General features: G+C 43.6%; 1 protein-coding gene across 5 annotated transcripts; it reads left to right on the top strand.

The window, feature by feature from the left end:
* Nucleotides 1–5,460: 5,460 nt before the first annotated feature.
* On the top strand, nucleotides 5,461–33,728 carry igsf5a (immunoglobulin superfamily, member 5a). Of its 5 annotated transcripts, none has more exons than XM_070449422.1 (9): nucleotides 5,461–5,793; nucleotides 6,247–6,324; nucleotides 14,780–15,091; nucleotides 24,325–24,615; nucleotides 30,179–30,292; nucleotides 31,097–31,121; nucleotides 31,234–31,322; nucleotides 31,596–31,660; nucleotides 32,153–33,728. In XM_070449422.1, exons 2-9 carry the CDS (start codon nucleotides 6,282–6,284, stop codon nucleotides 32,258–32,260), a joined length of 1,047 nt encoding a protein of 348 aa, XP_070305523.1. In that variant the 5' UTR covers nucleotides 5,461–5,793; nucleotides 6,247–6,281; the 3' UTR covers nucleotides 32,261–33,728. The 5 variants fall into 5 exon arrangements, with proteins under 5 accessions (XP_070305523.1, XP_023866349.1, XP_023866348.1 ...); XM_024010581.2 differs by having other exon boundaries at nucleotides 31,593–31,660; XM_024010580.2 differs by having other exon boundaries at nucleotides 5,463–5,793; nucleotides 31,231–31,322.
* Nucleotides 33,729–62,555: the final 28,827 nt, after the last annotated feature.

Below are 62,555 nucleotides of genomic sequence, written 5' to 3'. Positions count from 1 at the left end.
CAAATGCAAATGAAGCTACTGTTGTTATTCTTCTGCATGTTTGATGTGACTGTAAGTTAGCCGTAGTTGGGTAGCTAGCAAGCAAGGGATAAGAAAGTTGCCAGCCAGTATGACTTCCGGCGCCGAAAGAGATGGCCGCCTCGCTTCGCGTTCCTTGGAAAATATGCAGTATTCTGTTTTTTTATGTGTTATTTCTTACATCGGTACCCCAGGTAATCTTAGGTTTCATTACATACAGTCGGGAGGAACTACTGAATATACGATTAACGTCAACTCATCATCGTTCCTACCAGGAATATGACTTTCCGAAACGGATCCAGTGTTTTGCCTCCACCCAATACAATGGATCTGATCCCAGCCGGCGACCCTGTGCGACGCCGAAAAAGGGGCAAACGAGGCGGTCTTCGTGGTCAGGCTTCGGAGACGGGCACATCGCGCTCCACTCCCTAGCATACTACTCGCCAATGTCCAGTCTCCTGACAATAAGGTTGATGAAATCCGAGCACGGGTAGCATTCCAGAGAGACATCAGGGATTGCAAACGTGCTCTGCTTCACGGAAACATGCTAACTCAAGGACGCTAACGGAGTCGGTGCAGCCAGCTGGTTCTTCATGCATCGCGCCGACAGAAACAAACATCTTTCCGGTAAGAAGAGGGCGGGGTATGGCCTTATGATTAACGAGAATGGTGTGATCATCATAACAACACACAGGAACTCAAGTCATTCTGTTCACCTGATCTAGAACTCCTCACAATCAAATGTCGACCGCATTATCTACCAAGGGAATTCTCTTCAATCATAATCACAGCCGTATATATTCCCCCCCAAGCAGACACATCGATGGCCCTGAACGAACTTTTACTGACTCTTTGTAAACTGGAAACCACACACCCTGAGGCTGCATTCATCGTAGCTGGGATTTTTAACAAGGCTAATCTAAAAACAAAACTCCCTAAATTCTATCAGCATATCGATTGTGCTACCAGGCTGGAAAAAATCTCTCTCTTTTTAAGCTGTTTTCTAGTGACATTTATTTGGATACATCCATAACAATGAGCTAATGAGGCGCAATTTCGCCTGGCATAGAAAATGTGCTCTCTCGTCAGGACACTGTTGTTCAAAAGAACTAGTCAACAGCACAGCWAACGCAATCACTTCAAACTGAAGTTGGAAAGACTGCAAACTTGTTTGACCTTTTCAATTTACATTTCTTTGTATATATCCATATAAATGATGCCAGCTGATTCATGATTTCACTGGCTGAGAAACTCTGCCTGACTGTGTGTCTAGTCCCGACTCCCGACATGTTCATTACTATGGGACAGCTGGAGATCGAATTTGAAAATGTAAACAATGTTGCAAATGTTGGAGAGACAGACAGCAAGGTATATCCAAATCTCCACAGTTGAAAACTAAATGTTAATCTGAAGAAATGTGAGATAACGTCCAGATGCTTTTTATWGTGGAGATCAAGTTTATACATTGCCTGGCTGGGCTGATGAGACAGTGGATTGCGYAGTCAGGTGGAACAGAGTAAATAGGCATTTTAAGGTCATAGATTTAGCCAGTGGTAACTTGAGGAATAGACACCGGCTGGAATGCGGTTTTAACCAATCAGCATTCAGGATTAGAACCACCCGTTGTATAATATGTAATTATCAGATATGTTGTTTTTGTATTGTATTCTGAACCATTGTTCAGTGTGATTGACTAAATCAGACGATGGAGGCTCTCAGCTGCCTAGGTTAAAACAGCTATTTTCAGGTCTCTCCAAASATTTTTATCGGGTTCAAGTCTTGGCTCTGGCTGGACCACTTAAGGACATTCAGAGACTTGTCCTGAAGCCACTCCTGGGTTTTTCTTGGCTTTGTGCTTAGGGTCATTGTCCTGTTGGAAGGTGAACCTTCGCCCSCAGTCTGAGGTCCTGAGCAGGTTTTCATCAAGGATCTCTCTGTACTTTTGCTCCTTTCATCTTTCCCTCGATCCTGACTAGTTTCCCAGTCCCTGTCACAAAAAAAACATCCCCACAGTATGATGCTGCCACCACCATGCTTCACCGTAGGGAGGGTGCCAGGTTTCCTCCAGATGTGACGCTTGGCATTCAGTTCAATCTTGGTTTCATCAGACCARAGAATCTTGTTCCTCATGGTCTGAGAGTCTTTAGGTACCGTTTGACAAACTCCAAGCAGGCTGTCATGTGCCTTTTACTGAAGAGTGGCTTCCGTCTGGCCACTCTACCATAAAGGGCTGATTGTTTGAGTGCTGCAGAGMTGGTTRTCCTTCTTGAAGGTTCCCTAGAGCTYTCTCAGTGTGACCATCGGGTTCTTGGTCCCCTCCCTGATTGCCCTTCTCCCCCGATTGCTCAATTTGGCCAGGCGGCCAGGTCTAGGAAGAGTCTTGGTGGTTCAAAACTTCTTCCATTTAAGAATGATGGAGACCACTATGTTCTTGGGGACCTTCAATGCTGCAGAAATGTTTTGGTACCCTTCCCCAGATCTGTGCCTTGACACAATCCTGTCTCGGAGCTCTACGGAGAATTCCTCCGACCTCATGACATACACTGTCAATTGTGGGACCTTATATAGACAGGCATGTGCCTTTCCAAATCATGTTCAATCAGTTSTATTTACCACAGGTGGACTCCAATYAAGTTGTAGAAACATCTCAAGGATGATCAATGGAAACAGGATATACCTGAGCTCATTTAAAAAAAATGTGTTTTGCAAAAATAGCTAACAACCTTTCTTTTGCTTTGTCATTATGCGGTATTTTGTGTAGATTGCTGACTGTCAACAGCTCTGAGATCACGAAACCCGCGCGGACTGGGTTGCATTTCCGGTCACAACTTGCAGACTTGTTTATGTGTTGCTGTGCGTTTTGTTGCCAACCTTACTTTGCTACCTGACAACTTTACGGTTTTTACTTTTTAATTACGTTTATATTTTTAGTTTCCCTCACTCAACTTTCTTCATTCAACTTTTTCTCTCTGGACGCTTTATCTGTACATGGTTCAGGACATTGTCCTGAAGACAAACAATGTATAGAAATGCTTCAGTCTGATTTTAGACCCCATCATAGCACTGAGACTGCACTTGTGAAGGTGGTAAATGACCTTTTAATGGCGTCAGACAGAGCTCTGCAATCTGTCCTCGTGCTCCGAGACCTTAGTGCTGCTTTTGATACCATCGATCACCACATTCTTTTGGAGAGATTGGAAACCCAAATTGGTCTACACGGACAAGTTCTGGCCTGGTTTAGATCTTATCTGTCGGAAAGATATCAGTTTGTCTCTGTGAATGGTTTGTCCTCTGACAAATCAACTGTAAATTTTGTTGTTCCTCAAGGTTCTGTTTAAGGACCACTATTGTTTTCACTATATATTTTACCTCTTGGGGATGTCATTCGAAAACATAATGTTAACTTTCACTGCTATGCGGATGACACACAGCTGTACATTTCAATGAAACATGGTGAAGCCCCAAAATTTCCCTCGCTAGAAGCCTGTGTTTCAGACATAAGGAAGTGGATGGTTGCAAACGTTCTACTTTTAAACTCGGACAAAACAGAGATGCTTGTTCTAGTCCCAAGAAACAAAGCGATCTTCTGTTGAATCTGAAAATTAATCTTGATGGTTGTACAGTCGTCTCAAATAAAACTTGAGACTCGGCGTTACTCTGGACCCTGATCTCTCTTTTGACGAACATATCAAGACTGTTTCAAGGACAGCTTTTTTCCATCTACGTAACATTGCAAAAATCAGAAACTTTCTGTCCAAAAATGATGCAGAAAAATTCATCCATGCTTTTGTTACTTCTAGGTTAGACTACTGCAATGCTCTACTTTCCGGCTACCCGGATAAAGCACTAAATAAACTTCAGTTGTGCTAAATACGGCTGCTAGAATCCTGACTAGAACCAAAAAATTGATCATATTACTCCAGTGCTAGCCTCCCTACACTGGCTTCCTGTTAAGGCAAGGCTGATTTCAAGGTTTACTGCTAACCTACAAAGCATTACATGGGCTTGCTCCTACCTATCTTTCCGATTTGGTCCTGCCATACATACCTACACGTACGCTACGGTCACAAGACGCAGGCCTCCTAATTGTCCCTAGAATTTCTAAGCAACAGCTGGAGGCAGGGCTTTCTCCTATAGAGCTCTGGAATCTATACTGGTGAGCGTCTCTCATGCGCGTCACCTATGAGGGGGTGCGTCACTTGAGTAGGTTGAGTCACGTGAGTGAATCTTGTTGTCTGGGTTGGCGCCCCCCTTGGGTTGTGCCGTGGCGGAGATCTTTGTGGCTATACTCGGCCTTGTCTCAGGACGGTAAGTTGGTGGTTGAAAGATATCCCTCTAGTGTTGTGGGGGCTGTGCTTTGGCAAAGTGGGTGGGGTTATATCCTGCCTGTTTGGCCCTGTCTGGGGGTATCATCGGATGGGGCCACAGTGTCTCCTGACTCCAGTATTTATGCTGCAGTAGTTTGTGTCGGGGGGCTAGGGTCAGTCTGTTATATCTGGAGTATTTCTCCTGTCTTATCCGGTGTCCTGTGTGAATTTAAGTATGCTCTCTCTAATTCTCTCTTTTTCTCTCTTTCTTTCTTTCTCTCTCTCGGAGGACCTGAGCCCTAGGACCATGCTCAGACTACCTAGCATGATGACTCCTTGCTGTCCCCAGTCCACCTGGCCATGCTGCTGCTCCAGTTTCAACTGTTCTGCCTGCGGCTATGGAACCCTGACCTGCACCGGACGTGCTACCTGTCCCAGACCTGCTGTTTTCAACTCTCTAGAGACAGCAGGAGCGGTAGAGATACTCTTAATGATCGGCTATGAAAAGCAACTGACATTTACTCCTGAGTGCTGAGTTGTTGCACCCTCGACAACTACTGTGATTATTGTTATTTGACCATGCTGGTCATTTATGAACATTTGAACATCTTGCCATGTTCTGTTATAATCTCCACCGGCACAGCGACTACCCCTCATAGCCTGGTTCCTCTCTAGGTTTCTTCCTAGGTTTTGGCCTTTCTAGGGAGTTTTTCCAAGCCACCGTGCTTCTCACACCTGCATTGCTTGCTGTTTGGGGTTTTAGGCTAGGTTTCTGTGCATTACTTTGAGATATCAGCTGATGTAAGAAGGGCTATATAAATACATTTGATTTGATTTGATTTTTAATTATTCAATCAATTTTAGAATAAGGATGTAATGTAACAAAATGTGCAAAAAGTCAAGGGGTCTGAATACTTTGCAAAGTCACTGTATGTGGGTCAGAAGTATGTGGCCCCATGTTGAAAAACCTCAGATTGAAACTGCTGTACTTACACTAAAACATGGCAGCTAATGCAACACATGGGTGTGTCTGCTTAAAGGCTGTTGTRTGTTTGTGTCACAACACCACCACTCTGTGGTATTAATCACCCCAGACGACATCCCAGATGTGTCATGTGGGGGTCAAAGCCCCCCAAAGTAATCTGTTGGGTAGACGACCTACCTCAGTTGACTCTCTTGTAACCTTCTGCTCTACCAGCAAGCTTAACTATGCCAATAATCACTATGCTAGAAGGTGAAACTGTGACACACACTCAAACAAACTCTTAAGCACTCACTCATGCAAGTGTGACTGATAAGGGGACTGTTACATGGGTGGACCTTGCTCTCTGTAGAGATAGATGTATATGGGGGAGTGAAGCTACATTTGGTTTCACCTGAAGGTGGAGTCCCTCTATTTACWAGGTCTGATTCAACAGGAAATTAACCTTGGATCCATTTTAGTCATCGCTCTGAGAGTCTTCAACAAGTAAGTTATTAGAATGATGTATGTCGATGTACATTGGATCTCAATAGGAATATTTCCTAAAGAAAAATGCAATTTAAGAATGATCTTGTTTGTTGTTGTTGAGGGAAAGACTTAGGGAGGAAGTATGATTCTGTTGGTACTCTGAATGGACGGATCTGTGAGACTGCACTTATTGAAATATATTTTGTTTCAATAATATATTTTGTTTGATTAATGTTTGTTCGAGAAGATAAGTTATTAAGATATAGTGTTTCTGTGGTTGGGCTGTAGTGAGTCTTTGATCAGCGATCAATCAGAGAATGTGTGTGTTTTTGTGAACAGGGGAGTTCCTCACACAACATTCCTTGGTGAAAAATGTAGCGTTCAGAGCTCAGGTCTGTYTGAATGTGTCCAGTATTTTGCTGCCCGCTGGGTTGTTTCCATGCCATTGTCTTTTTTGTTTTTATATTACAGGCAGGGAATATTAGCATGACTGTTACCTGGGCAACATGGCCAGTGTTTTCTTCACGTTGCTTTTACTCTATGCAACAGGTGAGCAGATCTGAATATTTTATGCACACATATACACATTTGACACACTACATTGCRCTATCCCATATACTCACAATTGAAACAAATCTACTGAATATGATAGGATGGGGACAAAATCCATAGTTGACGTCGCAATTGGGATTACCCAAACATTTCCCTGTTCATGAGAATAGATATTAGTGAATAAATATCAAAACTCTATTTCACTGAACGAGCATTAGAACCCAGCTCAGCATATCATTTATCCCTGGCTTCATCTTGCCCTAGTTAGACTGGTCTCGTTTGGGAGTGATTAAAGCTGTTAATTTCACATGGAGGCCTTCTCGTGTTTATCACAGCCATGCAGAGAAATACAGGTCTCGGATTTAACATGCCTAATGCTTACGGCTTTACGTTGACTACACCAGGCTATAATATTGCTTCCTTCTAAAAGGAAACTTTATGAGTCAGGTCTCATCATTAGGATAGTGCAGKTTTTTTTCTCCAATCACTTTGGTGCAATTTCCATAAGTATGTGGTACATTTTCACAACTCTAAGCACAGAAATCTAAACAGATCATCAAAATGGCTCATGTTTCAAAACTCGAAGCACATGTTTGATTGCCTGAGTACGTTTATATATTTGTACCTCATAAATGTATTAATTTGACATCAATTTATGTTAGAAGGTAAAACCAAATCATATATGGAYGTGGTTGTAAATACTGTACATCATTCTCCATCAGCCAGTGTGCTTCACTCTTGTGTGCTACCATTTGGAGTGTAGTGTACAATTCACTGCTGAAATACTTTGGTTATATATGAAAATATATTCCACTCATTATCTGAATTTCATTGATACACTCACTGTAAGCTGATGAATTTTGTCAAGCATGGAGACAGGCGATACTGTATCAGTTGAAAATGTTGCATGGGGCAGAAATGGAATACAATACCATGCTACATTTTTACAGTAGCCAACTGCTTTACAATGCCCCTATTTCTGATGATTTGTCCTACATGTGTAGCCTACTGTATAAGGATTATGAAACTAAGACTGAAATACTTATCAACATGYTCACAACCTGCCGTTGGATACAAGTTATATTTAAAAAATAATAATAATAATAATTGTGCATGTCGAGTAATAGTCAAATACTGTATGGAAAATTATATTGACCATCAATTATTATTTCTATTCAGCACTTCAAAAAGAACAGTTTTGAAATGAGTATCTTGTGTTTTTTRCTATTGGATTAAGTGGTTGTTGAAATTACTAAATGGTGAGCCTATGACTCARGGGTGAAAGATATGAAACCCCAATGAATGCACAAAGGTTCTGAACATAAGATAGGGGGTCATTACAAGTGTTATCGGCTTAGTTTTGTACATWGAGTTTTGAAAATATACCACTTATAGCTAAGACACAGTGCATTCGGAAAGTATTCAGACCCCTTCACATTTTCCACATTTTGTTACGTTACAGCGTTATTCTATCAATCTACACACAATACCCCACAATGGCAAAGCAAAAACAGGTTTTTAGAGATGTTTGCAAATATATATATATATATATATATAAGAAAATAAATACCTTATTCACATAAGCATTCAGACCCTTTGCTATGAGACTCATTGCATCCTGTTTCCATTGATCATCTTTGAGATGTTTCTACAACTTGATTGGAGTCCACCTGTGGTAAATTCAATTGATTGGCAATGATTTGGAAAGGCACACACCTGTCTATATAAGGTTCCCAGTTGACAGTGATGTCAGAACAAAAACCAAGCTATGAGGTCGAAGGAATTGTCTGTAGAGCGCCGAGACAGGATTGTGTCGAGGCACAGATCTGGGGAAGGGTACCAAAACATTTCTGCAGAAAATATGGTCCCCAAGAACACAGTGGTCTCCATCATTCTTAAATGGAAGAAGTTTTGAACCACCAAGACTTCCTAGACCTGGCCGCCCGGCCAAACTGAGCAATCGGGGGAGAAGGGCCTTGGTCAGGGAGGTGACCAAGAACCTGATGGTCACTCTGACAGAGCTCCAGAGTTTATTTTGTTTAGATGTGAGAACATTCCAGAAGGACAGCCATCTCTGCAGCACTCCACAAATCAGGCCTTTGTGGTAGAGTGGCCAGACGGAAGCCACTCCTCAGTAAAAGGCACATGACAGCCTGCTTGGAGTTTGCCAAAATGCACCTATAGGTCTCCGACCACGAGAAACAAGATTCTCTGGTCTGATGAAACCAAGATTGAACTATTTGACCTGAATGCCAAGTGTCACTTCTGGAGGAAACCTGGCACCATTCCTACGGTGAAGCATGGTGGAGGCAGCATGCTGTAAGGATATTTTTCAGCGGCAGGGWCTGGGAGACTAGTCAGGATCGAGGGAAAGATGAACAGATCAAAGTACAGAGMGAGATCCTTGATGAAAACCTGCTCCAGAGCGCTCTGGACCTCAGACTGAGGCGAAAGTTCACAACCCTAAGCACACAGCCAAGATAATGCAGGAGTGGCTTCAGGACAAGTCTCTGAATGTCCTTGAGTGCCCAGCCAGAGTCCGGACTTGAACCTAATCGAACATGTCTGGAGTGACCTGAAAATAGCTTTGCAGCGACGCTCCCCTTCCAACCTGACAGAGTTTGAAGAGTATCTACAGAGAAGAATGGGAGAAACTCCCTAAATACATGTGTGACAAGCTTGTAGCGTCATACTCAAGAAGCCTCGAGGCTGTAATCGCTGCCAAAGGTGCTTCAACAAAGTACTGAGTAAAGGGTCTGAATACTTACAGTATGTGAATGTGATATTACGCTTTTTTTGTCATTATGGGGTATTGTATGTAGATTGATGAGGGAAAAAAACAATTTAATCAATTTTAGAAAAAGTCTGTAACGTAACAAAATGTGGAAAAAGTAAAGGGGTCTGAATACTTTCCGAAGGCACTGTACCTTAAGAAAAAAAAAAAATATATGTAGTAAAAGTGAGTCACCCAGTAAAAACTACTTGAGTAAAAGTCTAAAATGATTTGGTTTTAAATATACTTAAGTAACAAAAGTAAATGTAATTAATAAAATATATTTAAGTWTYAAAATTACTTATTTTATGCAAATCAGACGGCACCAGTTTGTATATATATATTTTTACGGATAGCCAGGGGCACACTCCAACATTTAGACATAATTTACAAACGAACCATGTGTATTTAATGAGTCCGTCAGATCAGAGGCAGTATGGATGATCAATGATTTTCTGTTGATAAGTGCGTAAATTGGACCATTTTCCTGTGCTGCTAACCATTCAAAATGTGACGAATACTTTTGGGTGTCAGGGAAAATGTATGGAGTAAAAAGTACATTATTTCTKAAGTAATGTAGTGAAGTAAAAGTAGTCAAAAATATAAATAGTAAAGTGAAGTACAGATACCTCAAAAAAACACCTAAGTAGTACTTTAAAGTATTTCTACTTAAGTACTTTACTATAATAACAAAGAGAGTCGCACACTCCATATGTATAACCTCCCAGTATTTAAAAAAAACACCAACGTTTCGGCATCACTGTGCCTTCTTCAGGGTAATGTCATAAATGCTTGAACCAGGTTATGTACAGTCGTGGCCAAAAGTTTTGAGAATGACACAAATATTAATTTTCACAAAGTCTGCTGCCTCAGTTTGTATGATGGCAATTTGCATATACTCCAGAATGTTATGAAGAGTTATCAGATGAATTGCAATCAACTGCAAAGTCCCTCTTTGCCATGCAAATGAACTGAATCCCCCAAAAACATTTCCACTGCATTTCAGCCCTGCCACAAAAGGACCAGCTAACATCATGTCAGTGATTCTCTCGTTAACACAGGTGTGAGTGTTGACAAGGACAAGGCTGGAGATCACTCTGTCATGCTGATTGAGTTCGAATAACAGACTGGAAGCTTCAAAAGGAGGGTGGTGCTTCCTCTGTCAACCATGGTTACCTGCAAGGAAACACGTGACGTCATCATTGCTTTGCACAAAAAGGACTTCACAGACAAGGATATTGCTGCCAGTGAGATTGCACCTAAATCAACCAAATCATCAAGAACTTCAAGGAGAGCGGTTCAATTGTTGTGAAGAAGGCTTCAGGGCGCCCAAGAAAGTCCAGCAAGCGCCAGGACCGTCTCCTAAAGTTGATTCAGCTGCGGGGTCGGGGCACCACCAGTACAGAGCTTGCTCAGGAATGGCAACAGGGAGGTGTGAGTGCATCTGCACGCACAGTGAGGCAAAGACTTTTGGAGGATGGCCTGGTGTCAAGAAGGGCAGCAAAGAAGCCACTTCTCTCCAGAAAAACATCAGGGACAGACTGGTATTTTGCAAAAGGTACAGGGATTGGACTGCTGCGGACTGGGGTAAAGTCATTTTCTTTCTTGATGAATCCCCTTTCCGATTGTTTGGGGCATCCGGAAAAAAGCTTGTCCGAAGAAGACAAGTTGAGTGCTACCATTAGTCCTGTGTCATGCCAACAGTAAAGCATCCTGAGACCATTCATGTGTGGGGTTGCTTCTCAGCCAAGGGAGTGGCTCACTCACGATTTTGCCTAAGAACACAAGCCATGAATAAAGAATGGTACCAACACATCCTCTGAGAGCAACTTCTCCCAACCATCCAGGAACAGTTTGGTGACGAACAATGCCTTTTCCAGCATGATGGAGCACCTTGCCATAAGGCAAAAGTGATAACTAAGTGGCTCGGGGAACAAACATCGATATTTTGGGTCCATGGCCAGGAAACTCCCCAGATCTTAATCCCATTGAGATCTTGTGGTCAATCCTCAAGAGGTGGTGGACAAACAAAAACCCACAAACTCTGACACAAACCCAAGCATTTCATTTATGGCAAGAATGGGCTGCCATCAGTCAGGATGTGGCCCAGAAGTTAATTGACAGCATGCCAGGGCGGATTGCAGAGGTCTTGAAAAAGAAGGGTCAACACTGCAAATATTGACTCTTTGCATCAACTTCATGTARTTGTCAATGAAAGCCTTTGACACTTATGAAATGTTTGTAATTATACTTCAGTATTCCATAGTAACATCTGTCAAAATATATAAAGGCACTGAAGCAGCAAACTTTGTGAAAATTAATATTTGTGTCATTCTCAAAWCTTTTGGCCACGACTGTAGACAAACAGTGGAATTAGTGCAACCAATGACAATAKTGAGGGGTGTGTTGTAATTKTTAGGTTGATAAAAATTAATTGAGCTAAACTATTAAAAGACTACAGCCCACAGCATATTGAATATATTATGCCATTATTATCATTATCATTAGCATAACATTAGCATCAACATACAATATTGTTTCATTTCATTTCACCTATAAATATTTCCAATTTCATAAAACATTTTATTACATGTAATCTTTTGGTTCAACCAAAATGCATAATAAACATGATCAACAGAGGGAATATATTGGTCGTACTCTGATAAGGTGGAGAAAGAATACATTCATTTACAAGACCTGTTCACAGAAAATATAATTGGTCATAAGAAGGGCCTGAGATCAAAGTCAATATTCAGACCACTAGGGGTCAATGTGTTTAAAATGGGATATCCAGTAGGCCTCCCTCTGTAGTAGTAGGATCTCCATGTTACCCACTCTCCTTGGTAGAGCAACATGCTCAATGCCTCTATATTTGAGGGAGGAGATGGGATGGTTAGCTTCCTCAAAGTGAGCTGCTATTGGATTGTTAGTGTTCTTACACCTGATAGAGTGTGTTCAGCTATGCATTATTTTAATTGTCTTTTGTTCAGTTTATGTCTCAGTTCTTGAATCTTGTTATGTTCATACAAATATTTACACATGTTAAGTGTGCTGAAAATAAACGCAGTTGACAGTGAGAGGACGTTTCTTTTTTTGCTGAGTTTATATAGTTTGGACGCACCCACTCATTTAATGGTGTTTCTTTATTTTACTATTTTGTACATTGTAGAATAATAGTGAAGACTTCAAAACTATGAAATAACACATATGGAATCATGTAGTAACCAAAAAAGTGTGCAATAAATCAAAATATATTTTAGATTTTAGATTCTTCAAAGTAGCCACAAGTATCCTCATAGATTTTTTGTCATTTAGCAGATGCTCTTATCGAGAGCAACTTACAGTAGTGAGTGCATACGTTTTCATTCGCACTGGTCCCCCGTGGGAATCGAACCCACAACCCTGTCATTACAAGCAGTTGTGGAAAAAGTACCCAATAGTCATACTTGAGTAAAAGTAAAGATACCTTAATAGAAAAAGACTCAAGTAAAAGTGAAAGTCACTTTGCTGAAAGCCTATCCATGTCTCATTGGAGCTCCATGGGGCTCCTTAGATGCATTTTTTAAAGTGACGTAGTCTTTATGAAAAGAGCTATGTAAAATACATCTATTATTATGTAATGAATGAGCACCTCAGAGTGTAAACAGGCCCAACATTCCAAACAGCTGAGACTGTTTTAGGAACTTGTTCTATCGACAGAATAATGAGTCAAGAGGGTTCTTGAGGTTTACTGTTCTAAAGGTGTGGCACTTGCAGCAAAAACAAGAATGCAGATACTAAGGCCCCAGACCACCACACCGACAAGGTTTTTAAAATGTAGTTTATTTATATTTCGTTCAAGGACATCTGGGTGAGCACATTTACAAACACCAACATAGATACATACGCAAGAACAGTCCCAACTGTTTGTTCTGGATTGTCCTGTGTTCTTTTGAGTCTGTTTGGGTGTTGGCTTCAGAAACAGAGGTTTCTGTTTTTCCACAGAGAGAGTTTGATTCTATTTGTTCTCCTCTACCTTTCCTGGCCTTTCCTGTTGTCTCTGCTTTTGAATTTGCATTTAGAGAACTGAATTTGAAAACTGAATCTGAATACATCTGAGAAGTTGAATATATGAAACTTTGATCAACTTGAAATTATAGTTTTKAAACTTGATACACAGACAATGAATGCAATATCTACCATATTGAAACTGAATATGTAAATATTTAATTTGAATATACAATTAAATTTAAATTGAATTTGAAAACTGAATGCAATATTCATCCAACTTAGCTTCAAATCATGAAATGCAATTTCAATTTATGAATTCAATGATTACATTTCTGTATTACAAATTCAAAATATTAAATTCAATATTCTAATACAAATTCTAAATTATGGAATTCAAATACAATTTCTGTTGGCACTGAAATCGCTCCATAGGTAAGGAGATCACTCTCACAGAGCACCTCAAATCACTCACAAGTGTTAGGAAAGTCAATCATTCCATTTCTGGGAAATAGCATGCGTTGCATCAGTCATCTGGGCATTGGAGCACCATCGGTTCGGTTCGGCTCCACTCCACTCCACTCCACTCCACTCCACTCCACTCCACTCCACTCCACCCTCTTGGACCAGGAAGTAGCAGCGGCAGAAGTCGTAGCGGCAGCAGTCTGACCCCAGTAGTAGCAGTGGTGGAAGTGGCTCTGAGCTCTCCTTTTGAGCGGTGCAGTGGCTCAGAATCATTACAGATGTATAAGTTCAGGGGAACGTCCATCTCCAAGGAGACCAGCCAAGGTGACTAAACTGAACAACAAGGGGAAACTTGTCAACAATCGTTGTTTATGGGGGAGAATGCATAGGTAACAAACAAACAGCGAGTGTACAAAAGGGAGGGGGAGGTCAATGTAAATTGTCAGGTGGCGATTTTATGAATTGTTCAGCAGTCTTATGGCTTATGGGTAGAAGCTGTTGAGGAKCCTTTTGGTGCTAGACTTGGCACTCYGGTAGCAGAGAAAACAGTCTATAACTTGGGTGACTGGAGTCTCTGACAATTTTATGAGCTTTCCTCTGACACCGCCTATTATATAGGTCCCGGATGGCAGGAAGCTTGGCCCCAGTGATGTATTGGGCCGTTCTCACTACCCTCTGTAGTGCCTTACGGTCCGATGCCGAGCAGTTGCCATACCAGGCGGTGATGCAACCTGTCAGGATGCTCTCGATGGTGCAGCTGTAGAACCTTTTGAGGATCTGGGGACCAATGCCAAATCTTTTCAATCTCCTGGGGGTGAAAAGGTTTTGTCGTGCCCTCTTCACGACCGTCTTGGTATGTTTGGACCATGATAGTTAGGTGGTGATGTGGACACCAAGGAACTTGAAACTCTCGACCCGCTCCACTACAGCCCTGTTGATGTTAATGGGGGCCTGTTCGGCCGGCCTTTTCMTGTRGTCCACGATCAGCTCCTTTGTCTTGCTCACATTRAGGGAGAGGTTGTTRTYCTGGCACCACACTGACAGTTCTCTGACTTCCTCCCTATAGGCCGTCTCRTTGTTGTCAGTGATCAGGCCTACCACTGTTGWGTCGTCAGCAMAYTTAATGATCTCAAATATAACAAATGACAAATAGATAATCATTATCTCCTCTCACCCCCAACCCTAACCACACCATGATTCTCTGCTCTCCTCTCCTCTCCTCTTCAGGAGTCTCAGGAGTCCCTCAGCTGGAGCCCCTGAATGTGACTGTGCTGCGGGGCTCAGAGGCTCGGTTTAACATCAGCCTGTCTGAGGAATGGTACTCCATGTCATGGATGCTTAAAACTGTTTTGGTCCTCACCATCAACAGTGGCACCGGTGTGTCTGAGCACAACCGTCGTTTCTCCGTTAAAAACTACTCCAGCGCCGACATATACTGCTGGGAGTTCAWCATCCGGGACGTCTGGAGGAACGACTCTGGTGGCGTCAGCTGTGGCGTCCAGGAAAAGCCGACCCAGACCGCTCAGCTCGTTGTCCAAGGTTGGGAACAATTCCTCAATATTTAATCCTTAGAAGTGAAGACTGGCCTCTTTACTGGAATCAAAATGTGCAGAGTAGTTAAATAATGTCTGTTTCCCATCTCATCCTGCACTGTATAGGCTGTGCACATACAGTATCACTATAGATGACAGTAGTGTAATGACCGACCTATGCTCTGGAGAGCAGTAGTATACACTGTAAGATCAGAGAGTAGAGAAGTGGTAGCACACTGTAAACTCTGAGCATAGAAAGGGATAATAATCTGTTCTCTCAGCAGGTCCTGGCTAATCACCAACACAGGAACAAGGATCCATGTATTAGGCAGATGGAACAGTCTGATTCAGACAGAAATAACTCTTTAAAAGACTTTTGATGAGCTTCTATATAATCCAAGGTTAGAATATGGAGTTCATTTAAATAATCACCTTTACTGAAATGATAGAGTACCATTGTTGAGGAGATTAAATTAAATGAATTAATAAACTGCAGAGTAACTGGGGCAGGGTGACATTTTTGTTGGATTTCACATTGAGTTCACGTTAATTGTCAGTGTAACGCTCGTCGGAAGGATGAGACCAAGGTGCAGCGTTGTACGTGTTCATGCTTCTTTATTAAAACCGAACACCAAACAAAACAACAAAAGAACAACGAACGTCACGTCTTGAAGGCTACACAGAGCTAACAAAAAACAACATCCCACAACCTAAGGTGGCAAAACATGCTGCCTAAGTATGATTCCCAATCAGAGACAACGATAGACAGCTGTCCCTTATTGAGAACTATACCCGGCCAAAACATAGAAACACAAATCATAGAAATAAATAACATAGAATGCCCACCCAAATCACACCCTGACCAAACCAAATAGAGACATAAAAAAGGCTCTCTAAGGTCAGGGCGTGACAGTCAGCACAACCAAATATAAATCAAAACTAGACGTTGAGCTGACGTCTGTGCCCAGTGGGTAAGGCAAGTTTTCTCTGTCTAGCTAATTTGCCACAGTTGCCAAAGGTGATTAGTGTAATAAATAACCAATGAACCAAGTCCATGTAACGTAAGACTTATTGCTGTAGCCACAAATCTTACTGGTCTGATCTACACAATAGCAATTGTGCAGGGAAAATACAGTGCTGGTGTACGGATCCCGGAGAAACTTTGTACACCACAATACTTTGTACACCACCCTTGCATCTGTTGTTTCCAATCAGCAAGTATGCTTTGGCTCCTAGACAAGGGTAAGGTAAAACACACTAGTGGATGGGAGCCGTAGGATTTGCATTATGGTTAATTGTACTCTACTGCTTACTTTGATGGAAAGCATTTCTTTGAAGCGCGATCTCCTCAAGTCACACACACAAGTGCGCATGCACACACGCACGCGCACTTTATATACTTTATTTGAATTCACCTATCAAGTTTACATTAAAAAAGGATCCAAACATTTCAAAGGTCCCTGTATGAATGGCACTCAAGGGTACAGAAAGCACCTCCTTCTGCCCACTGTCATTTAAAAATCTTCCCAGCATGAAATAGTTCCCAATAGTTCTGATCATTCTGATAGTGTTCTGGTTGTGTGTAATATCTCTCCCAGCATAAAAATTTGCTTCACATGTCTGCCAATCAATGGTGGCCAGGGACCAATCAGAAGCTTGTTGAGGCGTGAGGTCTGCATATAAATACCCGGACTTTCGCGTCAAAGTGCTGAGGGTTGACGTGAGGAGAGATTTTTTTGCGTTTGCAAAGACTTGGGCGCTACTTTTTCAATTGACACTGCATATATTTGTTACTTAGTTAGCTAGCTAGCTAAATCAAGGGCGAGGGGGTGTGAGAGAAACATCTGCAGGAGCTCAGCCATCCACACAGACGCGCGTGCAATTATTGACTGGGAATGTTACAACATGACTTCACAATCAGAACGATTGGGAACTATTTCACGCTGGGAAGATTTTTTACATGACACCCACGACAGCGAAAACAGAGCAGTACCTAGCCAACTGCTTTGCCTTTGTTTTTGTCAGGCCAGCAATCTGGAGGCCATGCACTGCAATCCTGTGTACGTGGCCGAGACTGCCAAATATCAGCACCAGCATCTTGCACCTACACCCGAAGGCTGTCCAAGCATCTCCCCAATGGGCTGGTACTTAAGCAGCTTCCTGGCAAAGGCATCAACATCAAACCAGCTTCCCCTTACACAATAATGTTTATGCTTGTGTACATTAACAACATGGACAATAGACTCCATTATATGTGACTCATGTAGAATACTGAATTGGTCATGGTTTGCAGGGTACCAGAGTGCCAGATTATATTTTGTTGGTAGAACTTTCAGGTGAGAATGTCCTCACCAACGGCAGCATTTTGGTACATGGAATGGGAGACAGAGTGGTCAGCACAGTTCAGAGCAGCGTGTTTCTCCTGCAGCCTCAGGCCAGTCTACGCACGCACGCACGCACGCACGCACGCACGCACGCACGCACGCACGCACGCACGCACGCACACGTTATGTTCTTCTATCCTCGTGGGGAACTACAATTAATATGTTCCCTAACCCCTAACCCTTACCCTAACCCGTAACCCTAACCTAGACCTAACTCCTAACCTTAACCCTAAATCTAAATCTAAACCTAACCACTAACCCCTTACCCTTACCCAAATTCTGACCCGAATCCTAATTGCAACCCTTACCCTAAACCAAAATAGCCTTTGTCCTCATGGGCATGCTGGAAATGTCCCTCACGAGGGAGAATTTTCCTTTTTTTTACTATCCTTATGGTGACTTTTCTATCCCCAAAATGATAGAAGAACCAACCAAGCATAAGGGAAACACACTGTGGATATGCAAATGCCTTGTAGGGCTCAGCAGTTATGGACTATCTTGAAGAGTTGCACCATGCATAAGGGGAGGCTCATTGATATGCAAAATTTGACTTTGCCTATTTCCACATGGTAGAGTTCACACAAAAAAGAGAGGAATAAAGTTTGACATCAGATGTTCTGAGACAAAGATTCCAGCCTGGAGACAAGATGTCAATTTTTTTTCGKTATTTGATTATAAATCGCAACGGGAATGAATATTCTCAATTCAGTTGATCTTTATTGAACACTCTTTTGACATTTTTTGTTTTATAGAGCTGACATCTGTTTTTATTAGCACTTCAGCAAAATTTGTGATTGACCGGAATTTGAACCCTGATCTCCTGTGTGCCATAAGACTACTATCCTGCTAGCCTGCTGAGCTAAAGCCTATGCATTTGCTTAGGGAGCTAATGCAAGTCTTCAAATCTCAGGCAAGGGCACTCATCATGCGAGTGTGGTCGTCCCTGGTTGACTCTGTTTTATACTCCTTGCTCTAGTTGCTTGGGTGATGGTATGCCATTTACACATTCACGGTTACAATTTACTGTTCATCTTAGTGTTCGTTATTCCATTCCCCCAGGGAAGCTTGTTAACCATGATAAACCCAGAACCCACACAGCATATTATGATCCCTCATCCATTCAATTATAAACTGAATCAAACATGTACCAGCTATATCCTCCACCAGCCCTCCACCCAGGTGCTTTAATATACAGAGGGTCTAAACCTGGTTTTAGGCTTTATCTTATTGCGGCTTCTGCTGGCTCTATTGGATTACTTTTATTGGATATTGATTTGGTCTTGTTCCTATGGTGTCACACCCTGATCTGTTTCACATGTCTTTGAGTTTGTCTCACCCCCGTCCAGGTGTCGCCAATCTTCCCCATTATCCCCTGTGTATTTATACATCTGGTTTACCACCTCTGGTTTACTGACCCCTGCCTGCCTTGACCTGTCTATTGCCTGCCCCTGTTGGAATATTAAACTATTGTTTATTCGACGTGGTTTGCATCTGGGTCTTACCTTCACACCTGATTGTACAAACTGGCCATGACTGACCCAGCAGACCCGGAYCAGCTGCGCAACGCCATCTCCTCCCAAGGAGGGAGGGAGTCCAAACGTTGGCTGAGYGCCATGACCGGGCGTTGGACATGCTGCTGGTAACCCCACCGCGCCTCAGCAATTTGGCAGTTAGCAGCGCCGCCCCACCGGCCACTCCACCTTCCCGGGAGCCCCGTTTACCTCCTGCGCAATGCTTTAATGGAGAGCCGAGCACCTCTCAGGCATTTCTAGCTCAGTGTGCCCTCAGTTTCGAGCTTCAGCCCTCCTCCTTCCCCTTGGATTGCTCCAAAATAGCTTACCTCATCACGCTGATGTCTGGAAGGGCTCTCACCTGGGCTACCGCTGTATGGGAACAGCAGCCGGCCATATGCGAGAGCCTGGAGGGGTTCGTGGGAGAGGTGAGGGAGGTCCTTGATGCCCCTGTCTCCTGGAGAGAAGCTGCCCGGAAGCTAATCCAACTCTGGCAGGATGCCTGCACTGTGGCCGACTATGCGGTGGAATTCCGTACGTTGGCAGCTGAGAGTGCGTGGAACCCAGAACCACTGTTCGACATGTTCCTGCACAGCAACTCGGAGGAGGTTAAGGAGGAGCTTGCAGCTCGGGAGTTACCCACAGATTTTTGACTCCCTCATCGCTTTGACCATCCACATCGATGGGCGATTGCGGGAATGACAGATCGAGAGGAAATTCGATTTCACTCGCACGTCCAGGGACTCCAACTTGCCTCCGAGTCCTCCCAGAAGTCCTTGACGGTCCCGTGGCCGAGAGCACACGAGATTTCCATACATTCCTCAAGAGTCACCGAGGAGGGCCAAGGCACTGTTTCCCGAGCCCATGCATCTAGGCAGGGCAGGGCAGGGCTGTCGCCAGCGGAATGGCAACATCGTATCAGCACAAGGAGCTGTTTGTATTGCGGGTCATTTTGTGTCCTCGTGCACGGTAAAAGCGCAGGCTCACCAGTAGGAGCGAGTACTCTGGTGGGCCATTGGGGGACTTTTCTCCTTTCCTTACTCACAACCCTTTTTATATCATTCTGCTGTGGGGAAACCAGTCCAAATCTATTTGGGTCCTCCTTGACTCTGGGGCCRATGAGAGCTTTTTGGACGCCACACTGGCTTCCGAGCTGAATATCCCCACTCAGCCCCTCTCCATTCCCATGGATGTTAGAGCATTGAGCGGGCGCTCTATAGGTCGGGTCAGCCATAATACCACTCCTATCAACCACACCTATGTGTGTCAGGGAATCACAGCAAGACCGTTCAGTTCCTGCTCATCAAGTCCCCCCAGATCCTCGTGGTTTTGGGATTCTCCTGGCTCCAGTGACATAATCCACTCATCAACTGGTCTACGGGTGCCATCATGGGCTTGAATTCGTTCTGCCACGTCCATTGTCTGAAGTCGGCATAACCTGCCCCGGGATGTCTTCCTGGGTCCTTGAAGGTGGTTCCGGATCTCTCCACCATTCCCGCTGAGTACCAGGATCTCCGGGAGGTGTTCAGCAAGTCCCGGGCAACTTCCCTTCCGCCGCACCGCCCCTATGACTGCGGGATTGACCTTTTCCCTAGCACCACGCTTCGCCAGGGGAGTCTGTACTCGCCGTCGAGACCGGAAACCAAGGCTATGGAGGACTACATTGGGGACTCCCTAGCTACTGGATTTATCTGTCCTTCTTCCTCTCCCACTGGCACAGGGTTCTTCTTCATGGAGAAGATGGACAAGACCCTGTGCCCGTGCATTGACTACCGGGGACTCAATGACATCACTGTAAAGAACAGTCATCCACTCCACTCATTTCCGCGGCCTTCGAGCTGCCCCAGGGGGCCACTATGTTCTCCAAGCTGGATCTAAGTAATGCCTACCATCTGTTGCGGATACGAGAGGGGGACGAGTGGAAAACCGCCTTCAACACGGCCAGCGGCCACTATGAATATCTGGTCATGCTCTTTGGCCTCACCTACGCCCCTGCCGTGTTCCAGGCTCCAGTGAATGACGTTCTCCGCGATATGCTGAACAGTTTTGTCTTTGTCTAAATTGATGACATCCTCGTCTTCTTCCGCTGCCCACAAGAACACGTGCTTCATGTCCAGCAGGTTCTCCAGCGCCTTCTGGAGGACCAGTTGTTCGTTAAGGCGGAAAAGTGTGAGTTCCATCGCTCCACCGTGCCCTTTCTGAGCTACATCATCTCTGCTGGGAGCATCAAGATGGATCCCGAGAAGGTGAAAGCGGTGGTGGATTGACCTCAGCCTGCATCCAGGGTGCAGCTGCAACGCTTCCTGGGGTTCGCCAACTTTTATCGCCGCTTTATCCGGGGTTACCTCACCCTGGTCTCCCCCCTGTCTGCCCTCAACTCTACCAAGGTTTTGTTCATGTGGTCCAAGGCCGCTGACCGGGCGTTCCGGGACTTTAAACACCGCTTCACCACGGCTCCCATCCTGGTTAATCCGGACCATTCCCGTCAGTTTGTGGTGGAGGACGATGCTTCGGATGTCAAAGTGGAGTCTGTTCTGTCCCAACATTCTGCCCTGGACCTTAACTTCTTTGGGATAGGGGGCGGTATTTTGACGTCCGGATGAAAAGCGTGCCCAAAGTAAACTGCCTGCTACTCAGGCCCAGAAGCTAGGATATGCAAATAATAGTAGATGTGGATAGAAAACAATCTAAAGTTTCGAAAACTGTTAAAATAATGTCTGTGAGTATAACAGAACTGAAATGGTAGGCGAAACCCCGAGGACAAACCATCCCCAATTGTTTTTTTTCATCCTACCACTGATTTCAATGGTTGGCACTTTTATAATAGGGCAAAATCGTTCCCGAGTGCAGTTCCTAGGGCTTCCACTAGACGTCAACAGTCTTTAGAAAGAGTTTCAGGCTGGTTTTTGGAAAAATTAGGGAGAAGAAGTAGTTTTTCTAAGGGCTCCCATTTTGGCTCTAGTGTTTCCATGCGCATGGCCGAGATAGCGCATTCTTTTTGTTTATCTCCGGTAAAGACAATAACGATTCTCCGTCTTAAATTGTATTGTTTATTTGTGTATTAGGGTACCTAAGGATTGATTATAAACGTTGATTGACTTGTTAGAATAAATTTATTGGAAACGTTTGGGATTCATTTTGTATGCATTTTGACCGATGGAAACCGAGTGGATTATTGACTGAAGCGCGCCAGCTAAACTGAGTTTTTATGGATATAAAGAAGAAATCTATCGAACAAAAGGACCATTTGTAATGTAACTGAGACCTTTTGGAGTGCCAACAGAAGACGATCTTCAAAGGTAAGGCATATATTATATCGCTATTTCTGACTTTCGTGTCGCAACTCCCTGGTTGAAAATGATTTGTTATGCATTTGTGTGCTGGACGCTGTCCTCAGATAATCGCATGGTTTGCTTTCGCCGTAAAGCCTTTTTGAAATCTGACACGTTGGCTGGATTAACAAGTTAAGCTTTATTTTGATGTATTGCCCTTGTGATTTCATGAAAGTTTAATATTTATAGTAATTTATTTGAATTTGGCACGCTGCCATTTCACCGGATGTTGGCCAGGTGGGACGCTACCGTCCCACCTATCACAAAGAAAGAAGTTTTAAGCTACATCCCTGCGCCTTCTTCTCCCACCGCCTCACCTCCTCGGAGAGGAATTACGACGTGGGGAATCGGGAGCTTCTCGCGGTGAAGATGGCATTGGAGGAATGGAGGCACTGGCTCGAAGGGGCGGAACACCCGTTCATTGTGTGGACCGACTACAAAAACCTGGAGTATCTCCGCACCACCAAGAGCCTCAACTCCAGGCAGGCGAGATGGGCCCTGCTGTTTACCCGGTTCAACTTTTCCCTCTCCTACCGGCCGGGGTCCAAGAACGTCAAGCCGGATGCCCTGTCTCACCGCTATAACCCCTCAGCTACCACCCGGAGCCCGAGCGGTCCTGGAGTGGGCCCATTCCTCCAGGCTCGCCTGCCACCCGGGCTCCCGGCAGACCCTGGCCTACATGCGACAGCGCTTTTGGTGGCCTACCATGGTTCTGGACGTTGCCGCCTTTGTCGCCACCTGCACGGTCTGTGCACGGAACAAGACCCCTCGACAAGCTCCGGCTGGCCTCCTCCAACCTCTGCCCATTTCTTATCGCCCCAGGTCTCAAATCTCCCTGGACTCCATCACGGGTCTCCCCCCGTCTGATGGCAACACCGCCATCCTGACCGTGGTGGATCGCTTTTCCAAGGCCGCCCACTTCATTCGTCCCGGTTCTGGAAGGTGTTCTGCACCCTCATTGGGTCGTCGACCAGCCTGTCCTCTGGGTTCCACCCCCAGTCTAATGGCCAGTCGGAGCGAGCCAACCATGACCTCGAGACCACCCTGCGCTGCCAGGTCTCCGCCAACCCCACCACCTGGAGCCAGCAGCTGGTGTGGGTGGAGTACGCCCGCAACACCCTTCCCTGCTCTGCCCCAGGCCTTTCACCATTTGAGTGTTTTCTCGGGTATCAGCCCCCACTCTTCCCTGAGCAGGAAGAGGAGGTCGGCATACCTTCTGGCCAGATGTTTGTATACCGCTGTCGTCGTACCTGGAAGAGAACACTCCTCAAGAAGGTATGGCTATCCACCCGGGATCTGCCCTTCCGGGTGGAATCTCGCCATCTCTCCCCCCGGTTTATCGACCCGTTACCCATCTCCAAGATCATTAGCCCCTCTGCTGTTCATCTTCTGTTGCCCCGTACCCTTCGTATTCATCCCACCTTTCATGTCTCCAGAGTCAAACCCATGTCTCACAGCCCTTTGTCTCCCTGAGCCTGTCTGCTGCCCGGTACCGTTGCCCCACCTCTGGTTGTCTGAGCCCTGCCTGCCTTGACCTGTCCATTGTCTGCCCTGTTGGAATATTAAACTATTGTTTATTTGACGTGGTCTGCATCTGGGTTGTACCTTCACACCTGATATACAGTATGGTGCATGGATGGACTTCTCATTCCCCTGATTTGGACCTACCTGATTACAAACATATTCCCCTCCATGTATCAATACTCCTAGGCAGACAGTAGTAATATCCAACTGAATGGATGTCGATATTACATTGATTGTTTACATTGTGGCCAACCCTCAGCTGGGACCAGTGTTAAGTCAGGACATTCAGGAAGCATTTACCATACTAGCACATAGATGCAGGATTATTTTCCTGCTGTAGCAGACTGGCTCAAATTAAAAGATCCTACATTTGTAGAATTGTCCACTCTGTAGGTGGTCCAACATTAACACTACAGTATATTCATTGTGTTTCATGTAAGATGTCATCCCTCACGGTTGCTGACTGTTCTCTCCTGTTTGTCTCCACAGAGAGCGGCACAGTAAGGATTGTGGGAGGTAACATGACAGTGGCCCAGGGCCACCAGGCCATCTTCCGGTGTGAGGCCTCTGGTTGGTTTCCTAAGCCCACAGTGAGCTGGGTGGTGGATGGGGTCGTGGTGGACCAGAACAGCTACAACAGTAGCAGTGAGGCCCTGGACGGTCTGTATAACTCCATCAGCCTCCTGACTGTCCGTGGGGTCAACAGTGTCCAAGTGAAGTGCCTGGCCAGCGTATCTGCCCTGACCACCCCACTGTCCAGCTCCTTCTACCTGGTGGTTGGTAAGAACTCTTCTGACTCTTCAGTTAGACATGTCAGGACCCGGTGCGAGAAACAGTCACTAATAATCGKCAGAACCCAGAAGATGAGGCAGACACAGCAGTACTAGAGATGGTGGTTTAATTAAAGAACAAAATCTTCAGGCAAAGAAACTAAATCCACAATGTCCAAAAATAAAGCCAAGAGGCACAAAATGGAAATCCTCCAAAATACAAAAGAAACTCCACAAAGTGGTAAAAAACAGCAGGGAAAAACAAACCTCAAAAGACTACTCAAATAATACACAAGAACTAAACCAGAGAACCTCTGGAAAATCCAACAAGAGAAATATCTATACAAAACAAGGCTTGGGCTGGGGCTGGGCGCTAACTTACAAACACTGAGCAAAGAACTGAGGAACACACAGGGTTTAAATACTAACAAGGGAACACAGGTGCAAACAATAATTAGAGCAATAAAAACAAAAGGTACAAAAAAGGTGCAATGGGGACATCTAGTGACCAAAACCCGAACAGTCTTGGCCAAAACCTGACAAGACAGGCATTTGATTTCCATAGGGGGGCACGTTTTGTTTACGGGACAAGGGCATGCACACATTTTAAATGCGTTTTTATAGTAAATACATGTAATATAACTGTAGAAATGTATCAAATCAAATTTGATTGGTCACATACACATGGTTGGCAGATGTTAATGCAAGTGTAGGGAAATGCTTGTGCTTCTAGTTCCGACAGTGCAGTAATATCCAACAAATAATCGAACAATTCTACAACAACTACCTAATACATACAAATCTAAAGGGATGGAATAAAAATATGTACATATAAATATATGGATGAGCGATGACCGAGCAGCATAGGCAAGATGCAATACGTGGTATAAAATACAGTACAGTTGAAGTCGGAAGTTTACATACACCTTAGCCAAATACATTTAAACTCAGTTTTTCACAATTCCTRACATTTAAACCTAGTAAAAATTCCCTGTCTTAGGTCTGTTAGGATCACCACCTTATTTTAAGAATGTGAAACGTCAGAATAATAGCAGAGAGCATGATTTATTTCAGCTTTTATTTATTTCATCACATTCCCAGTGGGTCAGAAGAACACTCAATTAGTATTTGGGAGCATTGCCTTTAAATAGTTTAACTTGGGTCAAACGTTTCGGGTAGCCTTCCACAAGCTTCCCACAATAAGTTGGGTTAATTTTGTCCCATTCCTCCTGACAGAGCTGGTGTAACGGAGTCAGGTTTGTAGGCCTCCTTGCTCGCACAAGCTTTTTCAGTTATGCCAACAAATTGTCTATAGGATTGAGGTCAGGGCTTTGTGATTGCCACTCCAATACCTTGACTTTGTTGTCCTTAAGCCATTTTGCCACAATTTTGGAAGTATGTTTGGGGTCATTGTCCATTTGGAAGACCCATTTGCGACCAAGCTTTAACTTCCTGACTGATGTCTTGAGATGTTGCTTCAATATATCCACATAATTTTACTTCCTCATGGTTCCATCATCTAAGTGCACCAGTCCTTCCTGCAGCAAAGCACCCCCACAACATGATGCTGCCACCCCCGTGCTTTACGGTTGGGATGGTGTTCTTCGGCTTGCAAGCATCCCCCTTTTTCCTCCAAAAATAACAATGGTCGTTATGGCCAAGTTCTATAGTTAGAACTATTTGGCCATAAAAAAATTGTTTTGTTTCATCAGAAGAAAGGACATTTCTCAAAAAAGTACGATCTTTGTCCCCATGTGCAGTTGCAAACCGTAGTCTGGCTTTTTTATGGCGGTTTTGGAGCAGTGGCTTCTTCTTTATTAACCGGCCTTACAGGTTATGTCGTTATAGAACTCGTTTTACTGTGGATATAGATACTTTTGTACCTGTTTCCTCCAGCATCTTCACAAGGTCCTTTGCTGTTGTTCTGGGATTGATTTGCACTTTTCGCACCAAAGTACGTTCATCTCTAGGAGACAGAACGCATCTCCTTCTTGAGCGGTGTGACAGCTGCGCGGTYCCATGGTGTTTATGCTTGCGTACTATTGTTTGTACAGATGAACGTGGTACCTTCTGGCATTTGGAAATTGCTCCCAAGGATGAAACAGATGCGTGGTGGTCTACATTTTGTTTTCTGAGGTCTTGGCTGATTTCTTTTGATTTTCCCATGATATCAAGCAAAGAGGCACTGAGTTTTAAGCCTTGAAATACATCCACAGGTACATCTCCAATTGACTCAAATGATGTCAATTAGCCTATCAGAAGCTTCTAAAGCCATGACATAATTTTCTGGAATTTCCCAAGCTGTTTAAAGGCACAGTCAAGTTAGTGTATGTAAACTTCTGACCCACTGGAATTGTGATACAGTGAATTATAAGTGAAATAATCTGTCTGTAAACAATTGTTGGAAAAATWACTTGTGTCATACACAAAGTAGATGTCCTAACCGACTTGCCAAAACTATAGTTTGTTAACAAGAAATTTGTGGAGTGGTTGAAAAACGAGTTTTAATGACTCCAACCTAAATGTATGAAAACTTCTGACTTCAACTGTATATACATATGAGATGAGTAATGTAAACATTATTAATGTGGCATTATTTAAAGTGAATAGTAATCAATTTATTAAAGTGGCCAAGGATTCGAGTCTGTATGTAGGCAGCAGCCTCTCTGTGTTAGTGATGGCTGTTTAACAGTCTGATGGCCTTGAGATATAAGCTGTTTTTCAGTCTCTCGGTCCCAGCTTTGATGCACCTGTACTGACCTCGCCTTCTGGATGGTAGCAGGGTGAACAGGCAGTGGCTCAGGTGGTTGTTGTCCTTGATGATCTTACATTTTAATGTGCATGAACACAACCAGTCTGATGTTTTTATCTGATTGTCAAACAAATCACTTCAAAAGTAGGTTACCTTCGCATGTTTGTCCAAAATAATTCCAGCATCCAAACAGTACACTGTGCACCCGCCAACTTTCCTTCAATTCGCAAGTGGCTAATACTATCTCACCAGAGAAGGCATCCGAGCGTGCGAAACAGTGTTTTTCTGTCTTACTGTATGTAGCCCATGTATCTGATGCTGTCTGGCCAAAAATAGTATGATATGCAATACTCTTTTTGGCCAGGCAGCATCAGATATGTTGGCTACACATACTGAGACAGAGGGGCGCTGTTTTGCTCGCTCGGATTCTTTCTCCGGTGAGGTATGTGCGAAGGTAACCTATCTGAGATTGATCAGTTTTTCTGTTTGCTTCTCGATCAAATAAATGATCAATGTTGAAATGTTTTATTTGGGAAGGAGGTAAGGTAGGGCGGGCCATTCCCCCTACGGCCAGCCCATAGTGCCGGCGCTGTCTGGTCACTTCCAGTAGCCTGGACAGTACCTTCAACATGGATAGGATTTAGTGAGGTCTGCTTACACTGTCAGAAATGGGAACCCTTGCGAAGTCAGGAAAGGGATTTTATGGGTTCCTGGCCAAGTTGAGGTGCTGCCAAAAATCACAATTAAAAGCTGATGATCCTGGCTGGCCTTACAATTTGTAGAGCAATAAAAAATATGAGAAAATCCTCTGAGAAAGGATAAGAGCTACCTCCCTTAACATATGCCTTTGTACTGTTCTGTGGGACCGTGATTATTTTTCCATAATTACTTATTACATTAATAAATAAGTGAATGAATTCTTTGTTTATGCAGGTAGATACTTACATGATAAAAGTTGTGTATTTCTTCCAAGAGCACAGAGGCTCCATATTATATGTACAGTGGGGAGAACAAGTATTTGATACACTGCCGATTTTGCAGGTTTTCCTACTTACAAAGCATGTAGAGGTCTGTAATTTTTTTATCATAGGTACACTTTCAACTGTGAGAGACGGAATCTAAAACAAAAATCCAGAAAATCACATTGATGATTTTTAAATAATTAAATTTGCATTTATTGCATGACATAAGTATTGATCACTACCAACAGTAAGAATTCCGGCTCTCACAGGACCTGTTAGTTTTTCTTTAAGAAGCCCCTCTGTTCTCCACTCATTACCTGTATTAACTGCACCTGTTTGACTGGTTACCTGTATAAAAGACACCTGTCCACACACTCAATCAAACAGATTCCAACCTCTCCACAATGGCCAAGACCAGAGAGCTGTGTAAGGACATCAGGGATAAAATTGTAGACCTGCACAAGGCTGGGATGGGCTACAGGACAATAGGCAAGCAGCTTGGTGAGAAGGAAACAACTGTTGGCGCAATTATTAGAAAATGGAAGAAGTTCAAGATGACGGTCAATCACCCTCGGTCTGGGGCTCCATGCAAGATTTCACCTCGTGGGGCATCAATGATCATGAGGAAGGTGAGGGATCAGCCAGAACTACACGGCAGGACCTGGTCAATGACCTGAAGAGAGCTGGGACCACAGTCTCAAAGAAAACCATTAGTAACACACTACGCCGTCATGGATTAAAATCCTGCAGCGCACGCAAGGTCCCTGCTTAAGCCAGTGCATGTCCAGGCCTGTCTGAAGTTTGCCAATGACCATCTGGATGATCCAGAGGAGGAATGGGAGAAGGTCATTGGTCTGATGAGACAAAAATAGAGCTTTTTGGTCTAACTCCACTCGCCGTGTTTGGAGGAAGAAGAAGTGTGAGTACAACCCAAGAACACCATCCCAAACCGTGAGCATGGAGGTGGAAACATCATTCTTTGGGGCTGCTTTTCTGCAAAGGGACAGAACGACTGCACCGTATTGAGGGGAGGATGGATGGGGCCATGTATCGCGAGATCTTGGCCACAACCTCCTTCCCTCAGTAAGAGCATTGAAGATGGGTCGTGGCTGGGTCTTCCAGCATGACAACGACACGAAGCACACAGCCATGGCACTAAGGAGTGGCTCCGTAAGAAGCATCTCAAGGTCCTGGAGTGGCCTAGCCAGTCTCCAGACCTGAACCCAATAGAAAATCTTTGGAGGAGCTGAAAGTCCGTATTGCCCAGCGACAGCCCCGAAACCTGAAGGATCTGGAGAAGATCTGTAGGGAGGAGTGGGCCAAAATCCCTGCTGCAGTGTGTGAAACCTAGTCAAGAACTCCAGGAACGTATGATCTCTGTAATTGCAAACAAGGTTTCTGTCCAAATATTAAAGTTCTGCTTTTCTGATGTATCAAATACTTATGTCATGCAATAAAATGCAAATTAATTACTTAAAAATCATACAATGTGATTTTCTGGATTTTTGTTTTAGATTCCGTCTCTCAYAGTTGAAGTGTACCTATGATAAAAATTACAGACCTCTACATGCTTTGTAAGTAGGAAAACCTGCAAAATCGGCAGTGTATCAAATACTTGTTCTCCCCACTGTATATGAAAAACTCCCATACATTGCCATTTATAATTTTCTGTAGTTCCGTCACACATTTGATTACTTTAGTACTGTAACAACTAGTGGCAGGTTGGACTTACAATAGAACCTACTGTCTCAATAGCCAACTGAGTTTAAGGCTAAGATGTCAGTCTACATTGTGATATTTACTAACCATACATACTAACTCACTAACTCTTACTTATCTCGAGACCACTGTTTCACCAGAGCCCCATGACTGGACTGTGCTCATCGCTGTCGTTTGTTCCATCGGTGGATTCGCTCTGCTGGTGCTGCTCATCCTTGGAATCGTCTTCTGCTGCAAACGCAGAAAAGAAGCAAGTAAGAAGCCTTTCTTTAGCTTGTCAAACCCCCATGTAGTCCAAGGAGCAGGAGTCATGCCCAAATCGAGCCTCTTGCTCTGTTTCACTGAAGAAAGTAGAAAACAAGTAGACTGAGTCAGGACAGGTCTCACTGAGGTCCTCTATTAGGACAATGACAGTGTGAGATATATGCAGAGGCCTTCATCTAAATACAGGACACACCAGTCAGAAAATATAGTGACTTTAGGACTGTTTGGCTCCCGCTGCTTGCCTCTCATCTGTCCGATGCATACAAGATAGCTCAACAAGCAACAGAGGAGATGCCAACAAAGAGATTGACTTGCAGTAAACTTTCTAATGAGTATAAAGGTTAATGTATGATCATTTGTGGATGTAGATTACTCACTGTCTGAAAGGGTACACATGAGGTCTAATATCAAAACTCTGACTATAGGTCTATAACACCTACCAGTAGGCGACAAATGTTGGAGAATTAATTCGGTCACACTTTATTTAGATAGTCCGGATCTTCCATCTGTAGATGCTCTACTGATGGTCATACTATCAACAAACTATCTGTTGATAAGCAAGTGCTTGCTAAGGTTAGGGTTAGGTTTAGAATAAGGGTTAGGGTAAGGTTAGGGTTAGAGCTAGTGTTAGGGTTAGTAGATAGTTAGTTGAAATGTTACTGATAGTCTGTAGATAGCATCTACAGATGGACTATCCAAATAAAGTTTGACCTACTAGATTCATCTAAATTCAACTAAAGCAACACATGTCTATACCTGATTCATTATTCTTTTCTCTCGGGGGTTCATTTCAGAATCCAGCTACCAGAAGGAAATGGGGTAAGAGAGTTCTGCTACCATTTTGTTCCCAATTACCAGATCAGTTACCTTGATCATTATGTGAGGTTTATAGTGTGATTGTTGCAGTGAAGTGTTTGATGTTTCCCAGGAGAACGGGGTCCCAGATCCAGATGAGTGGTGGTGCAGTGGGACAGAGACAGGGCAAGGAAAACCCTGCATACGTGATAGACGGCCAAACAAGTATGAGCTATCATTTCTGTCTTTACACACACCCACAAATGCACACACATGCGCCCGCATAGGCACTTATGCCTACACACAGATTATAATGACTTTTTCGATTAACAGAACACATTTTTAATGTTAACAAAATTCTTTAATTTTGTCATGGTATGTTTATATAAGCCTCTTGCTGTCACATGTTCACAGCCATGCTGTCACATGTGTACACATTCTTCTATCCCTAAAAACACTCCAATGGTAAAATACTGAGATGTATCTTTCTTACAGCAGGTGTCACCCACAGTGAATTCAACGACAGTGGTTACATCCAGACTAACTATACAAAACATTTTGAGGTACGTAATAATACATTGACACATGAGGTGGCCTCTAGATTTAGATGTGGATTTATTAATTTGTTCAGATGCCAATTTATTCTGTATGATTTATTTACAGTGTAATTGATTAGTTTTCATTACAGTAATGAGTCTGGTAAGAAGTACCTCATAAAACTTAACAAATGTAATATTAAAGTCAACTGTAATAAGTCATAACCTAAGAATTTCAGGGTGATTGCATTTTCAGCTGAAGATTATTAGTCATTTTACATTTTAGTCATTTAGCAGACACTCTTATCCAGAGCGATTTACAATAGTGAGTGCATATGTACTTTTTCGTACTGGTCCCGCGTGGGAATTGAACCAACAACCCTAAAAGAGAGAGTGCGAGAGAGCTGTAAAGTGTTACTGTGCTCTTTTTTAAACATAAACTGTAAACCACATGTATCATTTGGGACACATTTAGGGAAGTGTATACACTGTAAACTATGTTTTGCTTTTGTTTACCAGATTCCTGATCTTGTCAAAGGTAACCAGGCAGCAAATGGCCATGCCAGTGCATACAACATCCTGGGTGGAACTGGTGTCAGGAAACACAGACATGTTACTATTGTGTAAAGGAATTGTACAATCTTACTCATATACAGCAGAATCAAGCTGTAAAATATGTCAAATGTTTTCTAAATGTTTTAATGTTTCCCTTCTCTGCTCTTCATGTTATAATTTTGGAAACTTCCCCAACTTTTGAAACAAAGTGGTTCCTCTATTTTGGAACTAAGCCTCGAAGGGTTTGCTTGTAGGGCAACCTACCAGGCCAAATAATGTCAAAACACATCTATATCAACTAAGGGCAGGAGCATATGATGCCAACCAAACAAATTCTCCTTGAGTTTTAGGAGAACATCAGAGGGGTAAAGGACATAATCTGCTTTTTAAATGTCTGTACGGGGAGCAGTGTAAACTTGAAAAACCAGGTTGACCAATTGAGGTCGAAAGATCTCTTTCACAAGGGAGACCTGGAGGGGGCCAATGTTTATTAAAGTACATGGAAGATAAATAATTGTCACACTGGGCAAGCTATGCATTTCTATATGGTTTTATATAATGGCAAACTGGGTGTAAATTAGTCCATAAGCACGCACCCAAATTCTCTTTGACAGTAAGGTTCGGACATGCAAGGTAAATGTGATGGAAACTCTGACAAACTGATTGATGCACCAAGGCCTGCCTCTCAATACTCCGTCATGAGCACAGGGCTCCATAACTCTGTTAGGTTAAGAGCTTGTCCCCCCACAGCCCCAGCACCGCCACATTTCTATCTACTGTACCAGCTAGCATTGTGGTGGGCCTCATAAATTCAGCATGATTGAACCAGAGGTTTATGACAGTGAGCTGAAGTGCTCAGAGAGAATCCTCCACATTCCCTTCAGCCCATAAGAAGGTGTCTGAGTCTGTTGGAACTCTCACTGCTCCAGCCATTCAGGTTTAGGCCTATATCAATGTTCAAATGTATTCTCTTCTGGAATGTTACCCCATAGGTCTATTTTGTTAATGGCGTGTATGCAATGTGATTCGGTAGACATATTGAGAAGCGCAATTCCCCGAGACTAGGGTTGCAAAATTCTGGTAACTTTCCAGAAATTTCCAGGTTTTCTAGAAATCCAGGAAGGCGGATTCCATTTCCTGCTTATTCCCTCTTAATTTCAGGAATCATCCGGAAAACCAGGGAATGTATTTCAACCCTACCCRAAACAACGTTTTGTCATACTCCAAAAACATGATGGTGTAGCAATTTCCTATAAGAGTCTTCCATCATTATCATAGTGTAATAACTACATAATCATGGGCCTTTTTGTTCAAACAAAACTTAATCATAATAAATCAATTGTATATTTATAATAAAAATGACAACAATTCCATATGAGTGACCTCCATTCCATTTAACAATTGTTTATTGTAATATGCAACATCTTGTAATTGTGAGGAAGGGATTTACCAGATGAAGTATGTCAAATTGTTTTGACCAGGTCAAGTCTAGTGATGTATGATGTAATCAATAAACACTTTCTAATTTTCCTACCAAGGACATTACCGTGACTAATATGACGTTTCAGAGTGCAACATAAGCATGGTAAATAATAATGACCATTTCAGAGGTAAAGTTTCCAAAAGCCATGGGGTGTAAAAGCCATGGAGAGTCAATCGGTCAGCCTGCATCAGTGGATCTCAGTGCTTTCTAATCTGAAATGACATCATCTGCATCATGGTGATGCATAACAATGCTGCTTGGACTAATGAATCAATTAAAGAGGATGGTTGACAKAAATACACTCAACCACACATACAAGGACGTTCTACCTCAAACCTACAATACCAGTCAAAGGTTTGGACACACCTACTCATTCAAGGGTTTCTCTTTATTTTTACTATTTTCTACATTGTAGTGAAGAGATAAAAAAAAACGATGAAATTACACATATGGAATCATGTAATAACCAAAAAAGTGTTAAACAAATCAAAAAGGGTTGGCGCCCCCCCTTGGGTTGTGCCGTGGCGGAGATCTTTGTGGGCAATACTCGGCCTTGTCTCAGGATGGTAAGTTGGTGGTTGGAGATATCCCTCTAGTGGTGTGGGGGCTGTGTTTTGGCAAAGTGGGTAGGGTTATATCCTGCCTGTTTGGCCCTGTCCGGGGGTGGGGGTATCATCGGATGGGGCCACAGTGTCTCCTGACCCCTCCTGTCTCAGCCTCCAGTATTTATGCTGCAGTAGTTTATGTGTTGGGGGGCTAGGGTCAGTCTGTTATATCTGGAGTATTTCTCCTGTCTTATCCGGTGTCCTGTGTGAATTTAAGTATGCTCCCTTTAATTCTCTCTTTCTCTCTTTCTCTCTCTCGGAGGACTTGAGCCCTAGGACCATGCTTCAGGACTACCTGGCATGATGACTCCTTGCTGTCCCCAGTTCACCTGGCCGTGCTGCTGCTCCAGTTTCAACTGTTCTGCCTGCGGCTATGGAACCCTGACCTGCTCACCGGATGTGCTACCTGTCCCAGACCTGCTGTTTTCAACTCTCTAGAGACAGCAGGAGGGGTAGAGATACTCTTAATGATCGGCTATGAAAAGCCAACTGACATTTACTCCTGAGGTGCTGACTTGTTGCACCCTCGACAACTACTGTGATTATTATTATTTGACCATGCTGGTCATTTATGAACATTTGAACATCTTGGCCATGTTCTGTTATAATCTCCACCTGGCACAGCCAGAAGAGGTGTAACGATCATCTGTGGTGGCAGTGGCGTGCCGTGGGCCTGGGGCCTGGGCCTTCAGTGAGGTCCTACACAGTCCCACCCGAATTAATCCACCTCTTATTACCATCATTATGATGCCATGGCTCTAGACACTATACATTTAGACAGAAACGCAGTATAACCAGGCGTTGCGCCACCTTGAAATTGACATTTTTATTCCGAGAATTGCAGGGGAAGAGTTTTCAGAAAGAAAAGAAAGAGAAGCTCCACGTAGTTCCCTTTGTTTGTGGAGTCAGCACTTTCATCGTGTCCCCTAAATGAAAGTTCCTGTTTACCCAAAAACACGACACAATCAATGAGTCTTTTCAATATTTCCCTATTTTTCTTCACCTTTTCATTGTGCAGCTCCGTTGCCCTGCGCGCTTGTTCGTTGAGCTGTAGATCCACTCGGGTGTCCCCAAAAGTTTTCAAAAGCACCATTGCTTGTAAGTGCCCAGCCGTACTTTGGTGTCTCGTTGCTGCCTTGGTTAGACAACTCAAGTTTGCAAAGCCAGTGTGGCTCCAAACACCAAATCGATCACTTGCAAATAATAGGGATTCCCAGCAGTACAGTTTGCAGTGCTTCTCGGAGCCTGTGAGCCATTGATAGCGCTCGTAGTTGGAACTTTGAAAGTGGCGAATGAACCCCTTTCCCGCCTGTGACAGGCTTTGTAGCGTCGGCGTCGGGCGACCTCTCCTTACAATGTCTAACTTTTCTTGAAAAGTTCGTCTTGAGAATGGCGTTATAATTATATCCTCGACCAAATCGATATCTTCTCCTCCTTCCGCCATTGTGGGTTGAAAAAACAGCTTAGTAGTACACRAATTAATTAGTTTATCAAATTCAGTTTCCTAGTTCTGAGGTTCTGCATAGACCTGCCCATAGGACCTGCCTCTCAATATTGGTAATCAAATCAAAAGACGTGCACGCACTACGCCTGCTAGCTGGCTCCTGTGTAACACTGGAGCCAGCCAGCAGGCGTACAATAGCCAACTCTAAAGCTGATTAGTTGACACTAAATTTTCATTTCCATTCACTTTAAGCTACAAGCGCCCGCACTGTTGATTCTGAAGGCCTGAGGGCAGATTTTAGACCCCTGGCAACACATGATGGCTGAATATGATTGGATAAAAGATCTAACATAAAGACCAGCCCTCCAAATCTCAACCTGGGGCTGGAAGCAGTGCAACCAAGAGGAAAGCTATGAAATGAATGAATAAAAAAAAAAAAATAGATATTCTGATGATGTTTAGGCCAGCAGAGAAGGCCTTGCTGGCCCTGACGGCCCACCACTGTGTGGTGGTAGAAGGATCGGACCAAAGCGCAGCGTGGTAAGTGTTCATGATGATTTTTAATTCAAACTCAGAACACTAAACAAAACAATAAACGATGAACAAACGAAACAGTACCGTGTGGCGACAAACACTGACACGGAAGACAAACACCCACAAACCAAAAGTGAAACCCAGGCTACCTAAGTATGATTCTCAATCAGGGACAACGATTGACAGCTGCCTCTGATTGAGAATCATACCAGGCCGAACACAAAACCCCAACATAGAAAAACACACATAGACTGCCCACCCCAACTCACGCCCTGACCATACTAAATAAAGACAAAACAAAGGAAATAAAGGTCAGAACGTGACAAGAGGACTGGCCACCTCTCATAGCCTGGTTCCTCTCTAGGTTTCGTCCTAGGTTTTGGCCTTTCTAGGGACTTTTTCCTAGCCACCGTGCTTCTACACCTGCATTGTTTGCTGTTTGGGGTTTTAGGCTGGGTTTCTGTGCAGCACTTTGATATATCAGCTGATGTAAGAAGGGCTGTATAAATACATTTGATTTGAAAATATATTTTAGATTTAAGATTCTTCAAAGTTGCCACCCTTTGCCTTGATGACAGCTTTGCACACTCTTGGCATTCTCTCAACCAGCTTCATGAGGTAGTCACCTGGAACGCATTTCAATTAACAGGTGTGCCTTGTTAAAAATGTATTTGTGGAATTTCTTTCCTTCTTAATGCGTTTGAGCCAATCAGTTGTGTTGTGACAAGGTAGGGGTTGTATACAGAAGATACCCCTATTTGGTAAAAGACAAAGTCCATATTATGGCAAGAACAGCTCAAATAACCAAAGAGAAATGACAGTCAATCATTACTTTAAGATATGAAGGTCAGTCAAGAACTTTGAAAGTTTCTTCAAGTGCAGTCACAAAAATTATAAAAGCGCTATGATAAACTGGCTCTCATGAGGACCTCCACAGGAAAGGAGGACCCAGAGTTACCTCTGCTGCAGAGGACAAGTTCATTAGAGTTACCAGCCTCAGAAATTGCAGCCCAAATAAATGCTACACAGAGTTCAAGTAACAGACACATCTCTACATCAACTGTTCAGAGGAGACCTTCATGGTCGAATTGCTGCAAAGAAACCACTTTTAAAGGACACCAATAAGAAGAAGACTTGCTTGAGCCAAGAAACACGAGCAATGGACATTAGACCGTGGAAATCTGTCCTTTTGGTCTGATGAGTCCAAATGTAGATTTTTGGATCCAACCGCCATGTCTTTGTGAGGCGCAGAGTAGGTGAACGGATGATCTCTGTATGTGTGGTTCCCACCATGAAGCATGGAGGAGGAGGTGTGATGTTGTGGGTGTGCTTTGCTGGTGACACTGTCTGTGATTTATTTAGAATTCAAGGCACACCTAACTAGCATGGCTACCACAGCATTCTGCTGTGATATGCCATCCCATCTGGTTTGGGCTTAGTGGGACTATAATTTGTTTTTAACAGGACAATGACCCAGGACAATGACCCAACACACTCAACATACCTCCAGTGAAATGACGCTSACAGAGATGGTCGCCTCGCTTCAGGTTCTTAGAAAACTATGCAGTTATTTGTTCTTTTATGTACTATTTCTTACATTGTTATCCTAGAAAATCTAAAGTTTTATTACCTAAACCCAGGAAGAACTATTGGATATAAAAGCGATGTCAACTTACCATCATTATGACCAGGAATACGTCACAAACGGATCCTTTGTTCGGACCTCCACCCTGGACACGTGATCTTATCCTAGAGGCCGATCCAAAACAAAACGGAYGCCGCAGGAAAGGCAGGCGGAGCGGCCTACTGGTCAGACTCAGAAGGGGAGCACACCATCCACCGCTTCCGAGCATGTTACTCACCAATGTCCAATCTCTAGATAACAAGGTGGACGAAATTAGGGCACGAGTTTCCTTCCAGAGAGACATCAGAGATTGTAACATTCTCTGTTTCACGGAAACATGGCTCACTTGGGATATGTTGTCAGAGTCAGTACAGCCATCCGGTTTCTTCACGCATCGCGCCAACAGAAACGAACATCTCTCTGGTAAGAAGAAGGGTATGGTGTAATCACAACAACATACAGGAACTCAAGTCCTTTTGTTCACCTGACCTAGAATTCCTTACAATCAAATGCCGACCATATTATCTTCCAAGAGAATTCTCTTTGATTATAGTCACAGCCGTTTATATCCCCCCCCAAGCAGATCCCTCGTCGGCCCTGAAAGAACTTCGCTGGACTCTATCCAGCGATAGAGCGACTCTATCTAGAAAAACTCTGCACCCTATCCTCAAGAAGTTAAGAACCAGTGTATCTTTCATTTGCCATACAACAAGTATTTTTATGTAAAGTTTATGATGAGTTCTTTGGTCAGATTAGGTGATTATAGTCACAGCCGTGTATATCCCCCCCAAACAGATCCCTCGTCAGCCCTGAAAGAACTTCGCTGGACTCTATGTAAACTGGAAATCATTCATCCTGAGGCTGCATTTATTGTAGCTGGGGATTTTAACAAAGCTAACCTAAGAACAATTCTTCCTAAATTCTATCAGCATATCGAATGCGCGACTCGAACTGGTAGTATTCTGGATCATTGCTACTCGAACTTCCGCGATGCATACAAAGACCTCCCCCGCCCTGTCTTCGGCAAGTCTGACCATGACTCCATTTTGTTGCTCCCARCCTATAGACAGAAACTAAACAGGAAACGCCCATGCTCAGGTCAATACAACGCTGGTCTGACTAATCGGATTCCACGCTTCAAGATTGCGGGGACTGGGATATGTTCCGGATAGCCTCAGACAACAACATTGATGTATACGCTGACTCGGTGAGCGAGTTTATTAGCAAATGCATCGGAGATGTCATACCCTCTGTGACTATTAAAATAGTCCCTAACTACAAACAGTGGATTGATGGCAGCATTCGCACAAAACTGAAAGCGCGAACCACCGCTTTTAATCATGGCAAAGCGACCATAAAACATGATCGAATACAAACAGTATATCCCTCTGCAAGGCAATCAAACAATCGAAGCGTCAGTATAGAGACAAAGTAGAGTCGCAAATCAACGGCTCAAACATGAGACGTATGTGGCAGGGTCTACAGTCAATCACGGATTACAAAAAGAAAACCAGCCCCGTCGCGGACATCCACGTCTTGCTCCCAGACAAATTAAACAACTTCTTTGCTCGCTTTGAGGACAATACAGTGCCACTGACACAGCCCGCTACCAAAACCTGTGGGCTCTCCTTCTCCGTGGCAAACGTGAGTAAAACATTTAAACGTGTTAACCCTCGTAAGGCTGCCGATCCAGACGGCATCCCTAGCCGTGTCCTCAGAGCATGCGCAGACCAGGTGACTGGTGTGTTTACGGACATATTCAACCAATCCCTATCCCAGTCTGTTGTACCCACATGCTTCAAGATGGCCACCATTGTTCCTGTTCCCAAGAAAGCTAAGGTAACTGAACAAAATGACTATCGCCCCATTGCACTCACTTCTGTCATCATTAAGTGCTTTGAGAGACTAGTCAAGGAAATAATTCACCATCCCCCTACCGGATATCCTAAACCCACTTCAATTTGCTTACCGCCCCAATAGGTCCACTGACGATGCAATCGCCATCACACTGCACACTGCACAATCCCATCTGGACAAGAGGAATACCTATGTAAGAATGTTGTTCATTGACTACAGCTCAGCATTTAACACCATAATACTCTCCAAACTCATCACTAAGCCCAAGACCATGGGTCTCGACCCCGCCCTGTGCAACTGGGTCCTGGACTTTCTGACGGGCCACCCCCAGGTGTTGAAGGTAGGAAACAACATCTCCACCCCGCTGATCCTCAACACTGGGTCCCCACAAGGGTGCGTTCTCAGCCCTCTCCTGTACTCCCTGTTCACCCATGACTGTGTGGCCATGCACGCTTCCAACTCAATCATCAAGTTTGCAGAAACTAAGTTTGTATGCCTGATACAATCAGGAGATACCGTGCGTAGCAGGAGGAGGTGTGGTGTCAGGAAAAAACCTCTCACTCAATTTCAACAAAACAAATGAGATGATCGTGGACTTCAGTAAAAGCAGACGGAGACACCCCATCTACATCAACGGGACAGCAGTGGAGAAGGTGGAAAGTTTTAAGTTCTCTCTGTACACATCACGGACAAACTGAAATGTCCACACAGAGACAACATGGTGAAGAAACACAAGACACTCTTCAACTCAGGAGGCTGAAGAATGTGGCTTGTCATCTAAAAGCTCACAAACTTCACAGATGCACAATCGGAAGCATCCTGTCGGGCTGTATCACCGCCTGGTAAGGCAATTGCACGCCCTCAACCGAAGGCTCTCTAGAGGGTAGTGCGTCGTGCACAATGCATCACCGGGGCAAAGCTACCTGCCCTCCAGGAACTAACACCCGATGTCACAGGAAGGCCAAAAAGATCATCAAGGACAACAACCAATAGAGAGCTAGCCTGTTACCCGCTATCATCAGAAGGCGAGGTCAGTAACAGGTGCATCAAAGTGGGACTGAGAGACTGAAAAACAGCTTCTATCTCAGGCCATTTGACCACCTAAACATAGAGAGGCTGCTGCCAACATACAGACTCAAATCTCTGGCCACTTAAAAACGTATTGTCAATAGGGGGGCTGTTTTTACTTTGGAAAAAATCGTGCCCAAATGAACGGCTCGGTACTCTTTTCTAAGATCATACAATATGCTATATTATTACTATTGGATTAGAAAACACTCAAGACGTTTCTAAAACTGTTTGAATTATGTCTGTGAGTAAAACAGAACAAATTTTGCAGCAAACTTCCATGCAGGAAGTGAAAATCTGAAAACGAGGCGTTTCGGTCCGCCTATTCAATTGCCTTATATTTATCGATATGCATGCACTTCATACGCCTTCCACTAGATGTCAAGGCAGGGAAGGTGGAATGGGGTGTCTAGCTTGATCTGAGGCGAACAAGAAGCTTTTGGAGTGGCAGGTCAGGAATTTTTTTGTCTACCAAGGCGACGGGGCGACATTTTGGTTCTGAAAAGCGTACGTATACACGGGAATATCCGGCTCCTGATTTTATTTGATACATGTGATAATAACATCATAAAGTAGGTTTTTTCAACCCGATTTATCAGTTTATTCAACATTTTTGGGACTTTTGGAATTTTCCGTTCTTGCGCAAGAGTTGATGCTGTTCGTGGCAATCTGGTACAAGGTGATAATCGATCAGAAGGTAAATGGACATTCTAAAACCAAACAACGATTTATTCTGGACCAAGGACTCCTTGTACAACATTCTGATGGAAGCTCAACAAAAGTAAGAAAACATTTATGATGTTATTTCGTATTTCTGTGTAAAATGTTGAGTCCTATTCTCCGCCATTTTGGTGAGCGCTGTCTCGCAATAACGCAAGCTGTATGTTATGGTAAAGTTATTTTTAAAAATCTAACACAGCGGTTGCATTAAGAACCAGTGTATCTTTCATTTGCCATACAACTAGTATTTTTATGTAAAGTTTATGATGAGTTCTTTGGTCAGATTAGGTGAGTGTCCAAAATATCTCTGGAGATTCTGGTGAATCGAGGCTACGTATTCACAATGTATAATCAGGATTTGTAGCTCTAAATATGCACATTTTCGAACAAAACATAATTGTATTGTATAGCATGATGTTATAAGACTGTCATCTGATGAATTTGTTCAAGGTTAGTGATTAATTTTATATCTTTTGCTGGTTTTTGCGAAAGCTACCTTTTGCGGTGAATAAATGCGTTTGTGTGTTTGGCTATTGTGGTAAGCTAATATAATTCTATATTGTGTTTTCGCTGTAAAACACTTAAAAAATCGGAAATATTGGCTGGATTCACAAGATGTTTATCTTTCATTTGCTGTACACCATGTATTTTTCATAAATGTTTTATGATGAGTATTTAGGTATTTCACGTTGCTCTCTGTAATTATTCTGGCTGCTTTGGTGATATTTTTGATGGTAGCTGCAATGTAAAACTATGATTTATACCTCAAATATGCACATTTTCGAACAAAACATAAATGTATTGTATAACATGTTATAAGACTGTCATCTGATAAAGTTGTTTCGTGGTTAGTGACTAATTTTATCTCTATTTTGTCGGTTTTGATGAAAGCTTCCTATGCGGTAGAAACATGGTGAAAATATGCGGTTGTGTGTTTGGCTATTGTGGTTAGCTAATAGAAATACATATTGTGTTTTCGCTGTAAAACATTTTAAAAATCGTAAATGATGGCTGGATTCACAAGCTGTTAATCTTTCATTTGCTGTATTGGACTTGTGATTTCATGAAAATTATATTATATGATATCCCTGTCCCGTTAGGCTAGGCTATGCTAGTCAGCTTTTTTGATGAGGAGGATCCCGGATCTGGGAGAGAGAAGTGGTAGAGGTTAAATAAATGTACTTAATAAAGGTATCACTAGTCACTTTAAATAATGCCACTTTAATAATGTTTACATATAGGTATCACTTGTCACTTTAAATAACGACACTTTAATAATGTTTACATATCCTACATTACTCATCTCATATGTACATATTGTATTCTACACCATCTACTGCATCTTGCCTATGCTGCACGCCATCGCTCCATATCGAGTCATATATTTATATGTACATATTCTTATTCATCCTTTTACATTTGTGTGTATTTGTGTGTATAAGGTAGTTGGTGTGAATTTGTTAGATTACTTGTTAGATATTACTGCAGAGTCGGAACTAGAAGTGCAAGCATTTCGCTACACTCGCATTAACATCTGCTAACCATGTGTATGTGACCAATAACATTTGATTTGATTTGATTTGGGCTTTGTAAGGGCTATTTGACCAAGAAGGAGAGTGATGAAGTGCTGCATCAGATGACCTGGCCTCCACAATCACCCGACCTCAACCCAATTGAGATGGTTTAGGATGAGTTGGACCGCAGAGTAAAGGAAAAGCACCCAACAAGTGCTGAGCATATGTGGGAACTCCTTCAAGACTGTTGGAAAAGCATTCCAGGTGAAGCTGGTTGAGAAAATGCCAAGAGTGTGCAAAGCTGTCATCAAGGCAAAGGATGGCTACTTTGAAGAATCTAAAATCTAAAATATATTTAGATTTGTTTAACACTTTTTTGGTTACTACATGATTCCCCTGTGTGTTATTTCGTAGTGTTGATGTCTTCACTATTCATTTACAATGTAGAACATAGTAAAAATAAAGAAAAACCCTTGAATGAGTAGGTGTGTACAAACTATTGACTAACCCATATTTAACCAGGTAAATTGACTGAGAAGACATTCTCATTTACAGCAACAACCTGGGGAATAGTTACAGGAGGGAGGAAGGATGAATGAGCCAATTGAAAGCTGGGGATGATTAGGTGGCCATGATGGTGTGAGGGACAGACTGAGAATTTAGCCGGGACACCAGGGTTAACACCCCTACTCTTACGATAAGTGTCATGGTATCGTTAGTGACCACAGAGTCAGGTCACCTGCATAATGTCCCATCCGAAAGACAGCACCCTGCACAGGGAAACATCCCCAATCACTGCCCTGGGGCATTGGGATATACTTTTTAAGACCAGAGGAAAGAGTGCCTCCTACTGGCCCTTTAACACCACTTCCAGCATCATCTGGTCTCCCATCCAGGAACTGACAATGACCAACCCAGCTTAGCTTCAGAGGCAAGCCAGCAATGGGATGCAGGGTGGTATGCTGCTTGCWAAACTAAGGGTCTAAGGAATGTGTTCTCTTTCTCAGCGGACTCAGTGGCATGGATAGAAGGCTCCTATGTAATACATCTCATGACTGCAACCCAACTCACATTTGTGGTAAACATAACAGAAGATTGTTGCTTTACAGGAGAAATTATGATAGACAATACACAAGAATCGCTAGAGGGACATATATCTGAATATCTTTACAGTTGACGGAGTGCATGAATCCTCTGTAGGCTCTTGAGGTCTATAGAGACTGACTGACATTTCAGTGGAAAGTTCAGTCCTTCTCAGCTCCTGATGACTCTAGACTGGTAATGAGGAAACATGTTGAGCCCAGGGTGGTTGGTCCTGGTCTGAGGGGAGGGGCTGTGGAGGGCTGGCCTTGTGGTTGAGGACCAGGCAGCACTAGTTGAGCCCAGATTCTCTCCCAGAATCTTGCATAATGACAATCTTGCATAATGTTGTGCTGTCTCTCTTTCCTCTTTGAATTATTTTTCTCATTCACCTTCCATTTTCACAGCTAAGATTTCATTACAAACTAATCAAAATAGCTCTGCATTATTTTATCCTTTACCTATCCTCAGGTCAGAGCACATCTCACAGCTATCTTCTCACTATACTGTACACTGACAGGGTGAATTCAGTTGGAAGCTATGATCCCTTATTGATGTCACCTGTAAAATCCACTTCAATCAGTGTAGATGAAGGGGAAGAGACAGGTTAAATAAGGATTTTTAAGCTTTGCGACAATTGAGAATTGGATTGTGTATGTGTGCCATTCAGAGGGTGAATGGGCAAGACAAAAGATTTAGGTGCCTTGTACGGGGTATGGTAGTAGGTGCCAGGTGCACCAGTTTGAATGTGTCAAGAACTGCAACGCAGCTGGTGTTTTCACACTCAACAGTTTCCAATGTGTATCAGAAATGGTCCACCACCCAAAGGACATCCAGCCAACTTGACACAACTGTGGGAAGCATTGAAGTCAACATGAGCCAGCATCCCTGTGGAACGCTTTCGACACCTTGTAGAGTCCATGCTCTGATGAATTGAGGCTGTTCTGAGGGCAAAAGAGGGTGCATCTCAATGTTAGGAAGGTGTTATTAATGTTTTGTACACTCAGTGTACATCAAGTAGACAGAAACCAAACAAGTCATATTTCCCCACACATAAATATGCGAGTTTTAGCTCAGTCAGTCTCTTTCATAAAAAGACTAAGGCAGGGTGCCAGCCTGGTTTGTGGTGGTGGCAGGGTACGGACAGCATAGGCTTTATTTGCGATTACAATTCAATTAATTTTAATCTCTTAATATGGAAATGCATTCCGATGCCCACAAGCGATGCAAATCCTCCACAAGTATTTATTGGAGCAAATTCAGTCTGACTAGTCAGTGTGTGGTTGGTTTCCCTGCTGTATAACAGGGTCTGAACCCAGATGACCTGCTCTTGGCAGCCCAGGGACTGCCAGCCAAACGATTAACACTGCACTTGTACCCCACAACGCGTCAGCAGAGAGTAACTCACCCTGCTGTCTGGACCCAGATCGAACACCAATGCCCCCAGGAGCCTCGACACACACACACACGCACACATCACACACACCACACACAGCACACACACACACACACACACACACACACACACACACACACACACACACACACACACACATCTGAGTGATGACGAGATCTCTCTGTTCTTGTTTTAAGTTTATGACTGCGTGTACACAGCAACATGGCAGGAGAGTAAAGAGCTCAACATTGGCTAATTTAGGCGGTCATTTAATTAGTTTGATTTAATTAGATTTCTTTCAATTGGCTGCTGCGGCCTTGGGCAGATAACTGCAGAAGTGAGAATTTGGAATGTCAGCCAGCCAGTTCAGTTTATTATTCCACATTACTGTGCTGCATGTCCTGCTGCCTTGGGCTGGCTGTTTGCTGGTGGACAGTGGACTGTGTTGTTGCTAGAGCAGGCCTGACAGGATGAGAGGGGTGACCACCAGGCAGACACCACTAGCAATGGCAATGCAAACAAACCTTGGTGCAAGGAAATATGGTAACAGGCTAAACACGGACTAAGAACAATTTTAGGTTGTAAGTAACTAAAGAAAGGAAGTCAGATGAAAGAAAAGAGGGCTATGGGAAAACAAGATAAGACACACCATATGTCATCGACGTCCTGTGGTTTGAAGTCTATTTCCCCCCTCTGTGTCTACAGATCAAAATGATATTAATGACCATGCAAATGAATCCATGTCTGAAACATTATTTTTGACATATTTTACGCACTACTTACAAAGCCTCTAGGGCTATGATTTAACATTCAGTCTGTGCTTGGCTGTGTATCATCGAGTCCACATTTTCGTCAGTGCTGTTTAATCCATAGCTGATGTTTCTCTAATGTTCATGCTCAAACAGTGAAATAGAGGGTGTATAGAGTACGATTCATCATCAGCCACCAGGGACACTGAGACAACCATTTGGTAAAAGTTTTGAGAAGATTTTTTAAGTATTGTTTTTGATTGAATATGTTTGATTTGAATACATAGTTGGACTTTTGTTGTTGTATTGTCATACCTACAGGACACTGAACCTGCACAATTATCTGAGTTATTACCTATTACTATTGGCTAAGCACCAACTAGGCGTTTAATAGAAAGCTGATGTCTATACGAGATACAATATCTTTTATGAGACCACACTGTGTAATATCTCCAGAGTATTCTGACTATCCTCTAGAAAATAATAATAAAATAACATTTCCTTATGACGTGTGTACTCAGAATACCTCCCCATCACTCAGTGGTATGGTATGAGGAGCAACAGGAGCATCTACAGTTCAGCATCTTGATTGGTCACTCTGTAATTATTCTGAGAGGCTGCCTCAGTATCAAAAGTGTGATGGACTGCAACCCACTTTGGTGCAATCTCGGCTTGACATCAGAGGAGGCTGGTGAGGGGAGGACGGCTCATAATAATGGCCGGAATGGAGTGAATTGAATGGTATCAAACTCATGGAAAACCAGGTGTTTTCCGTTTCAGCCACTACCATGAGCCTGTCCTCCCCATTTAAAGTGCCACCAGCCACCACTGATTGACACACAAGGAACATCTAAAAAAAACATCTGAATAGAGAACACATCCCACCATCGGTCACAGCCAGGAAGAGTAGGTCTTCATGTTTTACTTAAGTGATAATGCCCGAGAAGCTTGTGTTTGAAGGATATTTTTGCACAGGTGTTGTTAGGCCCAAGACGAAGTCCAGGGCCTGCAAACCGTGCCAATATATCCCCCAAACACCAGCTTCGAGGGCGTTATCACTTTTATACAACGGGTTACCAACATATTCAAAAAATTATTGACATTTTCATTTAAAACGTTGTTTTGATTAATTTATTCATACTATTTCATCCTTCCACAAGATATAGTCCTGACACGTTCAATCTTTTGTATCTATGGACGCGACCCAGTCGTTTGTTCTAAATGTTCCATTGCCATACTGGCTGGCAACACTCTGGTCCCTTGCTTACTAGCTAGCCAACTATGACTAACTTACAGTCACATCAAAAAATTCTGCCAGAATAACAGCAACATTTCTGCATTTTCATTTGTTTAAGCTGTTTTCTAAAGACATTTATTTGGATACATCCATAACAATGAGTTAATGGGGGCCTGCCGAGTGGCGCAGCGGTCACCACAGACTCAGGTTCGATTCCAGGCTGTGTTACAGCCGGCCGTGACCGGGAGACCCATTAGGCGGCGCACAATTGGCCCTGCGTTGTCCGTGATAGGGCAGGGTTTGGCCGGCCGGGATTTCCTTGTACCATCGGACTCTAGCGACTCCTTATGGTGGGTCGGGCGCCTGCAAGCTGACTTTGGTTGCCAGCTGGACGGTGTTTCCTCCGACACATTGGTGCAGCTGGCTTCCGGGTTAAGTGAGCAGTGTGTCAAGGAGCAGTGCGGCTTGGCAGGGTCGTGTTTCAGAGGACGCATGGCTCTCGACCTTTGCCTCTCCCAAGTCCATAGGGGAGTTGCAGCGATGGGACGAATGAATCCAAGATGGCGTAGCAGTGAAGACGTGGTTTGTTGTCCTCTCGTTTACTTTTTGTATTTTTTGTATATATCCCAATGTATCTCTTTTTCMATTTTTTTATTAAATATACCTTCCGGTAACCCGCCTCACTCAATGTGACACGGATCCACTATTTTTTAAAACCCTATAGCTAAAACTTTCATCAGAAGGTAGCCAGCTAATTAGCTAAGTTACTAGCTATTTAGTCATTGTTAGCCACTGCTAGCGGCCTTTACCCTCTGCTCAGGCACCAGCCGTTTTTTTAGCCTGGATAATACCTGCCAGCCTCGGACTGTTTTTCTCCACTACAACGCCAGATTCCTGCCGTAAACCCTGGACCATTGATCATCCCAGCTAGCTAGCTGCCACTGAGTGACCCAGCCCCGAAGCTAGTCCTGAGCCAGGCGCATTTCCCGGCTAGCAAACGAAATTACCACAACTAAAATACCTCTTTCGCCATCTGGCCCAGTCCCTTCGTCGACACGGAGCCCAGCCGTACCACMACAACTGGTCTGCAGACGTAATTCCATCAGCTGTGCCTTCAACCGGCCTTTGCCGGACGACGGAGCAGACGCTTCTACTTACCCCGGACTGCTAACTTTAAACGCCGTGTCTCCCGCGTGCTAGCATAGTAACGACTACCTAGMGGCTTCCCTGTTTCATCTATTGCTGTACACTGGACCCTATGATCACTTTGCTATATAGCTGATGCCTGCTGGACTGTTCATTTATCACGGTACTCCACTTTGTTTACCTTTGTTTATCTGTCGGCCCTAGTACCGAACTCAGGCCCTGTGTGTAGTTAACTGATCCTCTCTGCCCATTCATCCCCATTTTACCTGTTGTTGTTGACTTAGCTGATTAGCTGTTGTGGTCTTACCCGTTGTTGACTTAGCTAGCTCTCCCAATCAACACCTGTGATTGCTTTATGTCTCGCTTTATGTCTCTCTCAAATGTCAATATGCCTTGTATACTGTTGTTTAGGATAATTATCATTGTTTTAGTTTACTGCGGAGACCCTAGTCCCACTGTACATGCCTTAGATACCTCCTTTGTCCCACCTCCCACACATGCGGTGAACTTACCCAGTATAACCAGCATGTCCAGAGATGCAACCTCTCTTATCATCACTCAGTGCCTGGGCTTAACCCCACCATACCCCTGTCTGCACATCATGCCCTGAATCTATTCTACCATGCCCAGAAATCTGCTCCTTTTATTCTCTGTCCCCAACGCACTAGACGACAAGTTTTGCTAGCCTTTAGCCGTACCCTCATCCTACTCCTCCTTTGTTCCTCGGGTGATGTGGAGGCTAACCCAGGCCCTGCGTGTCCCCAGGCACTCTCATTTGTTGACTTCTGTAATCGAAAAAGCCTTGGTTTCATGCATGTTAACATCAGAAGCCTCCTCCCTAAGTTTGTTTTACTCACTGCTTTAGCACACTCCGCCAACCCTGATGTCCTTGCCGTGTCTGAATCCTGGCTTAGGAAGGCCACCAAAAATTCTGAGATTTCCATAACCAACTACAACATTTTCCGTCAAGATAGAACTGCCAAAGGGGGAGGAGTTGCAATCTACTGCATAGATAGCTTGCAAAGTTCTGTCATACTTTCCAGGTCTATGCCCAAACAGTTTGAGCTTCTAATTTTAAAAATTAATCTCTCCAGAAATAAGTCTCTCAATGTTGCCGCCTGTTATAGACCCCCCCTCAGCTCCCAGCTGTGCCCTGGACACCATATGTGAATTGATTGCCCCCCATCTATCTTCATAGTTCGTTCTGTTAGGTAAAAGTAATTTCCTCACCATCTTAAATAAGCATGCCCCTTTCAAAAAATGTAGAACTAAGAACAGATATAGCCCTTGGTTCACTCCAGACCTGACTTGACCAGCACAAAAACATCCTATGGCAGACTGCAATAGCATCGAATAGTCCCCACGATATGCAACTTTTCAGGGAAGTCAGGAAACAATACACAGAGTCAGTCAGGAAAGCAAAGGCTAGCTTTTTCAAACAGAAATTTGCATCCTGTAGCTCTAACTCCCCCAAAATTTGAGACACTGTAAAGTCCATGAAGAACAAGAGCACCTCCTCCCAGCTGCCCACTGCACTGAGGCTAGGCGACACAGTCACCAYCGATAAATCCATGATAATCTAAAATTTCAATAAGCATTTCTCTATGGCTGGCCATGCTTTCCTCCTGGCTACCCCAACCCCGGCCAACTGCTCCGCACCCCTTGTAGCTACTTGCCCGAGCCTCCACAGCTTCTCCTTCACCCAAATCCAGATATGTTCTGAAAGAGCTGCAAAACCTGGACCAATACAAATCAGCTGGGCTAGACAATCTGGACCCTCTCTTTCTAAAATGATCCGCCGCCATTGTTGCAACCCCTATTACCAGTCTGTTCAACCTCTCTTTCATTTCGTCCGAGATCCCTACAGATTGGAGAGCTGCCGCGGTCATCCCCCTCTTCAAAGGGGGTGACATTCTAGACCCAAATTGTTACAGACCTATATCCATCCTGCCCTGCCTTTCCAAAGTCTTTGAAAGCCAAGTTAATAAACAGATCACTGACCATTTCGAATCCCACCATACCTTCTCCGCTGTGCAATCCAGTTTCCGAGCTGGTCATGTGTGCACCTCAGCCAYGCTCAAGGTACTAAACGATATCATAACCTCCATCGATAAAAGACAGTACTGTGCAGCCATCTTCATTGACCTGGCCAAGGCTTTCGACTCTGTCAATCACCGTATTCTTATCGGCAGACTCAATAGCCTTGGTTTCTCAAATGACTGCCTCGCCTAGTTCACCAACTACTTCGCAGACTCTCCTTACAGACTCTGTAAACTCTCCTTCCAGACTCATATCAAACATCTCCAATCCAAAATCAAATCTAGAATCGGCTTTCTATTTCGCAACAAAGCCTCCTTCACTGACGCCGCCAAACTTACCCTAGTAAAACGGACTATTCTACCAATGCTCGACTTCGGCGATGTCATCTACAAAATAGCTTCCAATACTCTACTCAGCAAATTGGATGCAGTCTATCACAGTGCCATCCGTTTTGCTACCAAAGCACCTTATACCACCCACCACTGCGACCTGTATGCTCTAGTCGGCTGGCCCTCGCTACATATTCGTCAGCTCACTGGTCACGATAACAACACCCAACCGTAGCACGCGCTCCAGCAGGTACAGTATATCTCACTGGTCATCCCCAAAGCCAACACCTCCTTTGGCCGCATTTCCTTCTAGTTCTCTGCTGCCAGTGACTGGAAAGAATTGCAAAAATCGCTGAAGCTGGAGACTTACATTTCCCTCACTAACTTTAAACATCAGCTATCTGAGCAGCTAACCGATCGCTGCATGTATATAGTGATGTACATAGTCCATCTGCAAATAACCCACCCAATCTACCCACCTCATCCGCATATTGTTTTTATTTACTTTGCTGCTCTTTTGCACACCAGTATCACTACCTACACATCATCATCTGCTCATCAATCACTCCAGTGTTAATCTGCTAAATTGTAATTACTTTGCTACTATGGCCTATTTATTGCCATATCTCCTCATGCCATTTGCACACACTGTATATAAACGTTCTTTTTTTCCTATTGTGTAATTGACTGTACGCTTGTTTATTCCATGTGTAACTCTGTGTTGTTGTTTCTGTCGCACTGCTTTGCTTTATCTTGGCCAGGTCGCAGTTGTAAATGAGAACTTGTTCTCAACTAGCTTACCTGGTTAAATAAAGGTTAAATAAAAAAATAAAAAATAAAAAACAAGACTGTAACTACCAATTGGATATTGGCTGCTTTGAGGAGGGAGTGGAGACTGTGCCTTGTGCAGGCACAGATAATAGAACCCATGTTAGTTTGAAAATGCTCTACATGAGAGGCCATTTAGTTTGTGCATGTCATCATTGATTGCAGTCTGTTGTATTGACAGTGGAATATAACCGTTTATCAGTCGGTCCTGCATGTCCTAATACAGACTACCACTGAGACCACCACATTGTCTTTACAAATGCTCACCAGTAGATGGTTCTTGCCTATATGAACCTGACCTTAGCAATATGAGACCAACATTGCATCTGGGCTTCAAATTGTCAGACCCGGCAAGTGTGGACTGCTTGGAGAGTCTGGGTTGCACAGTGCATCGGAAGGCATAGCTTTGGGAATGCATATAGGCTCCGGGGTTGTCTCCAAGTATAACATCTGACAGGGTAGAACTGCTTGGCTTAGTTTGATTTGTCACACAATTAACTATTGTTTAAAAGGAAGCACAGTCAGGTAAACTGAGTGCCTAAACTGTGGTGTGCTGTCACAGTCTCATGTTCAGTAGGCTATTATACTTCTGGTCAGCCTGTACGTGTGTGGAAATACCATTAGTAATTATTAAAAAACAAACGATCCCCTACCATTGTAAGTTACTGAAGTCATTAAAGCATGTTGGATGAATGATTAAATAATAAATAATGTAGATAGTATAACAAAAATGTATTTGTAAGAATGACTTACTACAAAAATGAACCTATGGAAAATATTTTAACCCGTGGATAAAGGCCACTTAAACAGGCTGCTGAATCAACCAATCAGCAGTGCCTGTAATAGGAATCCCTCACATTCTGTACCTTACCAGAGTGGTTCCCAACTCCAGTCCTCATGTACCCCCAACAGCACACATTTTTGTTGTAGCCCTGGACAAAAAACACCTGATTCAACTCATTGGAGGGACTGGTGATTAGTTGACGAGTTGAATCAGGTGTGCTTGTCCGGGGCTACAATAAAAATGTGAACTGTTGGGGGTACTCGAGGACTGGAGTTTGGAACCAATGCCTTACCAATGCAGAGAGGAGATTCAGGAATATTTAGAGGACAAATGGAATTAAATAAAAAAGTGTATTTATTGCAAAGAGTAGAACCACTGCCTTACCATACCAAGCCTAACCCCCAGTAAAGCACAGTGCAGGGCTGGCTGGAGCACTTTCCCCGTGTAGGCAGGCAGCCGTGCAGGCAGGCTGTCAACAGGCAGCTGTCTCTGTCTCTTCACACTGGCCACAGGCAGAGGCGAGACTACTGGGATTAGATGYAAGTCGCCAGCCTGACACATAAAAACACACAGAGGCTCTTTCAGACCCCTTACCCTCACTGTTGTTTAAAGAATGCATTGCAGAGGGGAAGGGCGAGAGAGTAGATAGATATTATGAATCTGATATGTAGGGAATGAGACAGTGGGAGAGACAGGAAGAGGGGTTTCTGTTATAGGTAGAGCAAGAGTGTGTTTGTGTGTGCATGAGTATCAGGGTGTTTGTATGAGTGAGATAGGAGACTCAGAGTGTGAGTAAGTGTGGAACACAGGAGAGAGAGAGAGAGAGAGAGAGAGAGAGAGAGAGAGAGAGAGAGAGAGAGAGAGAGAGAGAGAGAGAGAGAGAGAGAGAGAGAGAGAGAGAGAGAGAGAGAGAGAGAGAGAGAGAGAGAGAGAGAGAGAGAGAGAGAGAGAGAGAGAGAGAGAGAGAGAGAGAGATTCAGATTCCCTGGAGCTGAATGGAAGGCCAAGTAAGCTGCGTGGGAGTAGGGGGTGTCACAGAGTGCTATTTAATTGCCCTCTCCAATTAAGACACCTCTATTAAAAGCAATAATGTGACCTGAAAAAGGAGAGCAGAGTGGTGACTCACAGCTGACTTTAGCTGTCTGTGCCAAGGCCAGAGCCAGCGTGACAGACAGACAGACAGGACGGTGAAACAGCCAATCAAGCTGAAATCCTCTCTGTGTTTACACAACCGTTTTTAGGTTTCATCAGAGTCTACTCAAATATTCCCCACATCAGAGGTTTATTCCACAGCCACCCTGACAGTATTTGTGCATTGTCTTTTGGTCAGCGAGTGAATGTGACTCAATGACAAGGCTACTCTAACCTCACACTAAGATATTCAGAGGTAATCGATTAGGGCTGTGTTCAAGAGCGCAATGATGATATCTTGCTTGCATAAGTAGTTTTGCGTAGAGCACCCACTGGGCACAGACGTCAGCTCAAAGTTTAGTTTTGATTTACATTTGGTTGAGTTGTCAACTAAAGTGAATTCAACGTGAAATCAACAAAACGTATCACCATGTCATTGGATTTAGGTTAAAGGTTGGGTGAAAAAAGACAAAATTCCCTTATTTTGATTACTTTTTTCAAATCAGTTTTCCATGTAGATTTTTTGCAGAGTGGGTAGATGTTGTTCCTGAATGAACTCCAGTATGACCGCTAGAAAACTCAAGTGAATGATCTTGTTGCTTCATGTCATGATCTTTATTTCAAGCATCTGCCATATAGACCTCATAGAGATACATCCAAGCGACTGGAGTGAGCAGCTTGCCAATGATCTTGAATAATATTACAAACAGTTCAAAGTAAACTTCCTGTATGTTATGATATCAAATTGAGGTTAAATGTCAATGCAAGCTGGTTATGAGGACTCGTGCATTGCTCATCTCAGAGCTGGTTCTGTGGAAATATAGTGCTGTATCTTGCTGTGGGAACTGGGTGTGTGCTTAGAATGCAGGCCTGGACCGCTTCTTCCCACCAAATACCACTGGAGCTACTTAATTACCAGGAACTCACACCATAAACTGTAACAATAATTCATCTCACATCGATTGCTCGTCATCTGGCTCTCCAAGTTTTAACTGCCAAATGAATTATTGGGAACTGTTTATGCAAATACAGCTAAATGTTCTCACAGAATACCAATTAGACCCATAACCATAGAATTGTATTTTAACATAACGAACATGAAAAATTGAAGAGACTCCATTTTTTTACTGAACCATGTGTAACAACAAACTCTGTGTCTCCCCTGGGGATTGTCTTTCTCTCTCTGTGTGTGTGTGTGTGTGTGTGGGTGTGTGTGGGTGTGTGTGTGTACATGTTTGTGTGTAGTAGGGCTTAAACATTTCATTCCTGGATCCAGGTAAATCCATGCACAGAATGACTGATGATCAATGGAGGTAAAACCTAGAGCGCTATTCCCCAATCCCCCTGCCTGGCCCAGAGGGAGACAGGTGGGTCTGCTGGTTCGGATGCAGCTGGGTGCTCCAACTGGTTGTGATGTGGAACAATGGCTGATTGAGAGTTAGCTAGTCTTAACTTGATTAATTTATGGAACACATACCTAAACAAAAGTGAGGCGGCTTTGAATCAAAATAACTACTCAGGTGAATCGATATTGGACGAAGCTGCAAAGAAAAACATGAATCCCGGTAACAAGGATAAATTGTGGAGACCTGAAAAACACTTTCCCTATGCCATTTTACAGATAAGGACAACCAAAGGCGGCAAAATGTCTGCACTATGAAAGCTATAAACCTCTAGACCTTATCAAACAACAGAGCGGGCCAGTGGACTTGTGTAAATGGTGTGAAATGGCTAGCTAGTTAGCAACGAGTGCTAATAGTGGTTGAATCAGTGATGTCACTCACTCTGAGACCTTTAAGTAGTTGTTTTCCTTGCTCTGCAAGGGCTGAGGCTTTTGCGGAGCAATAGGTAATGGTGCTAAATGGGAGGCAGTTGTTGATTTGTTYAGAGGGTCCCTGGTCGAACCCAGGTTGGTGTAAGGAGAGGGCCAGAAGCAACACTGTTACATTGATGCTATTGACCCAGATCACTCAGTTGGGCTCTGCCCAGCTGCTGGGGTTGCTGCGTAGAAGGAGGAGGTCAAAGGGGGGTGAGTGTAACCGGTGTGAATTGGTGACATCACTCGCTCTGAGAGCTTGAAGTAGTTGTTTCCCTTGCTTTGCAAGGGCTGTGGCTTTTGTGGAGCAATAGGTTCAACCCAGCCAGTGAATAGAATCGATGCCTACCTTGCTTAAAGCAAAAGGATAAAGCCAAAACATTGTTACTGGACAATAGGAGACTACTTGTAAACCCCTCCGAGACAGGAATCATAAACCATACCACTCCATGCTGTACAGACAGGACCCACTCATTTCTGTTGGTGGGTGATCTGCTACTGCAGTGAGGCAGTCAGTGGCGGACTTACCATTAGGGAACTAAGGGATGGATCGAAATTTACATAAAGGGTACCTGTAGGAAAATGCGAAGATGAGAAGGAGGACTGGAGGTCAACTTTGATTGCTTGCTACTACTATAATTGATTTGATGAAAAACAATATGTTTCTTGCCAATTATGTATTTATCAGCGTTATTGACCTCACAATAAGCCAGATTCGAGTAACTTACATTGTGGTGCTGAAACTTGAAGCAGCAGCTGCAGAGCAATCAATCTGAAATGGACAGCTCATGGTGCTGAAAGTAGGCAAATTCGAGAAGGCATAATTAATTTTAACCGTCTTCATTTGAATTAGATTTTACTAACAACAAGAAAGCTTTGTGTTGGAGCCTATTTCTTCCTATTTAAGAAATAAGAGGTAGGCCTACCTGTTTGACAGATGACATTAGGCTATAGGCAGCTTTTAGGTAAAACACTTGTGACCTTCTGTCATTGTGTTAAGCCACGAAAGAAGAGTAGTCAGCAGTTAAAGCTTAAAAGTTTCTGTAGGCCTACTCTGTCTGGGGTGGAAAGGTAGTCCTACTCTGTCTGGGGTGGAAAGGTAGTCCTACTCTGTCTGGGGTGGAAAGGTAGTCCTACTCTGTTGGGGTGGAAAGGTAGGCCTACTCTGTCTGGGGTGGAAAGGTAGTCCTACTCTGTCTGGGGTGGAAAGGTAGGCCTACTCTGTCTGGGGTGGAAAGGTAGGCCTAACTTTTGAAAGTACCATGCTCAGATTCCTTAATTATTTGCAAGCAGGGACAGTTTCTTTGCAAACAAGACAAACTATTTTGGCATTGGAGAAATATGATAAAATGAACACATGAACTCTCTGTCCATTCTTAGCCCATAATTTCTGTAATATGTGTGGTATTAAAAAATATGTAAAATGATGTAGAAATGCATGAAATCTTTATAAAAGGCAATTTTTTCTCGGGCCTCAAATACAATGATAGATTCATGCAATGATTTTACTATAAAGGACATCTTTCCACCCCTACTCTTCTCCATGGTGGTCTGCAAACCCACAACCTTCTGGCCTGCAGCCCTGTGCGCCATTCCTGCGTTGCCATGTAATGTTTACAGGATGAAGAACAGTTTCTAAAACTGCATATCTAAGGCTCTGGTCTGTCCAAGAAGTGAGGATAAATGTTGGGCATGTTGTCTGCTATCCACTTTATGTTTTAATTACTGTTATGGGTATAGGGGAGGGTCACTTTTTCAAGCGTTCAGGGAGGGTTTAGATAAAACATATTTTGCTGAAGAGGGGACCATACATTTTCATTTCAGAGAGTTCCAGTTATCTCCACATGACCCTTATTATAAATAACATTCACCCCCTAAGGCAATATCCTGGGGCCTCACATCATCAGAGGGCCTCTTGAAACTTGACATAATATCCTGTAATAATATATTATTTCTGTTATTTTGCCTTCCTCCTCCGCTTGAGGCCCTCCTCCGTTTGTGATGCTATAAGCTATTAGCTATTGGTTGGCTATTACCCATGCCTAAAAGCTATTACTCTCAGGGACACATGCGTGCCTCTCTACGATGCTCCCAGGCAGTGCAGGACACGTTAGAAGGGACTGTGAAAAAACCTCAAATAAAAACAACGCAGATCTTTTTTTCTACACGCAATTATAACCTTATTATCTTCCCTGATGTTTTCCGGAACTTTCCAATACCTTTCTGATGCATTTCACTCACCTTGTGATGCAAATTTTAAAAAATACACCTTTCCCATATTCAAGTCATTTGACATATTTTCTTATTAGCCTTATTGTAACGGGGTGAGTGACTGGTTGCCGGGAAGTCAGGCGCAGGAGAGCAGAGATGGGTGATAACAGGAGAACTTTAATATACACCCTGGCCCAAAGGCAAAGGCGAGGCAGCACAAAGCACACCAGGGTACATGAACCGGATTAAACTTAATCAACACCGCTAACGGTTTGAAAACAAACGTAGGCAAGCCAGCCTGTAGCGTAACACCCTAACAACAAAGAAAATTCACACTGTTTATCAGTACATGGGGGAAAACAGAGGGTAATATTCCATTTAGTCTGATGAGGGATGTGGACCAGGTGTGGTGGGAAACAAGACAAAACAAATGAAAATGAAAGGTGGAGCGGCGATGGCTAGAAGACCGTGTGACGCTCGAACCGCGAATCGCCGCCCTATTGTCTAGATGCGCAAAGGAAGAGGGACCGCTTCGGTGGAAGTCGTGAAGCTCTATGAACATAGAAACTTGCTGTTTGTAGAATGTGCTAGAATGGGTTTACAAAACATATACATGTGCATTTGTACTCTTTCTATTCAGACTCCTTACTTTTTTCCATTTTGATTATGTACAAGCCTTATCTCTTATTCTAAAAAGCGAAAAGCAGGTGTTTTAGACAATTGTTTGCTTAAAAATGTACAAATCATCAATCAATTTTTATATTTATATAGCCCTTCGTACATCAGCTAATATCTCGAAGTGGCTGTACAGACACCGAGCCTAAAATCCCCAAACAGCTAGTAATGCCGGTGTAGAAGATCGGTGGCTAGGCAAAAATCCTAGACGAGGCCAAACCTAGGAAGAAATAGAGAGGAACCAGCTAGTGAGGGGTGGCTCAGATCCTCTCGGCTGTGCGGTGGAGATTATAACAGAACTATGCAAGATGTTCAAATGTCTAAAGTGACAAGTATGGCTCAATAATAATCATGAATAATTTTTTCAGTTGGCTTTCATAGTCGATCATAAGAAGTTGAAAACAACAGGGTCTGGGAGCAGGTAGCGGGTTCCATAACCGCAAGGCGAACAGCTGAAACTGGAATAGCAGGCAAGGCCAGGGACTGGGGACAGCAGGAGTCACCCACGGGCGGCAGTCCCCGAAGCAGGTCTAGGCCCAGGTCCTCCGATGAGAAAGAAAGAGGAAGGAGAATAATTAGAGAGAGCAAGATTTTCAAATTTTTCCATAAATAGGACCAGCATGGTCATAATATCAGGAATAAATTCAGTTGGCTTTCATAGCCGATATTAAGAGTTGAAACAGCAGGTTGGGGACAGGTAGGGGTTTCCATACCGCAGGCAGAACAGTTGAATACTGGAATTAGCAGCAGGCCAGGGCGGACTGGGGACAGCAGGAGTCCACGGCCGGTAGTCCGACGTATGGTCCTAGGGCTCAGGTCCTCGAGAGAAGAAAGGCAGACAGAAGGGAGAAAATTAAGAGAGAGCCAATCGCGAGTTACTATATAAAATGGTTCATGAAATGACCAAGCATGGGTCAAAAATAATCTTAGTTGGCTTTGATACTACAGATCTCAGATAGAGAGTTTTTGGCTTATCTTGATATTTAGCCAGACCATCATGTCTTCAACTGTATAAGTTGAGTTTGAACAATGCTAGCAGGGTGTAACGGAAATCTGCCGCGGACACGGTACGGGTGCTCATCGGATCACTGCCCAAGCTAGTATATCAGTTTGCAAACTGCTGTAAAATGTTGCTTATGAAAAGCAACTGAGATTTTAATTAGTATGTCAAGGGACTAGGACGGAATCTGGGGAATCAGCATAAGGCGTTTGATCATTGGCCCGGTAGTATGCACTGATCGTTATGGTTGTAGGGGACTACAAGGTTTTGGGGCTTCTCTCTATTGTTTCATCTCAGCATGAGTACACAGAGAGCATATCTAGTAGCTTAATCTCTTCTGGGAAGGGACGAGTGAGCCTAGACATACCGTCGGGGCCTACGGGCCGTGGTGTCTTGCTGTCCAGTAGCTCTGGTGCTGCTATTACCTATAGATATTCATACTAGCATAGTCATGCTGCCGGTGGATTAATAGGGGGAAGCCGTAACTTCCAGGATATACTCAACTGCCTCAGCCCAGCACGTGACTGAACTCTTTCTCAAACTACTCGCTAGATATAGAAATCTAGTGGAGCTAGACTGAGCAAATCGGGAAGAGGTATGCGGTCAGGTTACGTAGCAATGTTGGTCGCCACTCCATGAAGAAACCCCCGGACAGGGGCTCAAATTGATGGACAGGAATTATTATGGAATAATTACCACCACTTTTGAATGACCAAAAGACTAGCCCCTGGGGCGTCATCAACTTTAATTGTAGATGGCCGTTCATACTCCTCAATCGCACTTTAACATTTTTACAATCCGAGAGACACCTGCGCGGGCCAGCAGTTATGGCGCCTCGGGCTGGCCGCCGCGCTCCGCATAAGGTCTGCCTACAGTACGATCGCAATCCAGAGGCCGGTGGCGCGCTAAATACCAGACAGGGTGATAGAGTGGTTCATGCTCAGGTCAATTCTAACGCCGGCTCAACGTGACGCAGCCCTCTACCTAGTCGAGACGTGGTTGGGTATATTGATATGAGCTACATAGTGACTCAGTGTGACTCGCAGCCCCTGTTTAATGCAGGGATATAGCCGAAGTGCGAAGAATTACTCTCCATGTGAGAGGTGGTATTGCCGCGATGCAGGAGACTAGCCAAAGTGGTGGTTTCGAAACAAATATATCCTTGCTTAATACTTATGAGCATTACTATGAGGTACTCTTGCGATATATATGAGCATCTAGGTGCTACTTTTTCGGTTCCATATGACCGATCGATCATGATGTGTGAATGGGAGATGCATCTCTCTTCATGATTTAACAACTTCATAGGCGTAGGTCGCCTGTGGTCTCACTTTAGGCATTACTTGCATTCGTGAGGCATGATATTTGGTGGACCATATGGCACTAGGGCGGACTGTCTATGTAATGGTTTCCAGTTTGTCACGTCACCGAGTCAGATAAAAGATGCTCTCATATAGAGCGTCGAAGCTCTTGTCGCAGTTAAGTAAGGTTTGGAAGTACATGTGTATGGGGGCTCTGTGTGATGGTAAATAATGTGTTAAACAGCATATATCGCACAGAGGACAATGTCAGTTTAGCTTGAATTGAATTATCATATGTGGTATCAAATTGACACAAGCCTTAACACGAGGGAAGTTGGGTTAGGCTATGTCTTTTATCACTTTGAAGCAAAAATGGTCTCTGTTAAAGGGACCAGACATGTAGGTCTAGATTTTTCTAGCTCTCCTTGTAGTAAATATCTAGGGTAATTCGAGGGGCTCGTGAATAATAAAACAATATTCGGTGTTGACTGGTCAAAAGTGAACACGGGATAGTTGTAATCTAGCTAAGGCACGACAGGACTGTGACCGCACCGAAATTGAGGCATAGTGGTTAAGATTTTTTAACCATTCTAGCACAGTTACAAACGAAGTTTCTATGTTCATAAGTGTCACGACTTCCACCGAAGTCGGTCCTCTCCTTGTTCGGGCGGCGTTCGGCGGTGACGTCACCGGTCTTCTAGCAATCGCCGCTCCACCTTTCATTTTCCATTGTTTGTGTTTGTTTTCCCACACACCTGGTTCACATTCCCTCATCAGACTAATGTATATTACCCTCTGTTTCCCCCATGTCTGTGTGTGGAATTGTTCTTTTGTTAGGTGGTTACGCTACAGGCTGGCTTGCGCTAGGTTTGTTTCAAACCTAGGGTTGTTTGTTAAGTTTAATCCGGTTCATGTTACCGTGGTTGTGCTTTGTGCTGCCTCGCCTGTGCCTTTGGGCCAGGGTGTTATTAAGTTCTCCTGTTATCACCCATCTCTGCTCTCCTGCGCCTGACTTCCGGCAACCAGTCACTCACCCGTTACAATAGGCTAATAAGAAATATGTCAAATGACTTGATATGGGAAAGGTGTATTTTTTAAAATTTGCATCACAAGGTGAGTGAAATGCATCAGAAAGGTTTGGAAAGTTCCGGAAAAACATCAGGGAAGATAATAAGGTTATAATTGCGTGTAGAAAAAAAGATCTGCGTTGTTTTTATTTGAGGTTTTTTTCACAGTCCTTCTAACGTGTCTGCACTGCCTGGGCATCGTAGAGAGGCAAGCATGTGTCCCTGAGAGTAATAGCTTTTAGGCATGGGTAATAGCCAACCAATAGCTAATAGCTTATAGCATCACAAACGGAGGAGGGCCTCAAGCGGAGGAGGAAGGCAAAATAACAGAAATAATATATTATTACAGGATATTATGTCAAGTTTCAAGAGGCCCTCTGATGATGTGAGGCCCCAGGATATTGCCTTAGGGGGTGAATGTATTTATAATAAGGGTCATGTGGAGATAACTGGAACTCTCTGATGAAAAGTATGGTCCCCTCTTCAGCAAATATGTTTTATCTAAACCCTCCCTGAACGCTTGAAAAGTGACCCTCCCCTATACCCATAACAGTAATTAAAACATAAAGTGGATAGCAGACAACATGCCCAACTTATCCTCACTTCTTGGACAGACCAGAGCCTTAGATATGCAGTTTTAGAAACTGTTCTTCATCCTGTAACATTACATGGCAACGCAGGAATGGCGCACAGGGCTGCGGCCAGAAGGTTTGTGGGTTTGCAGAGCA

The sequence above is a fragment of the Salvelinus sp. IW2-2015 genome, linkage group LG20 (genome assembly GCF_002910315.2).
Source record: "Salvelinus sp. IW2-2015 linkage group LG20, ASM291031v2, whole genome shotgun sequence".
In the NCBI taxonomy this organism is placed as follows: Eukaryota; Metazoa; Chordata; class Actinopteri; order Salmoniformes; family Salmonidae; genus Salvelinus; species Salvelinus sp. IW2-2015.
This window is presented reverse-complemented; position numbering and strand designations above follow the sequence as displayed.